This window comes from Trachemys scripta, chromosome 8, assembly GCF_013100865.1.
Source record: "Trachemys scripta elegans isolate TJP31775 chromosome 8, CAS_Tse_1.0, whole genome shotgun sequence".
In the NCBI taxonomy this organism is placed as follows: domain Eukaryota; kingdom Metazoa; phylum Chordata; order Testudines; family Emydidae; genus Trachemys; species Trachemys scripta.
The window spans coordinates 28,874,645-28,946,733 of NC_048305.1; the positions used below are offsets into that span (position 1 = coordinate 28,874,645).

The 72,089-nt window shown below is 42.3% G+C and overlaps 1 protein-coding gene across 4 annotated transcripts; it reads right to left on the reverse strand.

Annotated features, from left to right (window-relative positions):
* Window positions 1-3,609: 3,609 nt before the first annotated feature.
* PANK3 (pantothenate kinase 3) lies at window positions 3,610-39,079 on the reverse strand. Of its 4 annotated transcripts, none has more exons than XM_034778702.1 (7): window positions 38,064-39,079; window positions 27,367-27,719; window positions 26,311-26,564; window positions 25,367-25,543; window positions 22,162-22,285; window positions 20,014-20,139; window positions 3,610-4,305 (listed from the first exon to the last, which is right to left on the reverse strand). In XM_034778702.1, exons 1-7 carry the CDS (start codon window positions 38,089-38,091, stop codon window positions 4,255-4,257), a joined length of 1,113 nt encoding a protein of 370 aa, XP_034634593.1. In that variant the 5' UTR covers window positions 38,092-39,079; the 3' UTR covers window positions 3,610-4,254. The 4 variants fall into 4 exon arrangements, with proteins under 4 accessions (XP_034634593.1, XP_034634592.1, XP_034634594.1 ...); XM_034778701.1 differs by lacking the exon at window positions 3,610-4,305 and adding an exon at window positions 12,063-17,544; XM_034778703.1 differs by lacking the exons at window positions 3,610-4,305; window positions 38,064-39,079 and adding an exon at window positions 12,063-17,544 and having other exon boundaries at window positions 27,363-27,448.
* Window positions 39,080-72,089: the final 33,010 nt, after the last annotated feature.

Genomic DNA, 72,089 nt, shown 5'->3' on the forward strand with positions numbered 1-72,089 from the left:
TTGCTGGTTTTGGGGAGCTGAGCTACAGCAGGCATCAGGCAAGAATGCTTCACACTAAGTGCAGGGGGTGGTGAAATCCCTCACAGCTCTGGGGAGCATCACGTCTTTCTTGTGCTTACCAATACCGGGGAAAGCATGCACGATGTATACATGCATATACTTAAGTGGCAGATGCACACTAGCTAGCAGCACAAATAAACTATCCCCATACACATAATGGCACATACCTGACTTGAGAAATATGGGTTATAACGTACATTTTACATAACATTCTGCCCCCGTGGTATTGTCTCTGTGGCCAACTAGCAGCATGTGATTGTGATAGGATAGTTCTACCACCAACTATATTCCCATAAATCCAGGCAGCTCCTTCATTCTCTTGGTTCTGGTGTTAATGTGTAGGCTTGGAACATGGAAAGTCTAGGCTTGAAATCCTCACTAGTGAAAGGCAAAGTTTGGTGCAGAGGATCACTAAAAATTATGGATAATTCTCTGTATCTATGGAAACTGCTCCAAACCTCTTGTATGTACAGAAGTGGGCTGAAAAATCTAATGGACAGTCTTATCTGAGTTTTCTTTACTTCCTAAAACCAACTGGGAAGGAACTACTGTGAGATGAGTTTCTCTCACTGTATTTTAACACGCTTGCTTTTGAACCCAACCAGCCCCCAGCTACATATAGGTGCACAGAAGTGAAAAACATGGGGAAGCTATCAAAACTTTTCACCGCCTCAAGGCTTAGTTCTAGTTTGGGGTGAAGGGTTGAACGAAGAAATATCCTTTTTTTTTTTTATCCAAACAATTTTGTCCCACTAATCTTCACAAGCCAATAATGAAGAGACTCTGTTGCCTGAAGCCCTGAAGAGTAGAGAGCTTGTTATTGATATTTGTTGAAATGGGAGAAGAGGGGCCCAGAACTTTGGGACAAAGGATCCATTGGGGAGGGGGCTCTCTGCCAGCATGTGTTGGTAAGCAAAGGGGAAATGGGTTAAAAAAACCCCAGCCTCATTTGCATTTCAGTTATGTGACGTGTTTTGGGCAGTTTGGTCAAAATGCAGTTACGTTTTGAGTTTGGGGAAATAAAACTTTATTTTTGTTGAGAAACAAAAGGACAAGAGAATTGCCCAAAACATGACTGGGATGAGAGATCACCCTGTCCAAAGCCTCCATTTTCCACTGCTAGAATCTGGAACTGGGCTATCTCCAGAAGATGGAAAAGACTCTCCTAAGCATCCTCTGTCACTGAACCTTCTCTTATGCATCCGAAGAAGTGGGCTGTAGTCCACGAAAGCTTATGCTCTAATAAATTTGTTAGTCTCTAAGGTGCCACAAGTACTCCTGTTCTTTTTGAACCTTCTCTGAAGACTGTGCAGTGAGGTGATGGATGGATGGACCTGAGACAGCTTTGGATGAAGTTGCATAAGGAAACAGCATAGTTAGGTAACTTCAGCAAGGGTCCCCTTACCCAATGCCAATAAGGCGGTAACCACTACTGCTGTGATAGGTGGTAGAATCCCGCTGAGCAAGCCAAGCAGCCCTTCCTTTAGATTGCAGGATCTCTGTGAGAACTTGATGGTCAGTTGTTATAGGGATGAATTTCATGCTTTACACCAGGCTGATTTGGTCTAGGTTTACTCTATAAACTCATCAGTAAAATGGGGATCATATCTACTTCACACAAGCATTGTTAGGATTCATTAAGTAATCTGAGTTGGACAGTAAAATAGAAACAAACTACTGTTACCACTATTCTTAGACTCAAATAGCACTGCTGTGATTGATTTTTCCTGTTTTTGATATGCAGAAGAATCGTATAATAAAAACCAAAGAACAAATTGTATAGAGTTTAAAGTAAACAAAAATCAGTGTTGCTAGGCTTCTCCAGACTAGCCCTCTTCCATTTCTTAATCACCAGGGTGATGTCTAATGAAGATTTCATAGTCTGTTTTGGGTTTTCTAGAAATCTAACTTCCAAGCTTCCTCAGAGATGTTGGTTTGAATCAAGCTTAATGCACTTAGCAGAGGGACCAATTCAGATTTATAAGAGACCTAGTCTCAATCAACACCCTTTTTTTTTTTCCTTATTCTTACTACATGCCACACTGTGATCAGAAAAATGTAGATGTGACAAACTGCAAAAGTGTAGAAGCATTCATGGAGTGGAAATGAAACTACTAGTCATGTGTCCCTAGATGAAAAAAATATCCAGTTTGCAGAAAACTGTACCCTGGCATATTTATCAATAATTAAGAGGAGAAACTGTTCATGTGTAACTTTGTAACATCAGTAACTTTGGTGGCAAATTTCTATCTTTGCCTTTACAAATTCCATGATATCTTGCAGTTTCCTGGCCTGTTGACTGCACTAATAGATTCACTTGTTATGAACCTCATACAGAAAAATAACCTGTAGTGGTTAAATAATTTTTTTTACATCTTGCAAATCCCTACCTATGACTAACAATGCCTCAAATCAAGAAAATGGAAAGAATTGTGAAAATCTAATATTTCCCCATTTTGCTGTTTACATTTTTTGCACTTGACCCAGCTTAGAAATGGAAATAGATTAGTCAGCCTCATTTGCTTAGTTCCACTTTCTGGTTCTGAGGGCATGTCTGTACTGCAACTGGAAGGTATAATTTCCAGCTCAGGTAGATATCACTGAGCTAACTTTGATCAAGCAAGTATGCTAAAAATAAAATGTAACTGCGGTGGTGGGGGCTAGCTGCCAAAGTATGCACCTAGGATCTCAGATGGGACTGTACTAAGGACGGTTATCCCATCCTGCTTCTTGTGCCATGGCAGCTACATTTCTATTTTTAGCACACTAGCTCAATTTGAACTAGTGAGCGTATGTCTGCCCAAGATGAAATTACACCTTTTAGCTCCAGTGTAGACATACCCTGAGCATTGGCAGCACAATGCTACAATGTTTGGCAGTAAATACTGAATGTTTCAAGCCATGTTGTCCTTAAATCATGCAAGAAACGTATTAAGTTTAATAAGATTTCAGATTTGGTCCCAAGCTACCTGACTGTGTCCCTTTAAGTCAGCCCTTTACCAACTTGTTGCTATTATTGCTTCTGATGTGTTCCCCCTTTCACCCCTGTGTGGTGCTAATACCATTCCTTCTATAGGATATCATCAATGTTGTATTTATATGAACAGTTTCAAGTTAACACCTACCCTACAGGCAGCAACTGACCCAAATTCTACCTTCGAGTGCTTCAGTTTAAATACCCAGTGCGTTCACTTATGTTTCCAAGAGAAATGAAATAATAAATTGAGCTGTGAATAAAAACACCAGGTTCAGTGCTCTGACATTTTGGTTTTACACCTATTCATGAGTGTTCAGACAACTGCCAAATATTCACAAAGGAGTGCAAATTCCCAAAGTGCCATAGATTTAAGCACAATTTTATCCAAAAATTCATAATGGAAGTGTCTCTCCAATCTTCAGATCCAAAAAAAAAAAAAAAAATCAGTCATTCAACAGAGCAACGATACCATATGATTTAGGAAATCAACTACACAACATGAATAATAAGTTTCTAAAAAAGACATCCCTTAAATTGAAAATGATTCATACAAACAGATTTTATTCAAAGACTACGATTGATTTGTGTGACCTGCTACACAAAACTGCTAAATTATTAAATACTGGACCATATCTTCAGCTAGCATAGCTCCATTGACTTCAGTACTGTTGTCTTCAATAGAGCTACAGCAGCTGAGTATCTGTCCTGGTCCATTATACATTACAAATATCTGGACTCTCTAGTCATTACATTCACAGTTGGAAAACTTCGGTAATATGGATGAAAGTTATTCCTAAAAGACAGTTTATTTAAGATTGTTAATGTTATCTTCAGTTATGTTTCTAATATATGGGTCCATAAAAGTCAAACCCAGTGAAAAAGCTATGGAAAGATAAAACTTGTTAAAGCAATGATTTGATAAAGTGATTAGCTGATTACAGAAAGAGGAGTTTCAGCTGCAATGTAACGAGCAGCACAAAACAATCATACTCGGGCAAGTCAAATACATTTTAGCAGTTCACTGACCTATCAGCTGCTCTTTTCCTTCAGAGTTGGGGAATGAAGCAATCTTATTCCTTGTAAAATCTCTTGGATTCTACATGGTTGTCACCTGAGTATGTATACTAGTGAAAGTATTTGAGAAGTTGGACTGAGCTAGTATTGGATCAGCTAACACATGCTCTTACCGAAAGAAGACTGTCCCCTGTAGTATGTTTCTAGGCGCTTGCTCCTGTGTCCATTGAAGTAAATGGGTGTCTATCGAAAGCCTAGTAGAGTTAATGGAAAATGTGAAATCAGTTGTTCATTCTCCCTTGAAATTACGCAAGTGACCTTCCAATACTTCTTGTGAGTCTATTCAAGACTGCAATAGATCTGATAAAATATTTTCCCAGTAGTAATCCTAAATTATCTTATTTTCATCTAATTGTAGTCAGAGGCAAATTAGCAAAATACGTTCTGCAAATATTTGGTCAGATTTTTTAATGAATTCACTCAGACTATTTTTGCCCATTTTGTGTTCATTCATCAGTTAAGCTAGTGAACAACTTGAGGGGCAGAAACATTCATTGGGAGAGAGGGAAGCAACTAGAGCCTGCCAAAGCTCATCCTTTGCAGAATACAGAGCAGCCTTATCTGCTGATGGTTTTAGGGGCACTAGCTTGCCTACTTCCCCCTCCCTTGCAATGTTCAGGTATGGATGGCAAGCCTGCTCTCTCCTCCGTGTCTCCTGGGACATTGCCTCCTTCCACCTGACAGTTCCACAGGAGCCTCTCTGTTTCTCTCCCCTTGGGGATGTGGGAATGGGGTGTAAAAAGGAATGATTCAGGTGTGTACATATATTAATTGGGAGTCAAGTTTTGCACACACATTGCAATAATTAAATTAAATTGTTAAAACCTTTTGCCTGATACTGGCTGGATACTGTTTTTAGATCTTTCTGCCTGGCTTGATTCTCCCGCCCCCCCCCCCCGCATTTGTTCTGGTGATTCTGTTCAGGTGTCTGTTCCAATTTGGTGTCAGCCTTCTTGCATCATCTTTCATTAGGATACCAATGCAAGAAAAACAAATCAATCAGCACAACATTTACTGTCAGCTGCATTGATATGCCACTTGCCTGTGCAGACAGCTGAGCTACTTAACTTAAGCCCACTTGAGCTTAAAACTCAGCAAAGAAGAAAACATCAGATTGAGTGGTTTATTAACAAGCCATCCTGGAATAATGAGAGCTCACAGCAAAGGAGGGCAGAACAGTCTCTGATGCAGGCTATTCCTGCACACTGTATTGCTCCTCCAGACCCTACATTTGGGGTGTAGCTCAGCTACAGCTTCTGGCTTGAGACCCAGCTCTCACTTAAAATTTTAAAACTTTGTTGGGCTGCTCAGCGACAAAAAATAGAATATCATTGAAGACGTAAACAACTCTGTTTAAATGTACAGATTTCCTTCTGGGATGTTGCTTGGCTTTACCTCCCTAAAAAGGAATGGAAAGTTAGAAGGCTGAACAGGTTTGTGTCTGTTAACAAGAAATTTGTTAGCGCAGAAATTTAATTAGGTTTTCCTTCCATCATTATTTAATTTAGACATAACAGATGAGGTAAAATCATTTATAATTCTTTGACCCTTCTGATTAGAATTGCTTTTTCTTATATAGACATGCACACATATACATAAACACACTCTACATGGAAATACTACTCTCTTCATCTGAATCTTAAGACCTATAGTTTTAGGCATACTCTTGGATTCCTTGCAGATACTGAGGTCTCACATAGCAGCAGCCATGTGTAATGTTTTATACCACCTCTACTTGCTACAATGGGACAGATTCCCCTAAGCAGAGAATGACATGGCCCGCATCACCTCTCAGCTAGACTACATCAATACACTATACCTCAGGCATGAAGCCTTCAGCACTTAGGAAACTCTGACTAGTACAGAACGCTGCAGGGCATCTCCTCAGCAACAAAGGCTACTATGAGCACATCAGACCTGTCCTCCATTCTCTACACTGTCTTCCCATAGAAGTTCAAAGGTCTCAGTCCTTATCTTCAAAGTGCTCCATGGCCTGGGCCCAGAATCTCTAAAAGATCATCTAAAGCTCCAGGATGACAACTCTGCTCTGGCACAATGGAGCCTTCTAGAATAAGGGCAAAGCTCATCCATGTTGGAGAAAGAATTTTCTTAGAGGTGGTCTGAGACTGGAACAAACTTCAAACCTTTCCTAGAAGTGCAAGTTGCATTTCTTTGACCTTCCCTAACACACATAGGAACAGGCATTTTATTATATATAAAAAAAGCACTCACTACCAAAACACGACTCCAATGAACACGCTTCTCCGAGTGAGGAGAGTGAGAATGAAGAACATGTGACAGGCATTAGTCATGTTGCTTAATGCATTACTGGAAAGCACTTGGGTATTACAGTGATGAGTGTGGGATAAGAACCTGTAAAGAAACAAGGCAGAAGAGGTTTTACCAGGGTGGCAACTATTCCCATTTTATAGCTAGAGTAACTGAGGTACCAAAGGAGGCACTAGTCTCATTTTATAGACAGGGAAATTGATGCACAAGCTAGTTAAAAAGACTTGATGAAGGCCACACAGTGTCAGCAACCATCAGGCATTACAACCAAGATCTCTAAAGCTTGTCCAGTGCTCAGTGCACTCTAGCTGCCTTTATGTACCAAAGCATGTTATGAATTAAGTACCTGTATATGATGACAGCAGGAATCTCAAATCCCAAAGCCATGAGTGGAACCAATTGTTACACACAAGCCACCATCAACAAAGATTAACTTCAAGCTGCACTAGGATCTCAGTCAACAAAAACACTTTCCTTAAAGAGGAAATGGACTTTATGCCTAAATAACAGTATTGCTGCGATACAGACTACAGAAAATGCGTGGTCTCTTTACTCCCTCTGCTGGCTCAGTGTGAGAGCTGTAAGGGAAACCTAAGAACACAATTATAAACTTACAGAGTCCTGTGGCACCTTATAGACCAGGGGTAGACAACCTATGGCACGCGTGCTGAAGGCGGCATGCAAGCTGATTTTCTGTGGCTTGGCCACCGGTCCGGGGGGCTCTGCATTTTAATTTAATTTTAAATGAAGTTTCTTAAACGTTTTAAAAACCTTATTTACTTTACATACAATAGTTTAGTTATATATTATAGACTTACAGAAAGATCTTCTAAAAACATTAAACTGTATTACTGGCACGCAAAATCTTAAATTAGAATGAATAAATGAAGACTCGGCACACCACTTCTGAAAGGTTGCCGACCCCGGTTATAGACTAACAGACGTATTGGAACATAAGCTTTCGTGGGTGAATACCCACTTCGTTCGACATTCATCTGATGAAGTGGGTATTCACCCATGAAAGCTTATGCTCCAATACGTCTGTTAGTCTATAAGGTGCCACTTTGTCGCTTTTTACAGATCCAGACTAACACGGCTACCCCTCTGATACTTGAGTTAAAAAACTTATTACTGTACTTTCCACACATCATATATAACTCTCCTGCACAAGTTTTTTACACTAGTCTGAAATGACACTCTAAATTTAACTCCATACACTTGCTTTATTTAATTCTGAGTGATGTACCAGTGGACTGAACAGTCTGAGTAATAAGGAAATGTTTAACAAAGCAGCTAAGGAAATTTATATCCACACCAGGACTGGCTAGAAGACTGTGGTGCTCTGTTGAAATAAGCATTAAATTCAGTACCTCCAAAATAAGTCATTCAGGAAATATTTTGAGATGGGTCCTAATTAATCTAATTAATGGAGGGAATCAAAAGGACAGGTTTGCTAGTGTTATGTTGTCAAAAAATAAAATAAGCTTTTGTTTCATGACTTTGTCCTCCACATTTTTTCCTCAGTTATAACTGATAGTTCCTTGCAAGTCCTGCTGTGTCCCAGAAGTAGTCTCGAAGACTGATGCCGCAAGTAATTGACAAGTAAATCTTTACCTGCATTAAGAGGGAAAAAAAAAAACCAGTACAAAAAGTAGATTTGTAAGATACTGTAGCCTCTACCAGGCTCCTGAAAACAGATTCCCAGCTAGGACAAGGAAAGGAATCCACAGTAAAATCTTTCCTATGTGCCAGGGTTCAGGGAAAGCAGCTGGCTGGGAAACCTTGTGCCTGGAAGCAGTGTAAACTGGGAAAGCTAAAACCCGCCCCCAGTGACTGACAGATCTGGTTCTACTTCCCCAACAGTAGAGCAGAGGGAAACAATTATCTATATTTCTAAAAGTAGGTGGAAGTTAATGATTTTTACATTACCAAAAGACCATGCTGCTGGCTTCACAAGATTAGCTTTATACTGGGACAACTGACTGAACAGGCTTATGGATAAAATAATGTGAAGTTACCTAGTTTCATGGAAACATGACAGCATTGGCATTAGGAAGTCATTCTTAAGATTTTCATAGTCTCCAGGGTTAGGCTAGACCTAAATATTTATTATACTTCATAAAGCAACTTAGGTCCTTGTTCTTGCATAGTAGGTACTAATATGAGGGTTTAAACACCTCAGCTGAGTTGAACATCTGAATGTAAAAGCCTTTTCCAGTGACCAGTACAGTAACCCCCATTCAACATAAAGTATCTCCAAACTCATTTAAATAGCTACCCGGCTATAACCAGGAAAACGAAGTCTTCCAAAAGGTATCTTTGTCTTTTATGGGAAAAGGGCATCAGCAAGTATAAGGTACATGAAACCAAGAGCTTGTAGTTATGACAACATATCCACCCCACAAAATCCCTGAAGCCTCTCCTCACTATAGCTCTGCTTCAAGTTATTGAAAATCAGGGCTGTCTAAGCCACAAAATCTGATGTAACTTTTCAGATTCAGGGATGTTTGGATTTAGACCAGGGATAGGCAACCTATGGCACGCGTGCCAAAAAGACGGCACGCAAGCCGATTATCAGTGGCACTTACACTGCCCAGGTCCTGGCCACTGGTCCAGGGGGCTCTGTATTTTAATTTAATTTTAAATGAAGCTTCTTAAACATTTTAAAAACCTTATTTACTTTACATACAAGTTTAGTTATATGTTATAGACTTATAGAAAGTGACTTTCTAAAAACGTTAAAATGTATTACTGGCACACGAAACCTTAAATTATAGTGAATAAATGAAGACTCGGCACACCACTTCTGAAAGGTTGCCGACTCCTGATTTAGGCCAATCACCACTGAAAACAAAAATTGACATTTACAGACAAAACTGTAGATGCCAACCTCCAATCCTGATCTTCTTTGCTACCAACTCTAGCCCTGACCCCTTGCTCCTGAAACTCCCTTCCACCACACTAGTTGTCCCAAAAAAACCTATCCTCAGGTCTCCCCTACTTCCTCCTACCACTCCAATCGAGCTCCAGCCAAAAAAAAAAAAAAAAAAAAAAACACCTCACCCATCCATTCGTTCCCCTCTCACTTAGCTTCCACCAACAAGGGTATTTGTATTCTACCCCCAAAGAAAATCATTTAGTAAATATGCAGTGAGGATTTAAATTAGTTTACTTCAAGACAGCCACTACATTAGAATATGAATAAGGGTGCAGAGATCCAAAACTGCTATTTAACATAAATCTGTAAAGTGATTTGAGGTAGTATTTTGAAATATAGATCCTATTGCCTGTGCTCTACAACATGTAGAGGATTAATCATGGACTATTAACATAAAATTCATATAAATTTAAAAAAAAAATCAAGTTAGCATCAGCAATACTGCATGGATTTTTAAAAACTCATGTTTGGGGTTAACATACACATGGAAAGAACTTTTACTGTAAGGATTAGTGGAATAAGCTAGCTAGTGTGGATCATGACTTTAAACTTCAGTGCACGTTCTACCCATGCTGCTTTTCATCCAGGGCCTAGAGATGGAGAAAGAAGTATTTTACATCCCAAGAAGCTGTGGAACTCCTCAGGTCAAAAGTTGCTGGTTGTCAGGATTGTGGATGAAGGTATAAGATTCAGGATAGAGGCTGAAGCACACCTCTTAATGACCTTAAGGGGGTCATTTTAGTATTAACTGCATCTCTCATTTTGGGTGGCTGCAGTATTTGTAAACTAAACTCTAAGGCACAGCCCAGAGAGCTAGCTAATTAGGATGCACCTAAAAGCTATGTGCTCTTGTAAGGACTCTAAATTTCCATTACTTCAGTAGAAACAATTTCAGAGCTAAACAAAACTAGACTCTTTGAATAATAAACAAAGGAAAATTCTTCAGGATGGAGCATTATCATCTTGTGTTCAAGAGGGTTCAGATTGGTAATTTAGAATTCTTGAAATAATCTTGAGCTAGTCGGCCAGTATAACAAGTAAGTGTTTAACTGAACTGAAAAAAAATCAGTCTGAGTAAGCACAGCCAGGATGTCTCAATGTATAATACCCCCAAGTAGCAGTAAATTGTTCAGGAATGTAGGAACCAATATAGGTTCCCAAGGTAGGAAGAAAGATAGTTTTGATGTGAAAGCTTACATTGCTGTCGTCAGGGTCATACTTGTTGCATAGGATCTATTCTTCAAGGCTATCAATGTAGCCTTGTATCTATTCAAGGCTAACATTTATGAGTTGTACATTTAAAAAATGGCAGCTACATCAAAATTTAGTTATACCATAAACACATATCTTTTCTTTACAGTCTTCCTCTACAGGAAGAAGAACTGGAGAGTTGGTCCGATCATGTTCCCCTACTGTTAAGTTATATGCAACAGTACAAGTGTATCAATTACAGCAGCAATCTGTGATGCTACATATTGACTAACAAAGGAGCACAAAGAAAAGGAACAATGGAGGCACGACTGAACTATCTGGAGTTATTTATTAGGAAAAGTAAGACAGAGTACTGTTTCAACATTCATACTGAACAAACAGTAACAAAACCAGAAAAATAAACTACAAAAAAGTAGGTCCATCATATTGAAGTTGGCTTATGGCAATACAGTACAAACAAGTAAATTAAATCCAAACTTCATTTATGCAAGCAAGCAGTAAAGAGTTATATACAGTTTTGATGGGGATGGATTACATTGTAGGCACAATCAATTTGGCCACAATGAAAATACTTAATTACATTAAATCTATTCTGTACATTCAATAATGAGCAGCTATAAAATGAAAAAATAAATTAAACAATTTACAAGAGATGTACTACAGTTTACATAAAGGTATAATTTAATAAAGTTAATACAAATTTGCAGCACATTGTACTTTTTACATCGTATCTTCAGTGTCAGAACAGTAAACAAATAAGCTCAGACATAACATAAGTACAATACAATAGAATAAGGCAACTTAACTGAAATGGCTCTTATGGAGAACATCCTCCTCACGTGGGTTTGGAGTTTATGGTTTTGCTATCCCTTTTGCTAAGGAACTAAAAGAACTCCGAACGTATGATTTGGTCACTAGAAGGCCTACACATGGTAAGAAAATTGCCTAGCAATTAAGAGATAAAATACATATGGTTAAAATGCCAAATGTAAAAACAGATGGTGTGGACTATGAAAATACAAGAGACAACTTTTTGCTTATGTCCCATCTCAATCTGAACACCAAAGTAACACAAATTTTCAGGTTCTTAGTACTGCGGATTTAGTTTTTTCCAAACATCCTCATTCCCTAAAAAAATCTGTGTTTAAAGGAGTCTTTTGTAATGTTCAATCTGAAACCAATGTAACTGCTTAAAGACTTTGTATTTACAAAGGTCTAAAACATCCATGCTGAAGGAATAGTGAAATTTGAACAGATTAAAACGGTTATTACTCCAGATTAACAATTCAGAAACCCTATTTCAGTTTATTTTATGGATAGGATTACTTAACAAGTTACACCTTTAAAATTAACTTTAAATATTCACAATTTTCAACAAAAATGGTAAATACTTACAGTAATGGCTGTACTTTTTGAAGTGCTAACACAGAATGACACACAGTGAGCCCATAGTAGTTGGTACTAAAAAAAACTTTGTCTACTCTAAACAGCTACAATGACAAAGCATGGGAAAGTATAAGGTTAACATCTAAAGCTAGTTTTAAAACTGAAATTCTAGAAATGGAAAGTGATCCATGTCATCAAATGCACAAATTGAATGTAATCTGCTTTACAGAAAGCAGCACAGAAAGCCAGCCACATGAATGTCTTGACTTCAATGAATTTCAATCCAAATATATAAAAAGGGAAGCTCAACATAAGGCCATGAGAAATCTTTGCAACTTGACAAATTTCAAGTCTGTCAAAAGGACCAGGCCATAAATATTAATTCTATTTACAACTTATTTTGATTCTAAATTTTTCAATTGATTTAGCACCAGCAGCAATATGCAAAGTAGCACTACAGTTTTCCCCATTTGAATGGCTTTTTTTTAAAAGAATCTTGGGGCAAAATGTTTCATTACTGCTAAGAGTAGTTCCCATTTAAACCAACAAACTACTTAGCAACTAGGACAAGCAGGATTTGGCAGTCAGTGTTACTATAATAATGATACATGTCAGAGATCTAAGAAGGTAAACTCATCTTGGAAAACAGGCTTGTTTGCAGACTTTATGTTCTTTATCTTCAAGTCTTCTTTAAAGATATTATTAAATTTTAGAATACTGGTAACAATATTTGGAATATATTAACAAGAAAAGCCAGATACAACTGATCAAGAGAGTTTAGTAATATGCACTTAAGTGTTTTGTGGACTGTAAGTGGGGAAATTATCGCTCTGTGCTGTGAGAAGGCATCTTAGTGCCCCCCCCATCAGCTCCATATCAAACACAAACTTCCATAAACTTGATTAAGTCTTTGCAGACAATTAACCCACCAACTCTATTCTTAATGAGCTGAAAATTTCCTGTGCCACTGTGCTTTAGCCTGAAGGGGAAGAATTTTATCAAAATTTAACTTCAACTGTATTTATCAAACGTGCTTGTCGACTTATTACTGTAAAAGACACAGCTAGGTAATACTTAGTATGACCCTCAATATTTTGCGTAAATTCCTTAATCCAAACAAAACCCAACAACTCTACACATTGCAGGTTTTCTAAATACCCGTATGTGGGAAAGATGGAGAAATCTCTTTTTCATAAGGAGAACATGAACATAAGAAATAGCCAGCTTGACTACACATTAAATTAGATGCAGGAGAAAGTGGGTTACACCTATTTAGCTGCACTAGTTCAACCTCAATACTTCTGTTTTTCTTAAAGTAATCAGTAACAAGACCATCTTGTCTCCAATTCTGTTATGAACTAAACTAATCTGTCTCCTTAGGATACCAACAATTCATTTACAGAGGATTTATAATGAATGAGATATTTACAAAACAGTAAAGGCATGAAAGAAAGATTATATGATGAATAAACATAAGACACTGATTAGTCTTTAAAGAGCACAACTTTGCTCTAAGTGCAAGCACCTTGAAATACTTTCAAATGTTAAACTCCCACAGCTATCCTAAAACATTAGGAAATATAAGTTATTGCCACAGTTATTTGGAATGGGCCAGCTTCTTAAAAAAACACTTCCAAAAATGTGGTGCTTTATGAAATATCTACACTGGTTCAGGTAGAATATAAAAAATTGTAATATAACAAAGGCTGTTTATTCTCCTCACACTAAAAAAGCAAGGAATACCTTACATGTATATACAAGACGTGTACTACCAACCACCTGAATGCAATAGGAATAGAACCTCTCAATACAACTAATACACAGGCAAAAGTATTATTGAAGAACCAGAATTGTTAATTTCTTAAATATCCCTTAGAGATTGAAAATGGGTAACACAGCCTGGCTTCCAACTCTCTTAATACCAAAAATGTAAATAGCACTGCATGTGGTATTGACGCTTCATAAGTGCTTTGTTGCTGGATGCATGTCACTGCAAGCAAAACTCTTAATGACAAAAAAGGGAAAACTGATCTGCTCAGTCTTTAAATTCTCAGATTCTAAATGGAATGATGCTTTATAGAAAAGTTGTTTATACAAGTGGCAATACTATTAGATTCATTAAAAAAAGACTTAACAGAAAAACATAATGCCAGTATTCTAGATTTGGTCTTAAACTTAAAGGTCCAAAATATGTAGCAAAAAGGAGTTCCTTAAAGTGCAGTTACCTTAAGCCCAACTAGAAAGGTGCTGAGAGTGGTTCGAGGTTTGTTAGCCATACCAATGAGTCTATGATATCTTCATATAAAAATGAAGCATCCAGAAACAGCCTGTACTTGTGGAGTGAAAAACAAACATCATTGCAGAGAGACAATGACATGCTAAACATTTTGACATAATGCATGGACAAATCCAAATGGGAGGGAGGGGAGACAAACTGGTAGGCATGACTACTCCAACAAAAGTAGACTAGCTTGCCATGAAGATGGGAGGCCACAAAGCTCATACTGTCTTCTTGACTGGTCTAGCGGATCATCTAAAATGCTGATACAATTATTGTCCACATCTACAGTAAACAGTCTGGGGTGACAAAAGTATTACTGGCGCCAAGAATGCTCTTACATGAAGTTGCAGTGCCAGCAAAACTAACATCATTGGCACCACGTGAGAAACTGAAGGCACTCGTCTGGCTGCTTGATCGGAGACCCGCTGTATTGAGAATGAACTTTGCCTTTTTCTTTCAAGTGGAAAACCTCTACTTGAAGAAAGTGGTTCCCTCTTTGAGAAGTCAGCAGTAGCCATGAGGATCCACAAGCTTGCAAAAAAAGTTGTTGCACTTCCTCTGCTATAGCATGTGACCGCTTGTTTGAGTTCCTTCACTGTAAGGAAACTTCAAGTAGCATTGAGACAAAGGAATGCCAAATGTGAAGGTAAAAGCATTGAAGAAAGAAATTAATCTACTTTAGATTGAATTGCTGAAGGGAGCCCTGGCAAGGTTCTTTTGGTCTGTATACAGGTACAGGTCTAGATGAAGAAATTTAAAGCTATTTTCATTTGTACTTACAATGCTTAGTGACCCCTCTAAAGGTACAATCAATCTTTGTAAACTCTTGGATGACAAAAAGGTGTGTTTGTAAGTTTTTGAAAAAAAAAAAATAACTAAATAAACCTCAGCAACTGTGCCTGAACACTCTCCAGCGCAAAAAAAAAAAAAACAAAACAAAAAAAAACAACATTTTATGCTCCAGTAGTACAGGATGTATATGGAAGAAGTAATCTATGACAACGGATATGGACTAGCTAAAGTGTTTCTTGCCAAACTGCATGACATAATGCTGAAGTACTAAGTCTCCATCCCTCAGAAAGGCAAGCATCTGGGGTGTGAAACTTTGTATCAGGCTAATACAACCTGCAGAAAAATAAGCCTTCAAATAATCTCTCTGTGAAAAGTTCATAGAAGAAACAAGTCTAAATTACTTCTTCCTACTACTGGCTGTTAATTCAAACTAACTAAGCTACTAGATTTTACACTCAGTCATGGTAAAACCTCTCGCAACTTTCATAAAGACACACTTTACCCAAGCTGTACCAACTTGCTTCATAGATTGATGCTGCCTTTGCTCAATGATAAGCATAGTTCTAGAAATGATTCTATTTCTTTCCAGACTGAAGCCTCAATTTAAAAGTCTTCACAATGGAAATTTAGCTTAGGTGCTCAGCAGCAATGACAAACTATATTTGAAGTTGGCATTGCTCTGGGTTGAATGAAATGGCCTCCTTCTCAGCCCTATAAGAGTCACTGCACTTCAGGCCTTAGGAAATTTTATAGAGTTCAACTAAAAAAACAACAAAAACAAAACAAACACCCAAAACCCCAGAAAGAGTAATTTTTTACTTACTATTTTCAGTCCCCTCTATGCATATTATGTGGAAAGGTAATGTGACTAAGAAGTTCAGATACTGCTGTAATACAACATAGCAATGTTCTGGAATACTTACTCATTTACTTGATTTAGAGTCATATCCATTTAAAAAACAGGTTTAATTCCAACATATCAATGAGTTCTTGTCAGATATAGCTTTTTATGCATATACAGGAAATACTTAACATTAATTTACTGCAAAATTGGGTATTTCTTCTGAGGTACACTGAAAAAAAAAAATACACTGACATACATAGCTGGCTTGACTTCTGACATGGTCTTTCCAGTCTAAAGCCTTTATCTCCTGGCTGCAGCAACACTTCTCACAGTAAAACAACTATTGTAAAATTTAAAATAGTCTGAGAACACAGTATGTAGACAAAACAGAGGCTAGTCTCAGAATATGGAGTTTATCCCAAGGCCACAGTTTGCAATAATGGGAATTGTTTAACAAAGTATACTAAACACTGGTCCTTTTGACTCTGCAATACAAACTCTGGAGCTACAAAAAACAAACTTCCAATTCAAAACAAGATAAATTAAAATCATCCACCTAGATTTGAGACTGACTTACTAGAAGTGAAATATCTTGTTTAAGATTAATGAAATGAAGGACTAAATGCTTTCAAATTGGTAGAGCAGGGATAGAATTTGTACAAGCTTCCTCACAACGATATGCCAAAGCAACAGAATTACAAGCTGTAATAATTTTAGTCCCGGGCCTCTTTTGGGTAGATATACTCCAGGTTTTGTGGTGACTTTCACAAGTAGAGGAGAATGAAATCAAAATTTTGTGATTTAGAATGTAAGGTCATGGAATTTTGGATGTCAGATGCCTTTTTTAAAGGCTTGCTGTTCTTTGAATCATGAACCTAATCCAAAGGGATCTTCCCAAAATACCATATCTACCTTTCAATAAATGAATTGAACAAATGTAAAGCTTCACAAGAGTACAGATATGTGGAAATGCAGCAGTAGCTGCTCTTCTCTGTATTTTCACTTAATATATTTGCTAAAAAAACAAGTTAGATTTTTTCCCATTAAACATTACAACTCTGCAATTAATATGTTTCAGTAAGTGCTGTAACACTTTATGCAGTCCTTATACTGAGAAATGATCTTCTACACTACATAGCTTAGCTTTCTGTTGATGGCACTTTGGTGTTTTCAGGTCAATTGTCTTAAACATACAATTCTGCTCTTAGTACAATGCAGTAGTGAGACAAAAAAACAAACATCAAAATAAACCACTTTCACCAGATTATCTACAAAAGATATTTGCTTAGCACTAAAGCTTCATGTTTAAGTCCACACTATTGTAAATGATGGACCCTTAAAAGGGCTGGAATTCTCTTTTGGAAGCTTGTTTTTCAGAGGATGTATTGCATATTAGAAGTTCAAAACTGGCTACAAGCACTGGAGATAAGGCAAAACCCACTGGTATTTCACTTAAAAATGCCTTACACAGCAAGATCCCACTTCCTTAATATGGTAACATCCAGCAGTTTACCACTTAAATTTAAAAAGAACTGCAGCAAAACTGCTGCTTTTTTTTCCTTTGGTTCCCGTTGACGTCAACAATGTAGTAATAATGCCAACCAGGTGGAAAACAATTCAGTGTAGTGGCATCTGGTACTTCAGCTGAAATTCGGCAATCCAAGAAGAGCACCAACAGCACCAAAGTATCCCTATTTAAAAAAACAAACAAACAAAAACTGTCGTTCCAAGTTTCAGCTACCACATTAAAATTCAGCATTCAGAAATACCTTTTTTAGCCACAGAAAGGTACTTGGAAGGCCCACAGTAAGTATGAAGAACAACATCCATTTGTAATATACTGCCTTTTATCTGAAGTACTAAAAACATAAAAAACCAAAGTATTTAATTTTGTAAATAGCTAGCATGCCCTGGTTAACTCCCTTCCCCCGCCCCCCCACTAAAGCCTATATATTACTGAAAACTATTAATTTTTTTCATTTGTTTGTAATAACAGCTAGTGTGTTTCTAAGGCACATATCAGTAGTATCTGAGCACATATACCAAAACCAAAGGCTTTTGAGAAGAGCCTACAGAGATGCTGGTTGATCTTTGAACTTCAACATCCACATTGACATTACCTCTGAGGCAGTAGTTCAGCACTTCTTATCTCAACTCTCCACCTTAAGTTTCTCAAAAGGTATTCTTCAGGCCTGAACAGAGCCAGCTATACTTTGGACTGGACCTCTAGGCTGCATGTGGACAAACACAAGAACCACCTCTCTATCTGTGGACCACTTCATAATCAAGGTGGAAGCAAGAATTTTTTCCCATGCAAGACAAAAAGACCACCATCATGGTCCCCCAAAAATCAGACCTTAAAATCTACCCCCAAAAAGTCCAAGGAGTAGAACGAACAAGGAATTTCAACCATTCACTACTGCTATAGATACTACCTTTTCTCCCACCCCATGCTCCCATAGATCATCATTGTTCTGATGACCAGTCACAAAAAGAAATGAAAACCTGAATACTGGGGGTAGAAGAAAACATCAGATACAGACTGTCTCCATCACATCAGTGGCATTCTGTAGTTTTATAGAAGTCGTATTAATTTTTTTGTCCTCTGACATAGAGGCAACAACTTCACACCCTGCTGGAGCATAAATCGCTTAAATTCTGACTGTCTGCATTCAAGCCCAGAACATATCCTCTCCTAGTAGGAGGAATTAGCTTATGTCAGCAGAGGCTGACCTCAACCAGGTTAGTCTCCGACCACCAAAAAAGGTAGACAAATGCCTTCCCAAGAATTTGGACCATTAACTGCAAGTATCAGTTGTGGAAGAATTAGAAGTCAGGGTGGCTTCTAACCTTTCAAGATATGAAAGCAAGCTAATCAAGAGCAGCAAAAAATACACAATGGCACTTTGAGCTGCCAGCATCCTATATCCCTCAGGTGGGCTTTAGGCTTCAGCAAGGTACTAGTAGGTAATATTCCACCCATAGACAAGGAAAGAATATCCATATTCATTCTGTTGGACCTCTCTGCAGCAGTTGGGGACAAACAAATATCCCTGTATTGTCCCCTAGAACGTACAGGATGAAAGGAAACCCCTGAAGTCCTTCTCCTGGGACCCTCCCCCCCCTTCAGACTGAACCCAGAGAACTGATATAAGCAATTATTTCTTCCTGACCCTTACCTAGAGTCCCAAAATACCAGATCCTAACCCCACATGAAATAGATACATGAGAAACTGTTGGGAGAATGGTTGAGACAATCTGAGTTGAAGTGCCTGTGATATGTAGATTACACCCAGCTCTACATCTTCCAGAATTTTCAATACCTCACTGAAACATCTGGATTAAAAATAGTTTGTTAAACCTGAACCTTGTAAAAACTGAGATGATGCAGGCTGAAACAGGGAAGCACTGCAACTGAACCTTATTCCCTTACATCTTCAACTCCTGAGAAAATTTGCCCTCAAATTAAGACAGTCAATAACTATTTGAATCCCTCTAAAAGCTAGTAGCTCCCGTGGCAAAATGCCTATTTAATTTAACTGACCAGAAGACTGCCCCATTTGAATAAGAGACACCTGGCTACTTTGATTTATGTATTAATGCCTAGATAAGTTTCAAAAATTGAAACCGTGTGGCTGAAGCCAGATACCCTGAAATGCTTCCTCTGGTAGAAAGCAAAGCAAAACATATTCTGATGCCTTCCTCTGTGTTGGCATCCCATTCAAAGTCCCCGTATGGGAGTGGCACTAGCTACTGCTCCCCCTCCATAACTGTGATATGCTGTAATAGCTGTTCCATCAGAGCAATGTAATGGTCCACGCACAGGATGTGGCTTATTAATACAGAAGATAGAAGCAGACTCCAGAATTCATTGATGCAAGAAAATTACCACAGAATTAACTCTTTCACAAGTAAAGTCAAAATCCATTCCTTGGACTTATCTTACCTTCTATTTCTTTATAGATACTCTCAACCACCTACACAAAACCAGCTATTTCTCTATAGGCTAGGAAGAATAAGACAAAAGTGATACTACTGTGAGTGTTTTATAAATATTTGCAAGGTGACTGGATACTACGGTTATGCGGTCATTTAAAATAGGTATTGGGGATTAAGGATAAGGCACAACACATATGTACATGTAAGTGTCCTTCGCTTACCTCATGTTCTAGGAACAAGGCCTTCAGCTGGCCTTTTGACCAGTAATCCAGTGCATAGGCAAGAAGCTTCATTGACAAAGTGTTCACACGCAAAAAGTTACCAACAAAGACAACTCTGTTTATTTTCTGAAAAAGGAAAGAAAACAGTACGAGTGTTATGACAAGTTTCTTCACTGTCCAGTGTGGCTTTAACAAGCTAGGACAAGAAGAAAACAGGTTGTCACAAAAAGGTTTAAATAATGAACGCTTCAGAGTAGAGGGGAAGTGTACAGACCCTTAAAACAAAAGATCGAGACTCTTACAGAAAAACTACTGAGGATTTCAAACCACTGATATAGCCTAACTAAAAGTCCAACTAAATCAAACATACTTATTCTTGGTAGAGCAAGACTTAATGCCTTCATAGCCCTGTACAATGCTGCTTGATCCATATGCAACAAGGCAGCACTGTAAAGAAGCCGAAGACAATGAGACATTCCATATGTTCATTTCTTCTTCAGCTGTTAATGAATGCACGGTATAAGTCAATTAGAAGTGAGACTCCAGAGTTGACATTTAATATGTACTTTTAATTTTGTGTAGTTTAAGAATTTTTTCAAAATTTTCATTGCATTTTCCAGTTATGGGGACATTAAAGTTGAAAATAAAGCTGACACTCACTGATAGCAAGATTAAGCTCCAATAACTGAAGAGTCTGAGAATTAAAAAACACAAGTATGCTTTACTAAAGTTCTAACAAATGACTGCGAATATTTACATCCAAATTGTTCCAGAAACTTGTGCAGTAGGAGAGCCACTATCTATACTCAAAGGACTGACACTTGTCAAGATAAAGGTGCAGGAGGAGCAGACAAGTTCATAATTTAAAGGTACAGAAATGCAGTTAAAGCACCCAAACAACCTTATTCTGCTCTACAATGATGTGCAGGAAAAATAAAATCTACATTTCTCTATAAACTATGTTAATCTCAGACCACAGACCGTTTTAATAAAAATATTATGGTAATTACATAGTGTTAATACTGGACAGAGGTAGGAAAAATCTAAATACAATTAAGGTTGATTTTGATGCCTCAGCTATTTATTCCTTTACCTTAAGGTATAATAACTTGACATTCCTAGGTTCACTATGCTTGTAGGATAATGACAACATTCCTGTAATGTACTTTAGCATTACGTTACTGGTATGTACTCTCAACTTTAACCCCTTCATAGATTATACTAAGGCTTGCGAGAAAAACAAAAAAAACCCAAAGCCACACACCACACCTTACTAGCCAGGGGCAGATATGAAAGAAGAGGGAAGGGGATCGCCAACTGTGATGTTAAACATAACATCCAAATGCAAAACCCATCTTGCCCACCTCCTATGGTGGAAAGTAAAGGTCCATGGATTTTTAATAGTGCTGTCCTGGAAGACTCCAGGCACGGTCCATATTTCGCACAGGCTTCTGGCTAGTAGGTGACTATTTAGGAATCTCCACTGTAGCTCAATTGCTGAAGTTGGAAAAAGGTTTCCTCTCCTCATCCAGAGCTTGCTGGGAGGGGAGATGGGTTTCCACTACTGTATACCTCAGCTGCCACATTTGGTCCTTTTACTACTAGTTTCAGTGTCTTCCTGTGTTGATCAAAGCTTCTTGGCTGTCCACTGCTGTATGGAGCTTTAAGTACCCATAATGAAAATGAACCTCAAGTTTATCCTGATGCTATCTGGCAAAGTTCTGAGAAGCAGGAGAGAAGATGGAGCTATTTCCATGCAAACTCAGGAAGAGAACACCAATTTCACATAAATTAACATTTCAAATATTAATTTGGAAATAATTAGAAGCATAACTTAAAAAAATTATGCTTAAATTCAGCAAAAAACAAAGCCTTTTCACCATCTCTGTTAATCAGAAAAAAACGTTTTATTTGCCACTACAAAGTGAATTCTCAAGCCTTATGAACCTTCCCAAAAAAGTACTAAAAGTATTCTGACCTGATGCCAAGTTAACAGAACCAAACTGCCTCAGCTAGGAATTTGATAAAGGACTTGAAATGAAAAGTATTATACTACTTGTCCTCTCAATGACTGAAAGCCACCACACTACACACATGAAATTTTTTGATTCCCCTCCCCCAGCTCACCCTCTGACTAAAATCGTTTACCTCATTTACTGCACACATCCGTGCTATAGACCCAATATTATTGGTGATCGTGACCAGTGTAGCTCTAGCCAGGTCTTCTTTACTAACAGATTCTCTCTTCTCTTTGTAGATCATATTCCCAAAACTGGAGAGAGAAAAAACAATACAAAGTGATACATTTGTGCTTACAACAAGTTTAGAGTACAGTTTCCATGCTGTAGTGGAAATTATAACTTCTGTTTATCCTCAGTCTTAACTGACTCCCTTTTCAAATGATCATCGAACATAGTAATTTGACCACTGAGATTGTGGAGTCTTAGGTATGTATCTGCATCCATTCCTTAAAAAGAAATATACTTCCTCCAAACATTTTAAGGCAATAAGTCCCTATGAGTTAAATCTTTCTGATTACCCTACAGAATTCCATGAAGGAACAGCTTAAATCACAGCTAAACAAGATGAGTCCACAGCACTAGCCAGAACAAGTAAAGATAATTCTGAGCCCTGACTGATGTATTCTGCAGCTTCTGAAAAGTCAGCCTTACTTCTTCACTAAACAAAGCTATTTTGCTTCATTCTTGCCTTTAGGTGCCATTGAGAAAAAGATAACCAAACAAAAATTTCAAGTATAATAAAATAGCCCAGGGGATTTAAAGTGACTACATAATCATAAGAATCATACAAGTTTACTGATGCTGCAACAATTCTAATTTTCCTGGGGCTTAGGAATTCTGCCCTGCTGCTGGCCCTACATAAAGCAAGCAACTTCAGCTCATATACCTACTCAGTGTTTTGCCTAATCACAGCCTGTGGTCTCTTTCTGACAGAAGACACAAGAACCCTCACCCTGCTCATATGGAGTGGCTGAAGCAAAGCGGGGGGGGGGGGGGACGTGGAATTAACAGCGCTGTTCCCCATCCCAAGCCCCTCTGAAATTAAAGACACTAGTAGTTTCAGAAGGAGGGAAAAAGTGGGTAGAAAAGGTATACAGGTCTTCTTTACTAACAGATTCTCTCTTCTCTTTGCCCCCAACTGAGGGCAAGTAAGAAAAATCAGAAGTAAGATCTCCCTGGGGAGGGACAGAACCTATTTAAAGAAAAAGAAATGCATGCAATCATAGAAACAGTCATCTTTTTACTTCCAGCAGGACTGATAAACCCATTATTTGTTCAGACTAAATGCTAGCTTTAAGTTTATGTTATTCTTATTCTCCAGTTTCATCATTCCTGCTTCCAAGAACATGGATGCTGCTCCATTAGCCTCCAACTAATGAGCAAGCTGAACAGTGAGCAGAGTAAAATATTAGCCTTCTGCCATTGGAGGACTGCCCAATTCTCAAAATTTGCTGGTGGCATAATTACCCACTATCCTGAGACAAGCCTAAGACTACTTTGCAATTATGAAATCTTGTGATAGACTAGCAACTGTGTTTGACAGAAGCTAAGGAAATAATTGCAATATGAATGACTGAATAAATAAAGTAGTTGATCTGAAGGTTTAACAGAGGGAAGCTCTCAAGGAAGAATAAAAATCAAAAATAAACCATGAGGACTACTTTTCATTCCAGTATTCAAGTGGAGGATCTCAGCTCTTAGAGCTAACAAACCGTTGTAATTAATTTGTAGGAACCTAGAACTTTTAAAGTTGAAGACATGCCTCCATGTGTTCGCACTTATTAGTGACAAGCACACTATATGCAGGTAGCTGGAATCCTGATCTTCAACAGTTTTGGCTATTCTTAAACTATGACAGCTTGTACTAGATTTGGTGGGTAAATTAAACCAATGACTACAATAAGATCACCAAAAATATTTTCCCAACTGAAGAGCTTTTCAATGTCCATTAGACAGCAAGTATAAAAATATAAGCATATTCAAAACTACACTAATTCATCTGGTGCCTGGTGAATGCTTCTGAAATGCTGTATAACTGAAAACAGTGGTTAAATCAAAATGCTTTGCCTAGGTACCTGACTGGTTAACCTAAAAAGGTATCAAAGTGAGGAAATAAAGCCCAGACAGGAAGAGCTGTTGTAAAATGGAGAAGAAAGTTGTCAGATTAAACAATGCTCTCAAAAAACCCAAACAGCCACTAAAAAGGTTTGACAAACATTTTCATTAATTTTTATTTCCTCTTTCTATGCCTGACTACCCTTTGACCTGTGCATAGTCTATGCAGGAACTTTTCTTTTTTTTAAATCTACACTTGCTGTTTTTTAGTTTTTCAGGAATAAAATATTACATAGAATGGGACTGCTTTGGCATTCTTTCTACCTAGTAATCAACTACTACTATCTGATTTCAAAATGTTCAGAAAGGTTAGCTTTATATATTTTTAAACACAAAAGTAATTTAATTGAAATAGTAAGACTATTTCAATTAGTAAAAACTATTCTGCTAATAGATACTGAACACAGGTTTCTTAAAATCTTAACACCTTAGTCTTAATAGACAAGTAAAAGGTGACAACTATAATGAACTGTTAACGAGGAGGTAAGACTACGTTTTAGTCACAGGTATTTTTACTAAAAGTCAAGGACAGGTCAAGGGCAGCGGAAAAAAAAAAAAAAAAAAAAAAAAATCACAGGCCTGTGACCTGTCCATGACTTGTACTATATACCCCTAACTAAAACTTGGGCCGGGGGGCCACAGGTGCTCTGGGGGGATTACCTGGGACCCCGCTGATGCTGGGGGCGGGGGGGGGGGAGAGAGAAGGGAAAACAAGCAGCAGCGCATGGCCCGGGACTGTTGCTGGTGGCAGGAGGGTTGGTGGGGCTGGCAGGCTCCCTATCTGGCTCCACGCAGCTCCCCAGAAGTGGCCGGTATGTCCCTGCAGCTCCAAGGGGGAGGGAAGGCCAAGAGGACTCCACGTGCTGCCCCCGCCACAAGCTGCAGCACTGCAGCTCCCATTGGCTGGCAACCACGCAGGGGCGGTGCAGAGAGCCCCCTGTCCCTCTGCCTAGTAGCTGTAGGGACATGCCTACCACTTCTGGGGAGGACCCCCCCTCACACCCCAAAGTAAGTGCTGCCCCGTACCCCAATCCCCAGCCCCTTTCCACATCCAAACTGCACCAGCAGCGGTCAGTGTGACTGGCCCAGGGGCTGCCTGATCTGCTTGGGCAGCCCCAGAGCCAGCCTCACCGGCCACTGCAGAAGTCACGGAATCCGTGACTTCCATGAGAGATACGGAGCCTTAATTTAGTTAAATAAGCGAGTGTCTTGCTTACCTAGAGGCTACTGCCCATCCTGGCAAGGCAAAACGTTCATAGTCCCCTCCATAAATGTCCCGGACAAGCTTATCAGCATGTGTACTGTCCCCTTTGGATGCCATTTCAAGAGCTTCTTCAAAACTTTCACAGCCAGTCAATAAACTGCATAAACCCAGAAATGTCCCTCCACCTAAACTAATGAAAGAGGAAAAGAATGACTTTTAAACAGCACTCTCATACTGTGCAACTAAATAATCTATAAACGCATTCCTTCAATTACAATACTGTTTTGTCTGCTTTCTTGCTCACAACTTGGTATTGCTTAGCAAAGTCATCAGTTGTGAATCATGGCAACAACATTTACATGGGTGTCAGCTTAAATGTTCACAAATATAATAAGATTTTGAGCTGCAAAGTTAAGTAAACGGTTTAAAAATAAATGTGTTTTTGCTGTTTCGAGAATTTAAGGTGCACCTAAATTAAGGTACCAACATTCATACTTGCAATAGGTAAGTGAAATAGGTGTGAGTATTAAAGTGCCAGTGGGAAGGCAAACTCAGATGAGGATGCCCAGAAGCACCCACATCTGATCATTGGCTTCAGGTCCTTGTTCCTCTTTCTGTATCACTTCAGTGAACGCTTTCTCATTTTTCTCCAGTAGAGCAGAAGAAATATGAGCACATTGGAATAATGCTGTATAATCAAAAAAAATGTTAAACCTAAAACCGCACACTACTGATGATATTAGTCTCCTGTTGCAGACCGCACAGTAGAAAAAAAACCTATATTGCCTTATTAGAGCCATGGAGATAGCTTACAGTTAATACTGCTGGTAATTAAACAGGACATGAAATCAGTTTATCAAATGGAAAAGACCTGCAAAGAAGTTATTTGAAAGCTTAAGAAAATATTAGGGTCATTATTCCATACAAGAATCATAACTTAAGATTTCATATCACTACCTTGTTCCAGTCACTCTTTTATAGCTGTCTTTGGAATGGACTGCTAAAATACTGACTCCTGAACCAATGTTTACAACCAATAATGGGTATGGGTCATCCAGATTAAAAGGCATCTTTTGGCATCTTTCCGGTTCTGAGGCATTTTCAAAGTAATAGCACTCTGCCTGGCCATTGAAACTGACAGAGTCTATATACAACAGGCCTTTGACAAGGCAGTCAAGCTCATCCAGTTTGTGCAACTGGAGGTTTCCAATCTGTGAAAAAGGAAAGAACAAAATTAACAGTTCATGAACTAAGTATGCTGGACATTTAAGTAAGCCCATAAGCACACTACTAAAGATGGATGATGTTAGCTTTCCATGCACTTATGCTTTAAGCCATTGTTCAAAAATTAGCTTTTTTTGGCTCATTTCAGACCAACAGCAGTTAGCAAACACCCAAAAATACCAAAGTATTTTATTAGTCAAAAATCACATTTGCAAACCTGTGTACTTTAAAAGGCAACATGCTCATTTGTAAGATAACAAAAAAGAAAAATTCATGACTACTTAAAAATTTAAACAATGCCCTATTTAACTTAACCACTACTTCAAGGATTGTAAGAAATCTAACCTGCAGTCTACCTGACTTCCGTCAGTGTTTAATCTCAAAATGTTTCCTAATACAGAAACACTAATAATAGAAAAAGGACATTTTATATTTAAAAAAAAAAAAAAAAGTATCGTACTTAGTACCTAGATGTCTCAACTCATTAATGTAATCTTTTAATTAAGATTTTTCAACCAGATCCATATTACTAATGCCAAATCTCATCTTCCTTTTTAAAAAAATATAATCTGATTATTAATACCACCAATAGAACAAGCCAGGAAGACTATTTCTGAGGTTACTGCATTTAACAAGTGAGTAGTTACTTGCCTTTGCATGTCAAAGGCATGAAAAGATTGTCCAGAAAGACACTGCCTATCTTCTACTGATAAAATAGCTGTGACCAATTTTTTGTTTGTTTGTTTTTTTAAACAAAGACTACAGTACTAGGGAAGGTAGGCTACCTACTGTGCGAAAATCTTCTTCAAACTTATAAGCACCGCCTCCAGTGGCACAAAGCACCGTGTGTAGTGTTGAAAAGTTTTTATTTCTTCCCATTTGGATAAAAGTAGGCAAGTCATGAGTTGGGAATCGAATAAAGTGCAAGTTTCCCCTTCGGCCAAAAAGCGTCAAGTCTTTCAGTTCAAGGTGGACATCTCGAATGCCAGTGGATCCATAGGCTATATTGGAAGTCAAATATTTGCGGATGCTCTTCAAGCTTTCAACTTCCTCCTGCTCCTCTTCTGCAGTGATATCAATAGGTTCGAAATATGCAAGTTTCACCAGTGTTCCCCCAATGTCCATGCCAAACCATGGAAAAGCTGTGGAGATGGAAAAAGTATTCCATTAACATTGTTAAAAAGCCAAACTGACATCACTTAAATTGATATTACAAAGACTGAATACTCTGAACTAGGAAAATTAATGCTTTTTGTTTTCATCAATGCTAGGGAGAGGAAGAATTTAAAGTTTGGAACCAGATAAGAAAAAAAAGTAAAGTTATTAGCCACTACTTTGAAGATATCTTCGTAAAATGTTAAAACCAAAATACAAAGTAACTTATTCCTCTCCTCCCGACTTCATGTGGTCTCCTAAGCTAATTCAAATCCACTAACACAATGCTCGAATAGATGTACTGTATTTTACTCCCCACAGCCTTTTAAAGAGGAAGTTTACCTAAAATTTTCCAAGAACCATTTTCTCCTGACCATATAATACATTTAATAATTATTTTGAGAAATAGGCACTTTTCAACTGATTTCTGAAGAAAGTACAATAGAACCAAGATAGCTAATTCCTGGTGGTGAAAAAGGAATGGTTGTATAGCTCTTGGAAATTGCAGAATACTAGTGCCAAGTATGTGTATTAAAAAAATATGCAAGATATTGAATGTTACTGAGTTTGGGTTCCAGCTAGTGTTTCTTTACCTTTTTCTCAAAAAAGGGAATTTCTTGTATGAAAACAGAAGTCATCTTTGTTAAGAAACACTTCCAGGGCTACTGAAATACTGGTATTTTGTCTCAATCACATTTCCTTCCCTGCAGATGTTTGAAGTGACAGTGTGCAAAAAGATGATTTTCATTGTAGAAGCCTAAGCCATATATAATAGGTCAAGATCACAACTGGCATATGCAGGCATCTAGTAAAATCAGTTTACAGAACTCTGTGTTGGAGAGGATGGTGTGTAGTTTCATCTAATATATTCCCATTTATTGTGACACAACTGATGTTATCCCTAAATCTCCAATAAATAGATTTCAAATCTAGCCCAAAGTAAGTCCGAAAATGACACTTCCACCAGCTCTTAAAAGAGCTTGTTGCACGGTCTGTTACTATATTTGAAGTTCACAGCCTAATATTTCCTATTCTAAGAGTGTTCTCTCTATCTCTGACATGTATGTCTTTCACAAAAGGTGTGGACCAAAGAGATTCTCCATGTCTCCTACACTGCTGCAAACTATTTTAACACAGTACCATATCTTTGGGTTGATATTGCATCATTTAAAAAGGTGGGAGGAAAGGAAGAAATGCTACAGAGGCCAATTGTGATTAAAACTGAACATACCTTGAAGTAAAAATAAAATTAAAAAAAATCTTTAAATAGGAAGAAATTGGCTCAATTGTCCTTTGCTTTAAAACCCAGCAGAACTGCAGCAAAAGGTGATAATCATCACTCCATATTAGCTATAGATAAACCTGTTGACTACTGTGACTGGGACCAGGCTATTAAACCCAGAAGTCAAAGTCTTTCTACCTTCATACCTAAACAAACACAGAGTGAATGTGTGGGGGTGTAGGGAAGGACAGGAGACAAGTCAATTTTCTTCAGTGATTTAACTTCAATGACACAAATCTCAACAAATATCATAAAATAATTCTCTGGTTTTAGAAACATCTGACTTCCCAGCTGGACCTCCTGAATACCAAACTTGGAATCTCACATTTATTTCTCCAAGTGCATGCCGAATGGGACAATTAGCCAATTATTTTTTCCGAACCTACTCAGAACAAGCTCTTGTTCTTAAACTCAATTCAGATCCAGATTATACAGAACACTGGTGCAGGATTCGGGGGGGGGGGCGGGGGGGAAGGAGGAGGAAGAGAATGAATATGTCCAACCTGTCCAAAATTTAATTTCAAATTGTATCAGATTATTAGTGGTGGTGGTATGGAGATAACTGAATAGATACTACAGACGTTTCCCAGACTTACACAAGTGTTCTGTTCCGGAACGCCTTGTGTAAGTCGAATTTTGCGTACGTCGAGAACATATACCCGACAATTACGCAAACAAAACAAAAAAGCTTACAGAACTTTTTCAGTAAATGCGGATTTGCATAAGTCGAGTTTGCATAACCCGGGGAGTATCTGTATAGCAAATTAGTCAACGCTTGCCTCAAGCTGTTTATATATGTAAGATCATTAATGGCATGTTTTAATGGACATCCATGCAAAACTTGGGAAGGGAAAAGGAACGTAAGAGTTGCTGTAGATCTGGAGAAATGGATTCTCATAGAACAGTACCAGATGTTAGGGTATGTACAAGACAGGAAGAGAACCAGCCAAAACACAAATGATTTTTTTTTTAAATGGTAATAATCTACATGAGGGCCAATACTTGCACTTGGAAGTAGAAAGTTCCTATAAACGGTTGGACATTGGGAGAAAGGATTCCTCCCACTCCCTGACCTCCCACACAGATGTTCTACAAGTAATTTTCATCTGTGAAGCTGAATTTTTGTTGGACCTTTCTCCAAGAAGCTAGCACCATGTTTTTAAGGTAATGTTTCAGTATATTGCAACTAATTTTAGTACTAGTCTAGCAATGGTTTCTGTAGTATTAATAGCTCTGAATGTTTAAATATCTATTTCTTTAAGATATCCAATAAAAAAAATTGAACTCAGTTTCATTTTGCTAGTAACTGTCTCCACCTAGCAGTTCACTTATCAGGTACCATGTTCTTTGGCATCTCAAAGAAAAAATAAGTGAGCAGGTAACCGCCTATGGAACCGTAGACTCATGAGTCCATAACTTTCGATACACATGAAGAATTTTTTAATTTTAACATATAGATGCATGCTTGATTTGCAGCTCTACTACAGATTTTAAAAGGTTTCTCATTTTATTAGCCAGTAGCTCTTCACTCAAGTGAAGACTAGAAAGGGGAAATTTTATCTACCCAATAAACCAGAAAGAGTCCTTGGGAGCTGTTTTAATCCATTCAGTAAATATGTAATTGGGACTTTAAACAAAATACAAAGGATCCTTTCTGCTCTATGGAGATATTATGTAATTAAGACATGTTCTTTTGCTTGTTTGTCACCCAATAATTGTGAAAGAATCCCCTGCATCTGCACAGTAGATACTTCTGATTTCAGCTGTTAATGTTTAAAGTTTGTGGAGAGAGGCCCGGGACTAATTTATGAAGTTAGACACCTACCAGTCTTTGGAACTTTAACCTGATTTACAGGAACAAATTTATGCTTCTTGGATACCCAATAAAAAACAGGCACAAAACAAAAACAAACAAAAACAGTTGAGGGAAACAGAGAAAGCCAGCTCAAGATGAAAAACTTCCCATTTTTCAACTTGGAGCATATTTTTATGCCAGTGTTATCCAATACAGCTTTCTTTTGGGGGTAACTGCTCACTATTGGAAGGAGGGTATTCTTGACACCAAATTACAGAATTTAGAGAAGGATCAGATTTTTTGCTTCTGCCTCATGTCAGAAGATGATAGAACCCTAGCACATAGTTAAGTTAGTTCTGGCCAACAGGTTTTAAAAGAAATTTGAAAAATTTCTTTTATTTGTGAAAAGGTTGCAACCTTAACATAGGGAGGTTGTTTTACTGCATTTAACATGCAAAATGCCACTAGTTCACTATTTATAGTAGAACTAAGAAACGTAGGTGAGAACCTTTTTCAAAGAGGTTTCTTGGTTATATAAACCATAATAATTTAGTTTATATGAAATTTTTCCCAGGAAAAACAACAGCATTTTGCTTTCTTACTAAGTGGGTTATATGCAGGGCACTGTAGGAGCCAGCTGTGCACAACCTGTTATTTTTCAGGTGACCTTGACAGTGACAAAATAGGAAAATGTATCCAGGTTTACCAAGTCTACAATAGGTCTCTAGAGCTGTAAGCAGGCTAGAGCTAGAACCAGACTGTTAAAAAAACAAAACACCAAAACAAACCCTACTCCTGAAGGGCCAACTAGTTGAGATAATTTCCATACCACTGTACTAGTTTAAAAAATAGTGTGCAGAGCAGTAACAAGAGCAGAGAGAGTCTTTGTAATTTTTTCTCACTCTTGAATCCCTCACTCAGTAGAAGTTGCCTAAGGTGGGCTCCATATGTGTATCTTTATTATGTGAAAAAATACAGGTAAGCACATATACATTTCCCCTTCACAGAATCTCGCTGTGGGTGCTGATCAATCAGCAAGATTAACATAAGGATGGCAATAAGAGAAGTTCTGGTTCTAACACTATTTAGATACAGTTTGCTCAAGCTCCGGGCACTACTTCCTGCTTGCATCACCACCTTTGGACCAGTTATGACACCGGCTGAGGATTTCACATCTAGTTTGTATATTTCCTTATACAAGGTCTATGACCTCTCTACACAAGATGTTGATCCATCTCTGAAACGGGGCATGCTCTGAAATGGAGATTTTCTTTTCACCTTATGTTCTACCTGATTCATCAAGGGAGTTAATTTTGAGGCCTTCTCGCCTTTGAGAGTGGTTTGATACAGCATATACAGTGCTTTGGACTTGGGACATACAAGGGCATTCTTTGAGTGCCATTTTCACATTCAGCATGGGCCATGACTTTTTCTTTGGATGAGTGGGCTAGGGACAGACTGATGGCAGTATGATCGCAAGACCAAGGAGTTGACTGAGAACAACCCCTCAACACCATGCTGGAAGTGTAATGGTTGTAGAACTATGCCTGGCTGGGGAAAGCTTCCAACCCTAAGATCTAGTGGGGGGAAGGAGAGCATTCTTGCCTTTTCTGATTTCTCTATTCTTCCCCTGAGCCATTTGGAAATGAGATAACAGATTTCAGCTGTTGTCCTCACAGAATATACCTTGTACTTGTCCTTCCTAGGTGTCTCCCCCACTGACAAGGGCCCAATACATTTGGAAGCAGTTGACAGAAAAAAAGAGGAAGCAAGCTGTTCTTAGCCCATGAGATTAGGTCTTGAAGACTGACTGCACAGGGCTGCTGCAAAACAATGTCTTCTACTCCTGTAATATTCTTGGGTGTTGGACTTCATTAGAAAGCCAAGCAATGCTCAGTTAAGGTCTCTCCCACAAAGTAAGGTGAATGTTAGAAGAAAGGAAACTTGCAAATATCAGGAAATGATAGTTAAGGTACTGCCTCAGACATATACAGCACCAACATTTTAAACATGAAAATGCAAAATTTCATGCAACAGCATGAAAATCTCAATTTCAATTAGCCAACAATGCAAGAGCACTTTACAAAACACCTGTACAATATCACATAATCTAATTTAACTCATCTCTAAAAATAGGACTTCTAGCACAGATCTTGTTAGGTAAATAGGTTTTGTTTGTAATCAAAACTAACCCAAATCTTATTCCTAACCAGATTGCACTAAAGCAAATGCATAAGCATATACTTCAGTTTAATCAGCTAGTAGACTAGCTAGTTTTTCACCTGTTTTTAAACTCTTGATTATTTACAGGTTAAGTTTTAGGCAAATATCAATAGTACAATTTGTATATATAATCTAACTGTTGGGGAAAAAAAGATGAATTGGAAGAAACACTCTTGAGAAAGTAGTTGGAAAAACACAGATTTGAACTAACTCTTCTGAGTCACATAACAGAAAAACAGTAAAAGCATACATATTGAACTTTGATCTTGTTTCTCTCCCAACAGAATGTAAACGAATGTCCACATGTATATGAAAACTACATGCCACAGAATTTGAGTTCTAAATTAAGTTGCATCAACAGTATGGTTTGGTAGCAACATTTATATCTAATATAAATCTTATACACATTACATTAGTGTATGAATTAACTTACTTGCAGTTCTTAAACACTGAAAATTTTATCACTTACAATATATGAAAATTTATATTATTTCAGCAGCTCTCTAACAAACTAATATTTTGCTGTAAGTGTCCCCAAACTTGCCACATTTGGACTTGTAAACAACCTTCCTCACAAATAAGAACTTTGACTAGTAGGTGTGTCAGATGCTATCCCCTCCAGCTGAGTGTTGAAAGGTAGTAATCTTACCGTTCAGAGTTTAAATCGAGCACCTACAAAAGGCAGTTCAGTGTCAGGAAAAATATTAACCTGAAACTTGTCTATAGTAATCAAAGTTAAGCCTGTAAAACAGAAAATGGATGACAGTTTAATGTCACACACCATGTTATCTTCTACAAAAATCTATTTCTTCAGTCTTTCCAAGAACTGTATCTTTCTAGCTCTTAAATTACTTCTCTGGTTTTGTGATTAAACAGAATGTACTAATGCCTGCTACCAAGAAATACTTTCTTCTTACGTAAAGAAAAGAAAAGAAGCCCCTTCCCATTCATTACCAGCTTCTCAGTCAAATGAGAATCAGTTGTGACTAAGAATGTCATGATATAGTTGTCTTAGTAACATCAGGCATAAGAAAATCTTTCAACCAATAACTTACAGAAGTTACTTGTGTTGCATTTGCCCACAAACACCTTCACATGCCCTCTCATACTGCCCTATAGGAATTTGAATAGTTTTTCTAAATCTGTACAGCAACTACCATTCTTTCTTTCAAATGCCTCCAAAAATCACCTCTGCTGTGGTAAAGAAAAGTTGCCATCTAGCAATAGCTAGGCAGATGCCAAGTTATGACTACTGTTATTCTTTAGTCTTATTATACCTACAAGTTATAGATATAGCTAATCCAAACTAAAATATATTACTATTGTCATGGTATCCTCCCTCACTCCTTATTTCAGCCAATTTATAACTTGTCTTTTAGACTGTGAGCTCTCTGGGGCAAAGACTGTTATGTTCAGACAGTGCTTGGCACACAAGAGCCACAACCTGACTCAGACTTACAGATGCCACCACAAGAAAAATAAAATATTGTACCTGGTACCAGAAACCTGTGATTAAAAATACAAAATTAATTTGGAATTAAAAGAGAGAGTACATAACGTTACTTGAAGGATAAAAAAAAGTTACATGGACCTTGTAATTATTCCCCAAACAAGAATACAAATACAGAAAATACAAAGTTGAGATTAAATTTAAGGTATGGAAATGTGCAGTTTATGAAATCCAAACATGTTAAGGTTGTTTGGGTGCCTAACTCTGCCCTATAGTAAAATCATCCTTAATCATTCAATTACAATTAGTGCATGTTTTTGTAGTATGTTAGATTAAACTGATTTTTTAGAGAGACTTCATTCCCTCCCCGCCATCCTCATTGTTTCGTTAAGGTTTTCTTTGGGTGCCTTAACCATGCATTTCCATAAGTTAACATTTTTATTTATTGAAAGCACAAACTTAATTAGCAAAGTCCTTGTTTTTTAAATTACTATAAATTTCATACATAACCTGGAAACAAGGTGGGTACATGCTCTTTTGGGGGTGTTCTTTAAAAAAAAAATTAAGTTTTAGAGCCTCATTCACCAGCCTACTGACTGTGTTACCTCACTCTACAGCAGTACAAAGTCAGAGTGTACTGGCCAGCCATGTCCCCTACGTTCCCCTGCACACACAGTTTTCCCTCTAACTACAGCTCCTCATATTCACTCCTGCTTTCCTTGTTGCGCAGATGTGGTACAACACATAATTTTGTAAAATACCTTTTTAGTATTAGTTATGTTTTGACATTATTCTCCATTGCTGAAAGTTTCTTCTTCAGCTGAGGCAGATGGACAATATTTCTTCTGCAACAATTTCCACAAAGAATTTACCTCTTCCATGACAGTTGCCATCTCCCAATGTTTTCAAAGTGGGGTTACAAGTATCTTTAGCGAAGATGTATCTTCAAAATGGTCATTGCATTCCACTAGAAAACGTAAGTGTGAAGCTTAGTTGCCCTCAGAGAAAATAATGCTGTCAGAGGCCACCATTTTCTCTGAGAGAACGAGGCTTCACTTTGACGGTCTCTACCATCAGTGGAGATACACTAGTACTAAGAATAGAGAGAATTTTTGTTTTATTTTTTTAAAGCAAAAAAAAAAATGGGGGCATTTCTTAGAATCCATAACATCATTGTTAAAGCTGCAGAGGACTAACTGGGGTGCCAGTATTTTATTATAGCCCCATTTACACTAGGAAATTTACCCATTGCAACCATGCTTTCTTCAATTTTGTTGAACATGGTTCCATATTGTCTACACTTGTTCTTAACGCTTTTTAACCGTATTTTGCTTCCAGTCACTACTGATATCTGTTAGCAACAGGCGCATTTCCTTTCATAAGCAAGACTTAGGCTTCCCCCACGCGCTATTTTCTCAGTAAAACATAGTTATGTACTGACATATTCCCCTCTGCCCCCAATATTTACTGAATACTGATACTTACTGTCTAGTTATAAAGTATTTGGATAAATCTGATACTGTTGGCCCAATTCTCAAGCCCTTATTCATGTACCTACTCCTTACACCTAACAGTTGTTCCATTGACTTTGATTGGGTAACTCATATGAGTAAGGGTTGGAAAATGGTTCCAACGTCCACTTTAAAAAAACTGAAACTATTGTTGCCTGTTCAGGTATCAGCAACTAAAGTGGCACATTGTATATGTACACTTTTTTAGGATACCCTATATATTTGTATGACCAGGAAAAAAATTAACAGCTTAGATTGTCACTGTGTTTTTCCCTTTTGGCCATGAGTGCTAATAAATTCACTAGTTATCTGTTATAAAATGAAGAGTATCTTCAGGCCAAACTAAAAATTCATTGATTAAATATGTATGAAGCTTTGAAGTTACAGAGCTAAAATTGTTAATTCTCATGTTCAAATAGTTTCAATTGTTAGTGACAAGTCTTAACAGTGTCACTGATGATCCCCTACAGCACTTGTGCAACTCAGAGGTGCTACTGAAATTAACAGTTCATACCAGTTATGTGCAATCAGACTAGCATTGTTTTAAAATATTGATCTACTATAGATGTGTAGCCCATTACCATAGAGACTGACAGCACCCCCTAAAACTGTTTGTTTGGAGACAGCATTAGAAGAAAACGCTCTGTTCAGAAGACATTTTCTAAAAATCAGTACAAATGTACTGTTCACTTGAGAACAATTCTGCAGTGTATTCAGCAACCTTCATTTCCACTGAAGCTTACAGGAGTTCAGGGTTTTCAACACTACAATATGGGGTACTTAACACTTATTTTATGCACTAGAAAAAGATTAAGAAAACAAATATTTTTCTTAACTTAAATGAATTTTATGTTTATAACCTCCCTTCTTCAGCCTAATATTTCTTCCATGATGTGCACATTTAATGGTGTTTTATCACATGGCTGTTCAAGCAGTAGGGTGCTGACATTTACTATATAATTTTTCAACCATTAAGCTTTTCTAGGAGGGAAACAAACACCCACATAAGACGGCAACTTTAAATAAGTGAATGAACGTCACAAACAGGAAAAGGTCAGGCTGTTTGGGTTTGCAAACTTTAACTGTGTTAGTTTTAAGTAATACATTTCAGCATGTGATATTTCTTAAATTTGATCAACAGAAAAAAGAAGGATAATCTATAGATGGGGACTCAAAATAGGTGGATTCTGCTTCCAGCTCAGAGAGACCTTCTTAGTGACCCTGGGCAATTTTTCAGTACCTTCTTTGTTCATTCATAACATGGGAATACTACTACTCACCTACACCTCATAAGTTCATATGCTATGGTGATGAGTGCTACCCAAAAGCCTTAAAGTTCTGCGAGGGCAAAGACTATCTTTTCTAGATCATGGGTGTCTAGTACCTAGCATAACAGAGGTTTTAGCCCCAACTGTGGCCTCTAGGTGCTACCACAATATAAACAATAGTGAACAGTAGTAAGTGTAAGAAATATCATTAGGACTGCACTTGTGAAAGGAGTACTTAAAAAAGTCACCTTGTAACACTGATTTATTTTTTACAATATGGTTCCCCTTCTGTGTCCCCCCCACCCTACCTTCAAGAAGCTTTATAAGGCACAAGAATATCCAGGTAACTGACTGGCCCCTGACATGCAATTGCTTGACAACTTGGATACACTGATGAAACCTCCAGGTTATTAACAGAATAAAGTTTCATGCCCCTCATCCCCTCAAAACGTAATGCCTGTCCTTCCTTCCACCTGTAAAAAGCCCTCCCATCAGAAACACTTTATTATGTAACTACTTATGTAGCTCCCATCGCAGGAGCCTCCCATATATTTAAAAAACATGATTAACTCTGGTTGATAAAGAAACATGATTTCAGAACTCAGCCAGCCAAGAGCTGAAGAGATTCACATAAACCAGAAAACTTCTGCACTTATAAGCAAGATCAATTTGAAGAAAGGGAGCCCGATTTTACACCAGTTTTTCCAACCCACCCAATAAATAAATAAATTTTATGTATGGAAAATAAATGCCTCTTCCTTCCTAACCCAAAATGTGTGTGTGTAATTACACCCAGGCTTACATGGTTTCTTGGCATCCTTGATCTTCATGTCTTTGCAGTTGTAGTAGCTCGGTGTAGCGGTCTCTCCTGATATCGGTGGTGCGAGGAGCAGGAGCCGCACCTCTGGATGGGTCTTTTCTCTCTGTCTCCTGATGGGGCGGGAAGTGTCAGCAGCTTGTCAGGGCTGAGTCTCTATCTCCTGATCTGGGGCGTTGGGCTCGTGGGTGATAGAGAGCAGCAGTTCAAAGTCAGTGGGCGTCTCCTCAAGGTCTGGGATAGCAGCAGCGCCTGATCTATTTGTCTAGTTCAGGGGAAGAGGCACAAGCGTCGGGGCGAGAAAAAAATGTCTTCTCCCTAGGTTAGGCTGGGTGGAGTAGAGAGGCAAGGACCTGGCCCTTGGGGTCCGGGCAGGGCTCCGTTAGGAGGACCCGCCTCCTCTAGGGGATGGTGGCATCAGTTCTAGGACAGCGCACGTCCTGCTGGGGTGAACACGGCTTCCCTCTCTGTGGGGCTGCTCCTGTTCCGGTGGCAGGACCTACGTAGGCTATGGGCGAAGAGGAGTGTGCTCCTGCTAGCAGCACCTACAGAGCGGGGTGTAGCTGGCTCTAGACGGGTGAGGCGGCAGGCCTGCGGCAGGGGGTAGCGGCGGAGGGGAAGCCGCTCTCTCGAGGCAGGTCCTCCTTACATTCAGAGGCTACTCTGCCGCGGCAGGGCCTTGAGGCGAGGGAAGAGGGCCCAGGCAGTTGGGAAGGGAGGGGCGGCCCCACTCGCACTCCACCTTCGTGGCCTGAGCTCAGGGTGCCCCACTGGGCTCCCAGCAGCACAAGATGGCGGCCGGCACCGGGGAGCCGCTGCCGCTCTAGGGCTCCACACAATGGGGAGGGAGGGAGTCTCAGCGGCTCCTCAGCTTCGAGTCCGCCCGCCTCGATCGCCGCTGCCGCAGCGCTGCCCTCTCCGCCCCGGCCCCGGGGTCCCGCGCAAGGAACGATGGGAGCCGCAGTCTGTTAGGCGCCTAGGAGCCGTTCTCTACCTACAGCGCCCAGCATGCCCCGCGCCACCCTCCTTTTTCCGCCTTCTGTGCGCGTGGCACGATGGGAGATGCAGGACGTCGGGGCAAGCAAGCAGGCTTTGCCTACGGCTCCCAACAGGCAGCGCGGCCTCGGCGCCCCAGCTCCCCCCCCTGCCGCGAGAACAGCACCGCTCACCCCACCCACCGCCGACCAATCACAGACCGCCGCCTCTTCCAGCTCCCCCGCCCCCTGGCGTCGCCTGTTCCTGCCGCGGCCCGCTCATCTTTCTCTCTCGCCTCTGCCCAGGCTTGTGTAAGGAGTCAGGCATTTCCGGGGGAGCCCCTCCCCCGCAACGCAGCTGAGGGGACAGCGAGGCGAACTGGTGCTGGCCCTTTAAGAGGCTGAGTGGAAGGGGTGGAAGAGGAGTAGCTACCCTCCTAGGAGATGTGCCTGTGCTCTTTGTGCTGGCTCCCTTCCCACACAGGATAGGCTCCCCCGCCCCTGGCTACTGCCCCTGCCCCCGCTGCTCTGGCCTGGTCTACACTACAGGGGAAGGGCGATATAAGTTGCCTCACATTGACCTAGCTGTGGACGTGTCCTCACTTAAAGTTGTCTCCTGCCAAATGCCAACGCAAGAGCCTGTCTCTGGTGGTTTAGTAACACCACCTTCCTGAGCAGCCTTGCGGCACGCTACTGTGTTAGGTTGATGCAGTGTCAATATGGACATTACTTATGTTCACTTTACTAGCTGTCAGGACCCATCCCGCAATGTCCCACACTGACAATACAATCAGTACAAGTGCTCCTGGTGAGGACGTGCCCCACTGACACAAAGAGCCACAGTGCACACCCACAAACGATTTAATAACTCTGATGGCCATAGGCTGGTGTAAGTTTGGCCAAGTTTTGCAGTGTAGACATAGCTTCTGCTGGCTCCAAGGCTTGGCTCAGCAGGGGCTGGAAGCAGCAATGACATGTAGATCCCACTGCTTGGGGGAGGTGCCCTGGCAGCAGCTGAGAAGGACCCCAGACCGGACCCTTGCCTTGCTCAGCCTGCCTCTTCTTCCCTCCCTGCCCACATCACCCAGTGTATTAGCCACTCCCACCACTGTTTTGCAGCTGAAGCTAGACTATACCTACCTTCTCAAAGGAGCTTGCACAGACACATGAGAAAAAGGTAAAAACACCCTCTCACCTGGGACAAACACCACAAAGTCATCGCTCCATGTCTGGCTTCTCAGTCCTCATTCTCATGGGAAAACTGCATAACACCTCCCAAAAAATGAGCCTGGGAGCTTAAATTCATCCTTGTGCTAGATTGGGGTGGGCAAACTTTTTGGCCTGAGGGCCACAGCGTTGTTCCGAAACTGTATGGAGGTCTGGGTACGGAGGGCTGTGCCTCCCCAAGCAGCCTGCCCCCACCCCCTCCCACTTCCTGGCCCCTGATTGTCCCCGTCAAAACCCCTGACCCATCCAACCCCCCCCCCCCCGCTCATTGTCTCCTACTGTCCGCTCCCAGGAGCCCCTGCCCCTAACTGCCCCGGTGGAACCCCACCCCCTAGCCAAACCCCTTGTTCCCCACCCTCTTACCATGCTGCTCCACCAGGACTGGCAGCTGCACCGCCTGGCTGGAGCCAGCCACGCTGCTGTGCAGTCTAGAGCACTGGGGCAGGCTGGTGGCTCTCACAGCTGCGCTGCCCAACAGGAGCTCACAGCCCTGCGGTCCAGAGTGCTGGCAGCACAGCAAGGTGAGGCTGCGGGGGAGGGAGGACAGCAGAGGAGGGGCCAGGGGCTAGCCTCCCTGGCCAGGAGCTCAAGGGCCGGGCAGGACGGTAGGCTGCAGTTTGCCCACCTCTGTGATAGATACTAAAAATCCTGGTGTGAATAGAGACACTGGATTTACATCTCATTACAGCAATCTGTAACCCACTAATCCTCCTTTGTGCTATGACTGCAGAGCTGTTAATTGCCAACTTCATCTTGAATGGTCTCTTCCAACATGTGGTAACTCCTTATGCTTAACAATCCTTTCCACCTTGTATTAAAGGCTAATCTACACTACCGCGGTAAGTCGACCTACACTACACAACTCACGTATTCACATAGCTGGAGTCAATGTACCTTAGGTCGAGTTACCCCAGGGTCTACACCGTCGGGGGGTTGATGGGAGAAAAATCTCCTGTCGATTTACCTTACTCTTCTCATTGGGAGTAGAGTACAGGGGTCAACTGGAGAGCGATCTGCAGTCGATTTGGCGGGTCCTTACTAGACCCGCTAAATCGATCGCCGGTGGATCAATCTCAGAGAGTCGATCCCTGCTGTAGTGCAGACCTGCCCTAATTGACATTCTGAGAGCTTGTCTACATTTAGAACACTACAGCAGCACAGTGTAGACACTACCTACACTGATAGGAGGGATTCTTCCATCAGCATATGTCAAGGCTGATTCCCCACTCTGGCACTTCGAGTGCAGAAGGTGGGGGCCCACAAGGATTCTAAAAATTAATACTGGCCACTCCAGGCTTGTATTAAACTCCCAATGTTACAGCTTCTCTCTGACCTTGGACGGGTAGATGCTGCCACCACTCAAATGCAAAAACAAAAAAAAACCACACCCCTTTTGAGATCTCAGAAAGGCGCACTTGGGAATTCCTTCCTGTGGGGTACCCTCAAGCCCTTTCACCCCCCCCTCCGGGGAAGAACTGAGAAAGAAAAACAGAGGAAATCAGCTGTTGCCACCAGCTAATTAAACATATGCACAAACCTCATAAGGACACAAAAATCCAATCCTGTTCTTAAAAAAAGGTAAATTTTATAAAAAAGAAAGACAATACATCTGGAACTTAGGCTTTTTACTAGATCTTAAAAAAAACAATTACAGAAATTAAGCATCAAGACAGCTCTCTTGAGGTTCAGCTTAAAGGTTACAAGCAAAACAAAAGCACCTGGGGTTAACACAGAAAAATTCACAAGCTTTACAGAAATAAAAGAAATAAATCTATTTGCATCTTCCTTGACATTCCCTGATCTACTTACATATATGGGGTTTCAGATAAGTAGGTTCGAGGTATAATTTGATGATTTTTTCATACCTGGTTTTTAAAGCTTCCTACAGCATAGTTCAGCCCTGTTCCTGCTCTCTGTCCCCTCTCTCCGAACAACAACAGACAGCAAAAGGGGAGTCTTGTTTCAATTTAAAAAGTTCTAGCCTTCCCATTGGCTCTTTTGGCCAGGTGTCCACTCACTTCCCTTTACCTATGCATGCAGTCAGACTTTTTAACCCTTTACAAGTAAATCAAGTAGAGAACAGCTACCATGAGGGATTGTGGACAACTGGCAGGCTGGGTGTCCACAAAAGGGAGCTATCCCCCCACTCATTTATCACAACATAGTTAATCCACCTCCCTGAAAGGTAGTAGCTAGATTTACAGAAGAATTCTTCCATCGACTTGGTGCTATCTACATGGGGACTTAGGTCAGCTTAACTATGCCACTCAGATGTGAAATAAGGTAGTTAAATTGACCTAATTTTCTAGTGTGCACCAAGCCTGAATAACTTCCCCAGACCTGAAGAATTGCTCTGTGTAGCCTGAAAGATTTATTGGACCAACTTTTGTTGGTGAAAGGGACAAAGATATTACCTTACCCACCTCATCAATCTTAAATTCCGTTACTCTAGACATAGTGGCCACCATTGAAGTGAGAAAGCTAGAAATGGCTAAGTTTCTTACTGGTCAATACACCTAATAAAAAGATTGCTTCAGACATGCAAAAGTATTTTTCATTTATTTGTAATTGTGTTTCCAATATGAGTTAAGCTGCACTCGTCCAAAAAAGATAAAAAAAATTTAAGCGAGGCCAGGTCTACACTACAAACTTATGTTGGTATAACTACATCACTCAGGGCTGTGAAAAATCCACACCCTGAGCGACACAATTATACCAACCTAACCATCTCCCATCGACACAGGTACCACCTTTTGCAGAATTGGATTAACTACGCTGATGGTAGAAGCTCCCCCATCGCCCGGCATGGTAGTATCTTCACTGAAGTGTTACAGCAGCAGGATTTTAAGTGTAGACTTGCCCTTAAGCTTATAATAATTAGCAATTATTCTGTCATTTGCCTGATTTTTCAGGAATGAAAGGCACATAACTAGAAAGTCAAGTGATCTGCCAAACCTGATTAACAAGATTGCGGAGTTTTCCCCAATGACTAAGATTCAAGCACTCAGACTTTGCATTTGAAAATAATGTAAACTAATTATAAGCAATATTTTAATTGTTCTGATACACTGTCAGCTATCTCCAGCAAAGACGGCATTCATGTTGTCATAACTATAAAGGGAAGGGTAACAACCCTCCTGTGTACAATACTATAAAATCCCTCCTGGCCAGAGACTCCAAAATCCTTTTACCTGTAAAGGGTTAAGAAGCTCAGGTAACCTGGCTGACACCTGACCCAAAGGACCAATAGGGGGACAAGATACTTTCAAATCTTGGTCGGGGGAAGGCTTTTGTTTGTGCTCTTTTTTGGGGGGAGAGTTTGCTCTTGGGACTAAGAGGGACCAGACATCAATCCAGGCTCTCCAAATCTTTCTGAACAAGTCTCTCATATTTCAAACTTGTAAGTAAACAGCCAGGCAAGGCGTGTTAGTTTTATCTTTGTTTTCTCAACTTGTAAATGTACCTTTTACTAGGGTATTTACCTCTGTTTGCTGTAACTTTGAACCTAAGGCTAGAGGCGGGTCCTCTGGGCTCTTTAAGTTTGATTACCCTGTAAAGTTATTTTCCATCCTGATTTTACAGAGATGATTTTTACCTTTTTTCTTTAATTAAAAGCCTTCTTTTTAAGAACCTGATTGATTTTTCCTTGTTTTAGATCCAAGGGGGTTGGATCCTGATCCACCAGGAGTTTGTGGGAGAAAGGAGGGGGATGGTTAATTTCTCCTTGTTTTAAGATCCAAGGGGTTTGGATCTGTATTCACCAGGGAATTGGTGAAGAGTCTCTCAAGGCTACCCAGCGAAGGGAATTAGCACATTGGGAGTGGTGGCAGCGGACCAGATCTAAGCTGGTAGTTAAGCTTAGAAGTTTTCATGCAGGCCCCCACATCTGTACCCTAAAGTTCAGAGTGGGGAAGCTGGCTTGACACATGTAAATAGGGATTTGAAATAAATGAAAAATCTTCAAATAATTAGAGCTATTAGTCTGCTTTGCAAGTGAATTTTTATCCTTTACATGTTTACACTCATTCAGTAGATGAGGAACAAATTTACTGGGGAGAAAGGAAGGAACACAAGAATACTGAGTGCTTTACTTGAGTTGATATGAACTCTGTTTATAAATTATCAAGTTTCACAACATCTAGGATAAAAGTATTACTGTATTTTTTTTTAAATACAGGTGGACCAATGGACGCATGAAGACGTTAAGTGATTTACTCAAAGTTACATAGTAAGAGGACAGCAAAATGAAGAATGAGTCTTGGTCTACATTTAAAATGTACACTGATGTAGCTATGTTGGTCAGGGGTGTGAAAAACCACACCCTTGATTATCATTGCTCAGCTGTATCTACACTGGGGGCTTCGTCAGCAATGCAGACAGAAGAGTGCTTCTGTCAGCATAGCTAATATTGTCTAGGGAAGTGGTTTTCCTACACAAGCAGAAAAACTGTCATTGTGTGATACCTGCCTCTACAGTAGAGGGCTATGTTGGCATATGCACTGTAGTGTAGACATGGTCTGTGTCCTAATTCCAATTAACATTGCCTCTACTAAACTGGCCATCTTTGGTCAAGTCATTTAGACTGCAAGAATACGAGTTAACACTGTGTGTAGTGTATTTCATAAAATAACTACCTGTGTGTCAAAATGTTGACTGCTAACACCACTAGATAGAAACAGCTACTACTAAACAAAGAAAACTATACATCTCTTCCTTGTCTTTCCTACATCAGAAAAGCCTTTCCTTTCCAGCTGTGTAACAACAGGCCTAATAAACCCTCTTTATTATTTTAAAACAACCCTCCCACTCCTTTCTAAAGTTTAAGCAGAACTATAGATATTATCCTTCCCTTGACCCTGGTCACTCTCCTGCCAGAGTGCCGCTGCATCCTTCCTTTAAAACCCAGAAGATAGGTCTGATACATTACCAAGATCAGCTGCATGTGCTCTTTCACCTTTCCATGTCTGTTTCTCTACTACTGCAGAGCCAAGAGTGAAACAAAGGGTACAGCTTGGACTACCCTGATGGATCAAAGACCCAAATGTACAGAAGCCATGGGGACCTAGATGGGTAGTAAATTCAAAGAATGCATGACAGGGTGTATTTCCTTCCCCACAAACAAATACACAGCTGATGGAATTTTTTTGTAAGAAACTAAGGCCAAAATCTGTATTCAATCCTTAGGCAAAACTCCAATTGACATAAGTAGGTGTTTATGCTGAGAAGAGTACAGTACTTAATTAGGCTCTACATCAGTAGAGCTCCACCGCTTGTCAGTTTGCCAATCCTTAAAGCATTAGCAATACCCAGCAGATGTCCTTAATCAAAGACCTTGTCTATTACAACTAGAATAATAAAATATCACATTTAATAGGTTTGATCTGAGAAGTCTAATTGTCTATTATAGCATCCAATATACCATCATATTAATTCTTTATGCAAGCATTGTATAATTAAATGAAAAGCTCCAGAGATCTTGTCAATTTATTGCACTTTTAAAGGATTACCTTCTTCTAACATTTAGAGCAGAAGAGTAGCAGGCCAAGTTCAGGCAAGAAATCAAGAATCCTAAGTCTTGAAATTCAAGTGTGTACTAGCTGACTTTCACAGTGCCCAGCCAGAGAAAATAATCCTTACCAGATATCTGAATTTGAAAGGCTTCCTTCAGCCCAATTCCTAAATGAATAAAAGGGTGGCTCTCTGTAGCCAAAGTTTGAATCTGTGAGAAGCCTTTCCTCCTTTTCACAAGCATGGATTGCTACCTAATACTCATTAAATGAGATTCCAGAGGATACATCCTTCCTCTAATGAGCTGGGGAGATCACAGCTTACCCTAATGGAAATCCATACTTCCTTCCCAGGCAGGTTTCCGGAGAAGTGCTTGTACTGGGGGCAGGCATTTGTGATTTTTCTTCTCAGTGAAAACCCTCACTCTGTCAAGCCCTGGAAAGATCTAAAAACCCATCACAAGGTAGGGTGACCAGACAGCAAATGTGAAATATCGGGACGGGGGTGAGGGGTAATAGAAGCCTATATAAGAAAAAGACCCAAAAATCAGGACTGTCCCTATAAAATCGGGACATCTGGTCACCCTATCACAAGGGGACTGTATACATTTTAAAACCAAATAGGAGTTGAAAAAGCTTACAGAAAATGAAAATGTGGACACTAATTTTCAATTGCCACATTTCCTTTACAAGTATGGATTTTTTTTTTAACATCACTTCCTCCCACTAAGAGGAAGTTATAAACATAGCTATACGAAACTTCCTTTCCTTTCCTGTATGCCCCAAGAGACTGCGGGAATTCCCAAACACTGTTTTTAAAGAAAGAGAATTAAGTTGCAGTTTTGTGGTTTGCTGTGTAAGAAGCAGATTACGAATAGAATGTACAAAAAAAAAACTATATTAAAAAAACATTTAGATTGCAGCGTCAAGCACTCGTGAGTTAGGAAATGCCAGAATATAGTTTGCCTATGGAACCATAATTCTGCCCCCTTCTAAGTATGCATTTGATGCAGCCTTTACTTATATGATTACGTATTTTTTTCCAGAGGAACTCTGCCTCATTCAGTACACAGGATGGACAGTGCTTAGGGAATGAGGCAACTGTTCAGTATTTCTATCATTGTTCAATTAGTGGTCCCTGCCTTATTTACTGCACACCATCCAAAATCTGCAGTCAACACAGAATTAATCATTGCTTCCAGATCTTTTCTAGGACACTCATTGGGGGTCTCATATGAGGAGAGATTAAAGAGGCTAGGACTTTTCAGCTTGGAAAAGAGGAGACTAAGTGGGGATATGATAAAGGTATATAAAATCATGAGTGATGTGGAGAAAGTGAATAAGGAAAAGTTATTTACTTGTTCCCATAGTACTGTATAAGAACTAGGGGCCACCAAATGAAATTAATGGGCAGCAGGTTTAAAACAAATAAAAGGGAAGTTCTTCTTCACACAGCGCACAGTCAACCTGTGGAACTCCTTGCCTGAGGAGGTTGTGAAAGCTAGGACTATAACAGGGTTTAAAAGAGAACTCGATAAATTCATGGAGGTTAAGTCCTTTAATGGCTACTAGCCAGGATGGGTAAGGCATGGTGTCCCTAGCCTCTGTTTGTCAGAGGGTGGAGATGGATGGCAGGAGAGAGATCACTTGATCATTACCTGTTAGGTTCACTCCCTCTGGGGCACCTGGCATCGGCCACTGTCGGTAGACAGGATACTGGGCTGGATGGACCTTTGGTCTGACCCAGTGTGGCCATTCTTATGTTCTTATGAAACAGGGAGAGGCCCAGAACTTGGGTCTGGGCTCCCCACCCCTGACTGAGGGGTCCTGTTTTCTGATTTCTACAAGCTCTGTTTTAGACTGTTCTTCTGTTTTACCGGCTGGCTGAGAGTCAGGTCTGATGGCGGAGTTGGGGTGCAGGGCCCTCTAGCTTCCCCAGGAGCCCTCCCTGGGCAGACTCGCTGCGGGAAGCGCACAGTATGGCAGCAGCATCACACTGGCCCTCTAGGACTCTACAACAATCACACATCCTTATCCCATTAACTAGATCCTTAAGAAATGCATAGGGGAAACTGAGGCACCCACACAGTATTCAGAGAAAACATTAAGATCATTCCCACTTCGTCACAACAGGTACAACAAAATATAATATATTGAAGCAGGCAAGTGCTGCTTCTGACTTTCCACTTTTAATTGACCCTTGTAATCTTGTGGTGCCAGTACGTTGTAGCTTCATTTTATCCCAGCACCCCCATCTCTTCCTACACCACCCTCTCCTGCTCCCAAACTCCCTCCCAGAGCCTGCATCCCTCCACCCATCCTGCACCCCCACCCCGTGCCCCAGCCTGGAGCCTGCACCCAGCACCCAAACTCCGTCCCAGAGCCTGCACTTCACCCCCTTCCCACACACCCCCTCCTGCACCCAAACTCCCTCCCAGAGCTTGTATCCAAACTCTCTCCTACTCCCCTACCCAGGGCCGGCTCTAGGCACCAGCAAAACAAGCTGGTGCTTGGGGCGGCACATTAAAAATGTGCCCCGGCCACCCTAACTCACCTCCGCTGCTGCCGCTCGCGCGCCGTTGCTCGCCCTCCCTCCCAGGTTCTCAAACCCGGGAGGGAGGGGGAGATCCCGAGCGGCCGCGGCACACGAAACAGCTGATTCGCGCGCTGCAGCCGCTCGGGATCTCCCCCTCCCTCATGGGTTTGAGAGCCTGGGAGGGAGGGAGAGACCCCGAGTGGCCGCGGCGCATGCACTGCTTCTCCCTCTCCCTCCCTCCCTCCTAGGCTTGAGAGCCTGGGGAGAGGAGGCAGGGCTGGGGAAGGGGCGGAGTTGAGGCGGGGCCAGGGGTGGGGTAAGAAAAAAGCGGGGGTGGGGGGGCGGCCAAAATTGTTTTTGCTTGGGGTGGCAAAAATCCTAGGGCTGGCCCTGCCCCTACCCCTTACCCCAGCCCAGAGCCTACAATCAAACTCCGTTCCAGAGCCTGCACCCCCTCCCTCTGCAGCCCCTCCCATCCCCAAACTCCCTCCCAGAGCCTGCACCCCTCCACCCATCCTGCACCCCCACCCTGTGCCCCAGCCCAGAGCCTGCACACAGCACCCAAACTCCATCCCAGAGCCTGCACCCCAGACTCCATCCCAGAGCCCAGCCTCTGAACCGTCCTACACTCCAATCCCCTGCCCCAACCCAGAGCCTGCATCCCAGACCTTCTCCCCCAACCCAAACTCCCTCACACAGCCTTAGGCAGGTGGAGGAGAGACCCAGCTCCAAACATTGGTGGCGCAGAGCCCTCAGCCCTGAATATTCCTGGAGCCCGGGCACCACAAGAGATTATAACTCACCACTCATGGCCAGGGTGGCGGAACTGGAAGAGCTAAGGGAGGCAGAGAGGTATGTTGATGAGGCTTTCTGGGACACTGTAGATTTGTCCCACCTCCGGTCAGACAGCCCCTGCGCTGTTGAGGAGGATGAAAGGCCCAGGGAAGTACAGCAGTCAACAGGAGCAGAGGGAAACCTTCCCATAGTTGGGACCCTCCTTCCAGATGGTGTTGGGGTATCCTCTCACGCTGAGGTTACCTCTCCAGGGGAGGGAACTCTAGTCACTAGGAAAAGGCAGGTGTTAGTAATGGGAGATTTGATCATTAGAAACATAGATAGCTGGGTTTGTGATGACCAAGAGAACTGTATGGTGATTTGCCTGCCTGGTGTGAAGGTTGCGGATCTCTTAAAGCATCTGAATAGATTTATGTGTAGTGCTGGAGAGGAGCAGGTGGTCGAGGTACATGTAGGTACCAATGACATAGGGAAGGGTAGAAGAGACGTTCTGGAGGCCAAATTTAGGCTGCTAGGGAAGAGACTGAAATCCAGGACATCTATGGTGGCATTCTCAGAAATGCTTCCAGTTCCATGCGGAGGGCCAGGTAGGCAGGCAGAGCTTCAGAGTCTCAATACATGGATGAGACAATGGTGTAGAGAGGAGGGGTTTAGATTTATTAGGAACTGGGGAAACTGTTGGGATAGGGGGAGCCTAGAAAAGGGATGGGCTCCACCTAAACCAAAGTCGAACCAGAGTGCTGGCACTTAACATTAAAAAGGTTGCAGAGCAGTTTTTAAACTAAGAGATGGGGGAAAGCCGACTGCTGCAGAGGAGCACGTGGATCGGACAGAGACTTCTCTTAGAGGAGAGTCTATTGATAGAAATTCTCTAGGTTTTAGTCAGGAAGAGAGGATGGAAGAGGATAAAGTAGGGGCCAGATCAGACAAGAAACATTCACATAAAAAAGAATCTGACACATCAGAAAAGGGCAGACAAATAAACAGTGACAAGTTTTTAAAGTGCTTGTACACAAATGCTAGAAGTCTAAATAATAAGATGGATGAACTAGAGTGCCTCGTGTTAAAGGAGGATATTGATATAATAGGCATCACAGAAACGTGGTGGAGTGAGGACAATCAATAGGACACAATCATTCCGGGGTACAAAATATATCAGAAGGACAGAACAGATCATACAGGATGGGGAGAGTGGCACTATATGTGAAAGAAAATGTAGAATCAAATGAAGTAAAAATCTTAAGTGAATCCACATGTTCCATAGAATCTCTATGGATAGTAATTTCATGCTCTAATAAGAATATAACATTAGGGATCTATTATCGACCACCTGACGAGGACAATGATAGTGACGATGAAATGCTAAGGGAGATTAGAGAGGATATCAAAATAAAGAACTCAATAATAGTGGGGGATTTCAATTATCCCCATATTGACTGGGAACATGTCACCTCAGGACAAAATGCAGAGAAAAAATTTCTTGATACTTTAAATGACTGCTTCTTGGAGCAGCTGGTACAGAAACCCACAAGGGGAGAGGCAATTCTCGATTTAGTCTTGAGTGGAGCGCAGGATCTGGTCCAAGAGGTAACTATAACAAGACTGCTTGGAAATAGTGACCATAATATAACAACTTTTAACATTCCTGTGGTGGGAAGAACACCTCAACAGCCCAACACTGTGGCATTTAACTTCGGAAAGGGGAATTATGCAAGAATGAGGGAGTTAGTTAAACAGAAATTAAAAGGTACAGTGACTACAGTGAAATCCCTGCAAGCTGCATGGACACTTTTCAAAGACACCATAATAGAGGCCCAACTTAAATGTATACCCCGAATTAAAAAAACACAGTAAAAGAACTAAAAGAGAGCCTCCGTGGCTTAACAACCATATAAAAGAAGCAGTGAGAGATAAAAAGGCATCTTTTAAAAAGTGGAAGTCAAATCCTAGTGAGGTAAATAGAAAGGAGCATAAACACTGCCAAATTAAGTGCAAAAATGTAATAAGAAAAGCCAATAAGGAGTTTGAAGAACAGCTAGCCAAAACCTCAAAAGGTAATAAAATGTTTTTTAAGTACATGAGAAGCAGGAAACCTGCTAAACAACCAGTGGGGCCTCTGGATGATCGAGATACAAAAGGAGCACTTAAAAACGATAAAGTCATTGCAGAGAAACTAAATAAATTCTTTGCTACAGTCTTCATGGCGGAGGATGTAAGGGAGATTGCCAAAGCTGAGCTGGCTTTTGTAGGTGACAAATCTGAGGAATTGTCACAGACTGAGGTGTCATTAGAGGAGGTTTTGAAATTAATTGATAAACTTAACAGTAACAAGTCACTGGGACCAGATGGCATTCACCCAAGAGTTCTGAAAGAACTCAAATGTGAAATTGCGGAACTACTGACTATGGTTTCAAGTATCAGGGGGTAGCCGTGTTAGTCTGTATCTACAAAAACAACAAGGAGTCTGGTGGCACCTTAAAGACTAACAGATTTATTTGGGCATAAGCTTTTGTGGATAAAAACCTCACTTCTTCGGTTGCATCTGAAGAAGTGAGGTTTTTACCCACGAAAGCTTATGCCCAAATAAATCTGTTAGTCTTTAAGGTGCCACCAGACTCCTAACTATGGTTTTTAATCTGTCCTTTAAATCGGCTTCTGTACCCAGTGACTGGAAGATAGCTAATGTAACGCCAATATTTAAAAAGGATTCTAGAGCTGATCCCAGCAATTACAGACTGGTAAGTCTAACGTCAGCACCGGGCAAATTAGTTGAAACAATCATAAAGAATAAAATTGTCAGACACCTAGAAGAACGTAACTTGTTAGGCAAAAGTCAACATGGTTTCTGTAAAGGGAAATCATGTCTTACTAATCTACTAGAGTTCTTTGAAGGGGTCAACAAACATGTGGAAAAGGGGGATCCAGTGGACATAGTGTACTTAGATTGCCAGAAAGCCTTTGACATGGGATAAGAGGGAAGATACTTTCATGGATTGAGAGCTGGTTAAAAGACAGGAAACAAAGGGTAGGAATAAATGGTAAATTTTCAGAATGGAGAGGGGTAACTAGTGGTGTTCCCCAAGGGTCAGTCCTAGGACCAATCCTATTCAACTTATTCATAAATGATCTGGAGAAAGGGGTAAAGAGTGAGGTGGCAAAATTTGCAGATGATACTAAACTGCTCAAGATAGTTAAGACCAAAGCAGACTGTGAAGAACTTCAAAAAGAGCTCATAAAACTAAGTGATTGGGCAACAAAATGGCAAATGAAATTTAATGTGGATAAATGTAAAGTAATACACATTGTGAAAAATAACCTCAACTATACATACAATATGATGGGGGCTAATTTAGCTACAACTAATCAAGAAAAAGATCTTGGAGTCATCGTGGATAGTTCTCTGAAGACGTCCACGCAGTGTGCAGCAGCAGTCAAAAAAGCAAACAGGATGTTAGGAATCATTAAAAAGGGGATAGAGAATAAGACTGAGAATATCTGATTGTCCTCGTATAAATCCATGGTACACCCACATCTTGAATACTGCGTACAGATGTGGTCTCATCTCAAAAAAGATATACTGGCATTAGAAAAGGTTCAGAGAAGGGCAACTAAAATTATTAGGGTTTGGAACAGGTCCCATATGGGGAGAGATTAAAGAGGCTAGGTCTTTTCAGTTTGGAAAAGAGGAGACTCAGGGTACGTCTACAGTAAGAAATTAATTCAAAATTATTCTATTTGAATTTTCGGAAGTGATTTTATACATTCGGTGTTGTGTGTCCCCACTAAAGCGCGTGAATTCGGCGGAGCGCGTCCACAGTACCGAGGCTAGCATCGAATGTCGGAGCGGTGCACTGTGGGTAGCTATCCCACAGTTCCTGCAGTCTCCGCCGCCCATTGGAATTCTGGGTTAAGCTCCCAGTGCATGATGAGGCAAAAACGTTCTCGCAGTTCTTTCTGGGTGTGTGTCGTCACTCGCTCCTCCCTCCGTGAAAGCTACGGCAGATGCCATACTGCTAGCAGACAGTGCAGTACGGTGCACCGCCTGGTAGTCTCCTGGGAGTATGAATCCACCTCGCATGTCCTCTCATCTTTCTATCTACTCTTTTATCTAACCATTTCCCACCTTTTTTCGGCCACCGTGAACTGAGCAGCATAGCTTCCACCGCAAACTCTGCTCTCCTGCTCTTGCAGCGCTAGCAAATTTCTCCATGTTGTCGGTCCTGGGCTCCCGGGGAAGCTACAGAAGGCAACCATTTCCGGCCGTCTTTTGGCCATGGTGAACTGAGCCGCACAGCTTCCACCACAAACTCTGCTCTCCCGCTCTTGCAGCGCTAGCAAATTTCTCCATGTTGGCGGTCCTGGGCTCTCGTGGAAGCTACAGAAGGCAACCATTTCCCGCCATTTTTCGGCCATCGTGAACTGAGCCACACAGCTTCCGCCGCAAACTCTGCTCTCCCGCTCTTGCAGCTCTAGCGAGCTTCCCGCCTCCGTGAAAGCTACAGAAGACAACCATTTCCCGCCTTTTATCAGCCATCTTGAACCGAACAGCTCTCCTACGTTTCGTGCCCTTTTTCCAGGATTACCTGTGCAGGTGCCATAGCGCAGCAAGCATGAAGCCCGCTCAGATCTCCGCTGCAGTTCTGACCATTGTAAATACCTTGCGCATTATCCAGCAGTATGTGCAGTACCTGCAAAACCAGGCGAGGCAGCGATGACAGCGCGATTACTATACTGATGAGGACATGGACACAGACGTTCCTAGAAGCACGGCATATGGCGATTGGGAGATCATAGTGGCGTTGGGCCAGGGTCATGCTGTGGAACGCCAATTCTGGGCCCGGGAAACAAGCATAGACTGGTGGGACCGCATAGTATTGCAGGGCTGGAATGATTCCCAGTGGCTGCGAAACTTGCATAGGGCCACTTTCATGGAACTTTGTGACTTGTTGTCCCCTACCCTGAAATGCAAAGACACCAAAATGAGAGCAGCTCTCACAGTTGAGAAGCGAATGGCCATAGCACTGTGGAAGCTTGCAATGCCCGACAGCTACCGGTCAGTCGGGAATTAGTTTGGAGTGGGCAAATCTACTGTGGGGGCTGCTGTGCTGCAAGTAGCCAATGCAATCATTGACCAGCTGCTATCAAGGATAGTGACTTTAGGAAATGTGCAGACCATTGTGGATGGCTTTAATGCGCTGGGGTTCCCTAACTGCGGTGGGGCAATAGATGGAATGCATATCCCTATCTTGGCCCTGGCACACCGGGGCAGCCAGTACATAAACCGCAAGGGATACTCTTCCATGGTGCTGCAAGCACTGGTGGATCACAAGGGACGTTTCACCAACATCAATGTGGGATGGCCGGGAAAGGTGCATGACCTTGCATCTTCAGCAACTCTGGTCTGTTTGAACAGCTGCAGGAAGGGACTTACTTCCCAGACCAGAAAATTACTGTTGTGGATGTTGAAATGCCTATAGTTATCCCCGGGGACCCAGCTTACCCCTTAATGCCATGGCTCATGAAGCCATACACAGGCACCCTGGAGAGTAGTAAGGAGCAATTCAACTATAGGCTGAGCAAGTGCAGAATGGTGGTAGAATGTGCTTTTGGACGTTTGAAAGTGTGCTGGCGCAGTTTATTGACTCTGTTAGATCTCAGCACAACCAATATTTCAATTGTAATTGCTGCTTGTTGTGTGCTCCACAATATCTGTGAGAGTAAGGGTAAGGGGGAGACGTTTATGGCGGTGTGGGAGGTTGAGGCAACTCGCCTGGCAGCCAATTTCGCACAGCCAGACAACAGGGTGATTAGAAGAGTGCAGCAGAGCGCGCTGTGCATCTGAGAAGCTTTGAAAGCCAGTTTCATGACTGGCCAGGGTACGGTGTGACAGTTGTGTTTGTTTTTCTTGAAGTTACCTGCCCCCTATATATATATATGAAAGGAAATAAAGTCACAATTGTTTAAAAAACGTTCTTTATTATTTGTTGCACAACATGTTGAGAGAAATCAGAAGGTAGACCGGGGGACGTAGGGGGTATTGGGTTAGGGCGGTGGAGGAGGAGGAGGGAAAGACAAGTCCAGAAACCAAATCAAAAGTTCACATATGCCAGCTTTCTGCTGCTTGGGCGATCCTCTGGGGTTGAGTGTGTGGATCCCTGTAGCCTCCTCCCTCGTGTTCTTGGGCGTCTGGTTGAGGAGGCTATGGAACTTGGGGAAGAGGGAGGGCGGTTATACAGGGGCTGCAGCCACAGTCTGTGGTCTTGCTGCCTTTCCCGCGTTAGATCCACCATACAGTCCAGCATGTCAGTTTGCTCCACCATGAGCTTGACAATAACGTCCTGTCTGCTCTCATCGTGTGCGTCCCTCTCTCTTCGTGTTCCTGTAATGCTTTATGGGACTCCACAATTGTTTGCCTCCACGCATTCAGCTGGTCCCTATCAGTGCGGGAGGACTGCATGAACTCAGCGAACATGTTGTCCCGAGTTCGTTTTTTCCACCTTTTAATCTGGACAAGCCTCTGGGACGGAGTAGATAGGGGCAGCGTTGAAACATTTGCACCTGTGGGAGGAGAAAAAGGGAGGGTGGTATTTTAAAAGATACATTTCAGAGAACAAAGGGGACACTCTTTCTCAGTGAAACAGGCAATTCATAGTACACAGCACATGTTCTTTCTGTACAAGTTAGCATTTTGCCTCTTATACTGAAGTGCCTGCCACTTTGGTGTGAATAAGCCCTCACACACAGCCAGGCAACAGAATTCAGCTTGCAGGCAGCCATAGTAAGCCCTAGGGGCACATGGGGTTCTGATTCTTCTGCATTCATTTCAATGCTTTCAAACTGCCAGGCCCTCTTTCCCATAGCAAGCAATGCCTGGTGGGTTTGCCATATAAAAGGAGGGCCTGCGGGCTGTCTAGGATGATCACTTCACACAACACCCTCCCCCCTCCCGGGAAACCCACCGCGTGGCTCTGATGAGGCTCTGAGCAGGGATGAGCCCTTTAAATTAAATGCGAACAGCCCAGCGCGGCTGAGTTCCCCCCCCGCTCCCCACTGTGTGGCTCCGATCAGGCTCTCACTCATCAGAAGTACCTTCTCCAGGGTCATGGTCCGGGAGCCTGCTTGGGAGTCGGGGGGGGGGGAGGAAGCTATTGGCTCCAGTGTTAAGAATAGTTCCTGGCTGAAGGGGGGGAAAATGAATTCCCCACTTGCCGCCTGTGCACTGTCCTCCTCCTCCTCCTCCTCTTGTCCTCCAATAACTCATCCTCCTCACTCTGTGCAACTCCCCCCTTGGAGGTGTCCACGGACAGTGGTGGGGTAGTCGTGGCGTCACCGCCCATAATTGCATGCAGCTCATGGTAGAAGCGTAATGTACGGGCTGTGACCCAGAGCACCCGTTCACCTCCCTGGTTTTTTGATACGCTTGCCTGAGCTCCTTGATTTTTGTACGACACTGCTCTGTGTCCCTGGAGTAGTCTCTTTCTGTCATGGCCCTGGAGACTTTAACGTATGTATTTGCGTTCCTTTTTTTGGAACGTAGTTCTGCCATAACTGGTTCGTCTCCCCAACATGTGATGAGATCCAATACCTCCCATTCGGACCATGCTGGAGCTCGTCTGCAAATCTGGGACTGCATGATCTCTTGTGATGGTGGACTGTGCGTGGTCGCCTGTGCTGATGGTTAGCTGTGCTGATGGTTAGCTGTGCTGATGGTGACCAAACAGGAAATGAAATTCAAAAGTTTCCAGGGCTTTTCCTGCCCACCTGGTTAGTGCATAGGAGTTGAGAGTGTTGTCCAGAGCGGTCACAAGGGAGCATTCTGAGATAGTTCCCAGAGGCCAATAACGTCAAATTGGGTCCTTTAACCTGGGATTGTGACCTCAATTTAAGCACTACTGCACTTGCCGAGGTGGAGTACAGAAATCCTATTAAAGAGCCCTTTAAATTGAAAAAAAAAGGTTTGGTCGTGTGGACGGAATCTTTTTTTTTCTTCGAATTAACTCGGCTAATTCCAAAATAACCGACTAGTGTAGACCAGGCCTAAGTGGGGATATGATAGAGCAGGCCTGCACAACATGCGGCCTGGGGGCCACATGCGGCCCACGTGGGCTCACTGTGCGGCCCGCGTGGGGTGAGTAGGTGGGTTCACTGTGCGGCCCGCGGGGGGTGAGTAGGCAAGCAGCGGGTGAGGGAGGGGGGCTGAGTAGGCGGGCGGGCAGTGGTGGGGAGTGAGTAGGCGAGCGAGGGGGAGGGGAGGCTGAGGAGGCAAGTGGGCGGGCGGTAAGTAGGCTAGCCGGAGGGGATGGGGGGCTCAGGAGGTGAGCGGGATGGCCGTGGCGGGGGGTGAGTAGGCGAGCTGGGGGAGGAGGGCTGAGGAGGCGAGCGGCGAATCGGTGGCTGACCTGTTCTACTGATCTGGTCTGGCTCCCATCCCCTCTCCAAGGGTTGCAGCTATCTGGAGGTGCCTGCCTTCCATGCCTACCTCATTCAGTCAACAGGGCAACTGATTACAAAGTGGGGGGGAAGATCTTATTCTACTTCTAGCAAAAAGACATTTTTCTTTTACCTTAATTATGCTACATTAGGGGCCCGCTATAACATATTACTGAGGTTCAATACTGCTGTTTCGGTGGGGCGGCGCTGGAGTAGGAGGGTTTGTTTCTGCGGGGCAGGCGGCACTGGGGGAGGGTTGTTTCTGTGGGGCAGGCGGCACTGGGGGGGAGGGGCTAGGTGGCGCTGGGGGCGGGGTTTGGCCCTCAGCTGTTTTCTTTGGAGTAATATGGCCCTCGCCGCTTTACGAGTTGTGCAGGCCTGTGATAGAGGTATATAAAATCATGAGTGATATGGAGAAAGTGAATATGGAAAAGTTATTTACTTGTTCCCATAGTACTGTATAAGAACTAGGGGCCACCAAATGAAATTAATGGGCAGCAGGTTTAAAACAAATAAAAGGAAGTTCTTCTTCACACAGCACACAGTCAACTTGTGGAACTCCTTGCCTGAGGAGGTTGTGAAGGCTAGGACTATAACAGGGTTTAAAAGAGAACTCGATAAATTCATGGAGGTTAAGTCCATTAATGGCTATTAGCCAGGATGGGTAAAAAATGGTGTCCCTAACCTCTGTTTGTCAGAGGGTGGTGATGGACGGTAGGACAGAGATCACTTGATCGTTACCTGTTAGGTTCACTCCCTCTGGGGCACCTGGCATTGGCCACTGTTGGTAGACAGGATACTGGGCTGGATGGACCTTTTTTCTGGCCCAATACAGCCCTTCTTATGTTCTTTCTCTTCCCACAGTTACGTACTGTGTTTTCCACACACCTTCCAGTTTTAAAGTAAATGAGAACACCCCTTTTGGATATTCAAATTTTGGCTCACTTAATGTATACACACAAGCCAGAAAAACAGTGCCCAAACTTGTTCTGTTGAAGAATGAATGGTGCATGCCAGCTGCCCCAATTCTTACTCTGCTGTAATATACAGAAAGCTTGCTGTGCAGAACCTAATGGGAATTACAGAGAAACTTAACACGTGCAACCTTCTCTGTCCAGATTCATGTGCTTTTTTCCTGGCCTGGGGCCTTTGACTTCTGCATAGATGTTTTGTCTACTGTTCTGTACAAGCAAGTTTTAGGGTTTTAAATGTTTATTAATAAAAAAAGATTTAGTACATAAAATTGGTCAAAACACAGTGCTGCCCCTCTTGCTATATGCTCTTGTTTTTGCACAGCAAATGCAATTATTTGAACCTGTTGTGTAGAGTATAACTTTATGGTAATAAAATAGATGGCTGTATAACAAAAATGATGTAATTAATAAATCTGAACAAGACAAGCACTACTGTTCATTACAGAAAGTTAATGACATATTCAGCATGTATTGCACTGTAACAGGGCACAGACTCACCACAGCAGCTCCTCCTGCTGGTTGATTTGTGAATTAACTCTTTCAGCTGTGCGCTTTTGCTAGTGGTGTTGCAGCCATCGTTACTCTCTCTGTCTCCATCGTCCTCACAGTCAGACCCAAGTCACTCCCAGACCACGGCGTCTGCTTCTGGACACTGCCCTCCGGCTGTGCCTGCTCCGCTGGCTCTCCCCACTTTCCAGGGGATTGGCAGCTTCTGGTTCTATCACTCACCTCAGTGGCTCATTGCAGTCCTCAGTCTAGCCCCTTCCTCAGGGCAAACTGCAGTCTGGCTTAGCCATTCTCATCACTGGCAAGTGGAGGGAAAAGGAAGGGGGAGAGGGACCAGGCCCACTTGCTACTCTGGACCTCGACCCAGGGACTCTCTAGCGGCAGCCTCTTATTGCCCTCCTCCAACTCTCCTCTACTGCCTATTTCCCTGGGCCACTTCTCCGTAGTCCCAAGCACCTTCTCTGCCCCTTTGTGTCAGGGCCCCAGTTTGGCAGTCGTCATCCTAGAGCTCTCCCAGCCTCTACTGATCCTGCCCAGCACTGCTCTGTCTTAGGTGCTTCTCTAAGAGCCAGTTCTTCTCCCTTTGCCCCCCAGGGACAGACTCCATTCCTCTCTGCCCTGCAGCCTTCTTATAGGGCCCAGCCTGGCCCTGATAGGCTGCTTTCAAGCCTCTACTTGACTGGCTCCCAATAAGCCCTTCCAGGATAGGTTGGGGCTCTGCGCAGCCTCTCTGGCTTGCTTTAAACCCTTCCACACCAGAGTGGACTACATGCACAAAGCCACAATATGGGGGGGAGGGCGGCAAAAATGTAGACGATGATTCCCTCCTCCTCACATGCAAGATTGAAGGATTCCGTTTAATATAGTTTGGTGACAAGCTCAGAGTATTATCAGGTGAATATTTAGCTATACTAAACAGAGATGGGTGTGATCCAAAACCCTAATTTCAAACACCCAGAACTTTGGGGAAGTTTGATGAAAGACCCAAACTTTGCCACTCTGCTCTATCTCTATTAACAGAAGACATGGACACATGGACACTTATGTGTGCTAGGTCTTGTTTCTGATTTAATGGGTTGGTGAAACTCAAACAGCTGAAAATAGATTTCCTTATGGAAAAAGATATATAGAACTAAACAGATATTAAGTCAAAAGGGTCCTATAGAAATTACTTAAAAACCTATAGAATCTATTAGAAAATTATCTAGAAAATTATTTTCAGTTTTTGTTTTAAACCAGCCTATGTAATTCTAGACCAGGGATATAATTCTCTATAAATTGTATAGGACTTTTCCATAAACTTTACCTCACCACTTTAATTTAGAAAGGAGTCAAAACTAGAACAACTTCTCTAACTTTTTATGGTGCTAGTGGGTTCACTTAAATGAGGACTTGGATCCAAACAATTATGCATGGTTTGGAACACCTAGCAGACAAATATTTATAAAACCCCAAACCACCTTGTAGTTCTGCCCTAAAATCTCTGAAAAAACCCCCATACACTAACTAGTTTCCACAATTTGGCTCCTACTCTTCTTGCAGTTCAGTCACTTGGCATCTAGTGACTCAGTGAGAAGGTGCAGTATCGCTTTTATGAAGCCAGAAAAGGGTAGTGTTAAAAAATATCAGACCCCTGGGCTGATAAGGGAAAAAAAGATACACTCCAAATGTTAAACATGTTTTACATTTCATCTCCTTCATCACCAGAGCTGTATGGAACATCTCCCTCATTCACACACACACAGATGCATCCTGACATGGCAAAATCTCAATTTAGGTGAATTGATGTCAAAAACAATTCCTGGCCTATGACTAGAACTTAAACCTCTACCTTTTGAAAAAAGGTTTGAAAAAGTGGAATTACAGACACATCGATCTCCTTCTCCCACAGGCATCTCTGTTAAAGTGACCATATTTTTAAAATGGCTCACTTTTGTAGGGGCACAAAATACACAAACATATAAAATACACTTTTTATAATGTGTGCTGGTTTTACTGCTGCCAGCTCTGGACGGAACAGCAGCACATGAATATTTTTCAGAGGGGAGGAGGTTTTCTTGTAATCTAGTGTACTGAATGAATTTAGCATGAAACGCCGAACAGGTGTTAGTAGCATTCACTTTGAGCAAAAGAACAACTTTGGCAGCTTCTATGCTCATTCAGCTTTTCTCTTCGCTCCAAATACTGTCCATCAAACTGAACACTCCTTTCCACTGGACTCTTTGTTCCTGGGAAAGATGGAACAAATTCCACCTATATTACAGGACCAGTGTTCCAAAGTTGTAACAGAACCAAACTTTTGATTGATGAAATGACATTTCAGGGACCTAAAAGACATTCATGGGATGTTTTGATATATGAAAAATCATGACTGTCCCCGTATAATTGGCATGTAAGGTTTCTAATGTCTGTGGCTTCTTCCATGATGCTTCTTATGTCCTTAGGGACTGGCTATACTTGTTTCTGCGAGGCACCGAAGTTGCTTTGGTTACTCAATAAGTAATAATGAATAAGAACATAAGAATGGCCATACTGAATCAGACCAATTGTCTATCTAGCTCAGTATCCTGTCTTCTGACAGTAACAAATGCCAGGTGTTTCAGAGGGAATGACCAGACCAGGCAATCATCAAGTGATCTAACCCCTGTCACCCATTCCCAGCTTTTGGCAATCAGTGTGCATGACAAATTGGTGATATTCAAGAGATAAGAAGCTGTGTGGGACAGACAACTAAAACCCCTTATACCCTGTGTTCTCTGCACTGGTTAACCATTTGTTCAAAATCCAGTTTCAGGTGCTGGTTATGAGATCCAATTTCAAGTGCTGGTGTAGGACCTGATTATTTGAGAAGCTGTCACTCCTCCCCATCTTCCACCATGACTGGTAAGTTTGTCTGAGGTACTTCTGCTATCAGATATGTGCTAATGCTTTTTGGAACTGTCAATGGAATGTTTTCAATAGAGGGCTCTTGTTTGAATTACATAAGCCCTTGGATGATTCACAGGGAGAGTTTGGTGTGGGCAGGTTGCATTTGTTCTAGCAGGCTTTTAATTGAGGCTTTTAAACTGTGGCTTGGATTGAATCTTTTATACGGCAGCTCTTTATATGCCTGTAACATGGGTGTAGCACAGCAAAATCATGAGGTTGGCCAATTTTCTGTGGATGTTATTGTCGCAATTATGTTAAAACACTGTCAAGCATCCAAGACGATAGATATCTAAGTGTGTATATGAAAACAAAGCCATAATCTATACAGGTGTTTATTACTCACACATGCTTTGTTTTCGGGGTAGATGGAAGGGGAATTTTTTGCTTGGCCTATGTGTCATTTGTTTACCAATATGTACACGATGAACAAAACTGTATGCTCAGTCCCTAGAAACATATTTTGATTTTTGAAATAAATGTTATAAACATAAAACAATTCAATAAATGGTCCATACAGAGGCAAGAAGAATAATGTATTTTTTTGGCCAGGAGGCAGAGTGGCCTAATGGACAGGAGACCGAGTTAGGTGTTCTGAGGTCTGACCTGACTATGGGGATCTGTACTCTAGTGTATTATACAAAGTTCTAGAAGATCTAGGCCAAAATGCTCAAAAGTCTCCTGTCTCAAGTTGGGCCCCCAAAATGAAATGGACACCTTTGAAAATTTTGGCAGCTATTTTACAATTTTGTCTTCCTGACAGTGACTCCGTATATAACCCTGACCACTCCTCTTAATTCCTTTCCCTCTGTAGGTAAAATACTGTTCATTTGGGGGTTCTAAATTGCTTTACCTAAAATATAAAAACTGTGGTTAAAGTAGATTGAAACCGCTCTTGTCGCACTGGCTAAGGAGTGGGATGAACTCTAGCACAGGGAGCTGTGCTTCCCATCCACCCTCGGCCAATGTACTTTAACCCTGCAATAAAAATGTGGATTATTAGAGGTGGGGCTGAGAGTATCGCCTATTATTAAAGTTGCCCAACACTTCCTATTACAAGACCATGTTTTTCAGTTCCTTACAACTTTGCCAAACTTCAGCTGTTTGGGGGGTGAAATGTGACATGCTGGGTGTCTGCCTCATTCTGCATTTTTTTTGGAAAATTTCAGCCAGAACTGTTCAGCAATTGCTTAGAACAAGGGGGGGGGGGGGGAAATCTCGCTTTCCTCATGTTAAAACATTCTGGTGACCTTTTCTTTCAGCCGCTCTGATGCACCCATGCCTTGGAACAGGGACTTGAAATTTGCTAGGTAGTTGGCCTTTGGGTTAGGGATATGCCTATTACCATTCTTATGAAAATCAACCAAATGTGGCCAAATTATAAGCCTTTGAAAAATATGCAATATGCACATGCTCAGTAGAGACTGCGCATGCTCCAGCTGTGTCTGGGCAGGACTTTCCCTACAATTACCGATCTGGGCTGCTGCAGACTCTCCTGGGCCCTAGCACCACTTTACATCTTCTAAGTGCTTTATGATCATTTTCTGATTAACCCTCACAACACTCATGAGAAGTAGGTAAATTGTGTTATCTCTAGTTCACTGATGGGCAAACAGTCACGGGAAGACAAAAAGTGACTTGCCCAAGGTCCACCAGGGGGATAATGTCAACAACAACAATAAAAGCCAGGAGTTTTTGGCTCCCAGTCATAGGATGGTCTTCTCCCCCACACTTAAATTTAATTCTTCTGGGAGAAAAGAATGCTCTATGCTCGTGGGAAGGATGTATTAAGGAAATAATGGGCCCTTTCACAAGAGCACATCACCAGTGAATTACAATTACAGCGAAGCCATTTCTCCTCAGCCTATGTGTGTGAATTGGTGCGACAGTGACATTTACAGTGATGTAGCACCTAGGTTAAGGCTCACATAGATGAAACCCAGGGTACAAAACGAGCAACATCCTCAACAAATCAGAGCAGCACATCATTGCCAGATACTGTACTATTCAGGCTTATTGTGCACGGAGCAATTAACGAAGGGGCCTGTTGTGGAAACATCAGAGGCAGGAAGTGATTAATATTTAAAACATGCCAGAAAATATAGATTTGAGATAGAAACTGCTAGAAGTCTAAGTCTTAAGGAAAGGGGAATGTTTTCCTTCAAACAAAAATGTTTGTAAAATCTCATATTTTTAGAGTCATGAGTTTAGCTGAAGATGCAGAATGGAAATATCCCTCCTGTGTGCCAGAAGCTGGGAATGAGCGACAGGGGATGGATCGCTGGATGATTACCTGTTCTATTTATTCCCTCTGGGGCACCTGGCATTGGCCACTGTCGGAAGACAGGATACTGGGCTAGATGGACCTTTGGTCTGACCCGGTAGGGCCATTCTTATGTTCTGTTCTTAATCTTATGAATACATATGAAAATATGTTATCTCCTAAAAGTTATCCCCTTAAGACTTGTCTAGATTCCTTCCAACATTATGTTTAATCCTAATTCTGTTGGGTATTGACTTCACCTATGTCTGGATTGTCTTCACCCACTTCTTTTGTCAGCTGTAGGACTCTCCTCTTGAGAAAACCAACTGTACAATATGAAGAACAGAGGTGGAAGTAAGCCGGTACGGGCCAGTACGGCATACTGGTAAGAAAGTGGCCACCAGTACAGGCCGGTATACTGCCGACGTTAAAGTGCTGCTATGGCAGTGCGTTAAGCACCATGCCGGCAGGGCCGCTGATGGGGTACAAAAGAGGCATCTGGGGGGCCCTGGAGTCCGGCAATTTAAAAGGGCCTGGGGTTCCTGGCAGCGGCTGGAGCCCCGGGACCTTTAAATCGCTGTCAGAGCCCCAGGTAGCGCGGGCCAGGCAGTGCTGAAGGGCTGGCTGGCTGGGGGAGTCTGGCCCCAACCCTGCCCCTTCTGCCCAAGGCCCAGCCCCTTCCAGGAGCCCAGAGCCACCCCCCACCACCTTGCCCAGGACCCCGTCTGCCCTGCGTACTGGTAAGTTCTTTACATTACTTTCACCCCTGATGAGGACTGAAAAAGTTATGCATTCATTTTTCTGAATAGCATGATTTCCACAGTTGTCTGGCCTTCAGACAGAAATGACTTGTTCGAAATCTGAGCTTGTTACTGCTGACGTGGTCTTGTGATTCCCCATCAATGATACATATAATGATAAAAAATCTAAAGAATTATGATCAAGCAAAACAATAACCGTTAGTGCAGGTCAAGAAAATAGAACTGCGTTTTCACAATTTTGAAGAAGGAATGACCATGTTTAGTTCAACATTTTTCTTTTTCTTTTTTTTTGACTCAAAGTGTTGCGCTATTTTACTCTCTCTTAAAAAAGTGAGAGAAAAGGAGGGGGCAGTCCGCACAATGAAATCTGACCAAAAGCATACCATGAACATTTTTGTTTTGAAAATGGTATTTGAAAAAAAGATATTTTTCCATGAAAATTTCTTTTGCTCAACAAGTCATCAGAAAAATCTTTGATGGAATTTTTTTGACTAGCTCTAATCCCCTGGAAATTTATGTTAAAAGAGGGCTGACCCTGACCTTCCTTTCAATGGTATAAGTCAGACCTAACCCCACTGAAGTCAATGGTGTTCAACCAGCATGCGATCAGAATTGGTATGAAAGTATCAAAACAGATTTAGATGATGACTTTCTTAAAAAAGAATCTATAATTTTGGAATTTTAACCCAATTGATTTAAATTTTTGTGCTATTCAGCTATTTTTCTCATTGCTCGTATGAAAGTACGATATCTGTCATCAGTCAGCAATTTTGGCAGTAATCAATGTAAATTGTGTGTATCTCTGCCCTGTTATATTACACGCCACTTTTGCAGGAAACTTTTTTTCTTGGAAGGTGTAGGACTTTTTGACAGCCTCACTGTAATGGATTTTATTTTGGAATATTGTTCTTTGCTGTTTTCTTTCTTGCAGGTCAGTCTCCCATAGATTTAATAGCGTTTAATGTCAAAGGAATCATAATAGTTCATCTAGTCTGACCTCCTGTGTATTACAGGCCATTAGATTTCACCCTGCTGTCCATTGGTTGAACCCAGTAACTTGGGTTAGAATCAAGCAATCCAATCCTTGGGAGACCAAACTGTGGTGTACCACAGGCAGAGAATAGGAAAGACCAAGGTGCAACCAATGCCCAAGGCCCCTGCAATGGCAAGGAATTAAGAGATTCATAAATTCCAAGGTCAGAAGGGACCACTGTGATCATTTACTCTGACCGCCTACATAAGACAGGCCAGAGAACTTTCCCAAAGTAATGGCTAGAGCGTATTTTTTTTTAATAAAAAACCAACAGATCTTTATTTAAAAATTGCCAGTAGCGGGAGAATCCACCACAAACCTTGCTAAAGGTGGGATTCGGTAGGATAGGCCCAAATGATCCTCGCAGATGATCTGTGCTCCATGCTGCACAGGAAGGCAAAAAAACTCCAACGTCCCTGCCAGTCTGACCTGGAGGAAAATTTCTTTCCAGACTCCAAATCGGGCTACCCTGAGACTCAGCTGAACATCTAAGAATGAGGACTTCACCTGGACAGGTCATACGAGTAAAGATCTGCAGCGTCAGACCAGTATCTGTATTCTTATTAACAGGGATAAAATAAAGAGGAAATCAAGGGAGAGCAATTGCCCCACCTATGCTAAAAGCACAGGTAGCACTTCCTCCTCTCTCCTTGTGGTCTGAGACAGCATTGTTCTCCCTCCACTGATGAGTTAGTATTGCCAATCCTAAATGTTTAAAAATCATGAGACTTTTAATGTAGTACATTTGGGGTTCTAGTTCTTTTCCTTCTGACCTCTCAGGCTCTAGCACACCCTTGGGCCACCTTTTCCAGCATTTCTCTGCAATTAACAAGGCTAGAAATATTTTTTAAATAAATGAAAACTAAGATTCTCACCTAATCCCAGGACTCCAGGAGCCGGGGCTGAAGGAAACAGATTTTGCAAGATTTGTGCTAAAATCACAACAGTTCACATCAGTGGTTTCTGGAGCTGACTGGAGGGTTGCTTGCTTTTAAGTCCCATTGTTTGTGTACTTTTTCTACATTGGCTGAGAGCACCTTGAGACCATTGTGTACAACAGTGCCACCTAGGGGCATGCACTGCACAGTGCGGATGGTCCCCACTTGCTAGAGTGACGTTTCTCAAACTGGAGGTCCTGACCCAAAAGGGGGTCACAAGGCTATTGTAGAGGGAGGGTCATGGTATTGCACTGCCTTCAGAGCTGGGTGTCTGGAGAGCGATGACTGCTGGCCAGGTGACCAGCTCTGAAGGCAGTGCCACCTCCAGCAGCAGTGCAGAAGGAAGAGTGGCGTGGCGTGGCATGGCATGGAAGGGGAGTGGGGTAAACGGCTCATCGGGGTTTTTTGGGGTGTGGGTCAGCACAGCCCGAAATATTTTCAAAGGGTGGGCCCAGTAAAAAAAAAAGAGTTTGCGAACCCTTGTGCTATAGCATTGTGACTGCTGCTCCAGGGCCCTGCCCAGGAGAAACTCCTCTGGCACAGCAAGGGACAAGTAGAGGGGAGAACAAGCCTTGCTGCTGGTCAGCAGCAGGTGGAGGAGTGAGGTAGGCCAAAGCTGCTGAGCAACCTCTGAACCAGTCCCTCAGTCCTGGAGCCCTTGGCATGTTAGGACGGGTAAGGGGAATTTTGGGGTGAGCAGCCAGCCAGAATCCCAGCAATGAGATGATAGTGTTGGGGCTGGAGAAGAAGAGATTGAATTGGGGGAGGGGTTTATTTTTGTTTATTTAAATGTGCTGGAAAAATGGTAAACTACCAGCTCAAGTGATTTTAGCCCTTTGAACGTTCCCTGGCCCGAGTCTACTCCTAGGCCTTAAATATGTTGGCCTTTCTCTCCTCTGAAGGCAGGCTTAGGTTTGCTAGATGTCTGGTTTTCGACTGGAACGCCCACTCAAAAAGGGACCCTGGCGGCTCCAGTTGGCACCACTGACTGGGCCATTAAAAGTCCAGTCAGCGGAGCAGCGGGGGCCCGGGGCTAAGGCAGGCCTTCTGCCTGCCCTAGCTCCATGCGGCTCCCGGAAGCAGCCACCGGGTGGGTCCCCGTGGTCACTAGGCTCATGGGCGGCCAGGTAGGCTCTGCACGCTGCCCATGCCCCGAGTGTGGGCTAAGCATCTCCCATTGGCCGGGAACCGCGACCAATGGGAGCTGCAGGGGTGGCATCTGCAGATGTGATGGCAGCTGAGCGTGTAGAGCCTCCTTGGCCGCCCATGCACCTAGGGGAAGCAGGGATCTGATGGCCGCTTCCTGGGAGTCGCAGTAAGTGCCGCTCGGACCCTGCACCCCAAATCCCCTCCCACACCCCAACCTCCTGCCCCTGCCTGGAGTCCCCTCCTGCACCAAAACTTCCTCCTGGAGCCTGCACCCCCCCAACACCTCAACACCCTGCCCCAGCCCTCTCCTGCACCCCAAACCCCTCATCTCCAGCCCCACCCCAGAGCCTGTACACCCAGCCCGAGTCTGCACCCCCTCCCACACTCCAAACCCCTCAGCCCCAGTCCGGAGCTCCCTCCTGCATCCCAAATCTCTCATTCCCATCCCCACCCCAGAGCCTGCACCCCCTTGCACACTCTGAACCCCTCAGCCCCTGCCTGGAGACCCGTCCCAAACCACTCATCCTCTGCCTCACCCCAGAGCCCGCACCGCCAGCCAGAGTCCGCACCCCCTTCCACACTTCAAACCCCTTAGCCCCAGCCTGGAGCTCCCTCCTGCACGCCAAATCCCTCAGCCCCGGCCCCACCCCAGAGCCCACACTCCCAGCTGGAGCCCTTACCCCCCCCGCACCCCAACCCCTTGCCCTAGCCTGGTGAAAGTGAGTGAGGATGGGGGAGAGTGAGTGACAGAGGGAGGGGGGATGGACCGAGTGGGGGCAGGGCTGGGGTGTTCGGTTTTGTGGAATTAGAAAGTTGGCAACCCTAGGCAGCCCACGTCATTTGGTTCCATGATTACAACAGGGCTATAAGTAAATTGGCTGGGGAGCAAGGGAACACATTAGATCCTCCTCCCCTCCCACACCAGGGCTTCCTCATTGCAAGCCTGATGGCCCAGGTTAGTGCAGCTGTGGCAAGGAACCTGGGGAAGGAGTGTGGTGGGGGAGGGAGGCACCACTGACAACTGCAGGAAGCAAGAGAAGTGGTGAGGGGCGCACACAGAAGCCCAGTGGGCGGAAGTGGAGGAGGAGTGGGTGACCTGCTCAGGCATACCCCGGTGGAAGGAATAGCAGCCAGGCCTGCAGGGAGAGGAAGGAGCAGGGACTGTGTTGAGCCAAGCAAGGTTGGGTTCGGGTTGTGGCAGGAGATTTGGAAGAACCACTGAGAGAAGCCTGCCCCAGTGGGAAGAGCAACTGAAGGGAGCCCACTCTATGAGAAAAAGCACCTCAGGAAGGTGAGTGAACCCTGACGCTGGGTGTAGTTGTAAGAACAGGGAGTGAAAGGGAGGTGCAGGCAGCAGAACTCCTGAGGGAAGCCCAGGCCTCAGCAGAGGAGGGGGTAGGTTGGGCAAGTGAAGAAGCCAGGTGAGGCCTCACCCAGGCAGCAATCACAGAGGGTGCATGATATGGGAGTGGGAGGGCCCCCCACTTGGATATGACCTCACTTCCTGCACCCAGATATGACCTCGCTAATCACTGCTTGGTATCCATTTCCTAAAGCTCATGAATCTTTCCCCCTAATTATACTTAAATGAGAGGGGGGAAAAATGAAAGTTGGGCTCCATTAGAAAAAAAGCTTGGGGGGGGGGAAGAGTGGGGGAAAAAGGTAAGAAAAATAAATGTGGTGAAAGATGTAGGGTGACCATATTTCCCAAAGAGAAAACAGAGCACCTCATGGGGCTGGCCCTAGCTGCTCGCCCGAGCCCCCTTCCCCATGTGGGGCTGGCGTCGCTGTTTGCCTGAGCCCTGCCTGCCCCCTGTGCAAGGCTGGGGCTGGTGTTGCTGCTTACCTGAGCCCTGTCTCCTCTTCTCCCCCTCCCCCAGCCGCATAGGGCTGGCCTTTCCACTTATCCCCCTCCCCCCCCGCATGCCCTTCTGCACCCCACTTTTTTAACAAAAGTGGGCATTTGTCCCATTTGCTCTTGCCAACTGATCAAGTTGGCAAGAGCAAATGGGACAAATGGCCCCCTTTTGCCAAAAAAAGGTTGGGACGGCCAGGACAAGGCTTAAAAAAGGGACTGTCCTGGCTAAAACGAGACGTGTGGTCACCCTAGAAAGATAATTTCCTTGGGCCCAATCCTGCAAAGTACTGAGCACCTTCCCCTGTTAACTATCCCTTGCAGGGTCAAGCTCTTTTTCAGCTTAATCCGCTGACCTCTGCAAAAGTGGTAAATTGTAGGCTAGATTGGTACAGTTTAATGAAGCAGAGTACTCAAAATCCATACCCAATGATATGCGTAAGTGCTATGGTGCCTAGCTGATTTATCCGTGCATAAAGCAGTGTGAAGGAAGCAGGTCTCAACTCACAGTGTTGAGGTTAAAATTTGAATAAAATTGGGTCATGAAGTTATAGCTTCATATATTTTAAGGCCAGAAGGGACCATTGTGGTCATCGCATCTGATCTCTTGCATAAAACAGGCCATAGGACATCCCTGAATTCATTCCTTATCCTACACATACTGTTGACATATGCTGAGTAATACATTCAACATCCTTTCCCGCAAGTCAGCTACCTTTAGTTACAAAGAGTCCTGTGGCACCTTATAAACTAACAGGAGCATAAGCTTTCGTGGGTGAATACCCACTTCGTCAGATGCATGTAGTGGAAATTTCCAGAGGCAGGTATAAATATTCAGGCAAGAATCAGTCTAGAGATATCGAGGTTAGTTCAATCAGGGAGGATCAGGCCCTTTAGTTGTAATACTTTTATAATAGTCTATCAAATCAAAAGTTGATTCACAATATTACAAGTAAATAATAAACGGTATATTGCTGCTGCATTACTTTTAAATTGCAGAGGGCACATTGGGCTAGTATGTTTCACCCTGGGTTGTAGGCTTAATCCTCAGGTTTGTTAACTGTTGGAGAATAAAATGTAAATTTGCAGGGTTTGTAAAATTTTCCCAACTGCTATTGGGACAACTAAGAAAAATGATCAAAAGGTGATGATTAGGGTTGGGGTTACGTTAGCCAGTGAGCAACGATTCAGTCAATAAACATATTATTTCTAATGTCAGCTAATAAAAGTCACACAACCCTAGTCTGACATGCTATACTTGGCAATGAAATGGAAGCAGAAAAGCTAGTTTAAAAAGAATATCCAAGCAATTCATAGACTATCCGTCCCCTCTCTCTAGGTACGTTTACAGTGCTCAGTGTAGTATTTGGTTCCAGCACAAGCACTTCTCGTGGAAAGAAAGGGTCTTCCTCAAGGACACAACCATTCAAGGTCACTGAGCTAAATATTTTCGGTGCCATAGTCTCCTAATCCTTACATAATTCTGACACCCAGGGCCAGCTCCAGGCACCGGCCTAACAAGCAGGTGCCTGGGGCAGTCAATGAAGAGGGGGTGGCACGTCCGGCTGTTCGGCAGCGGGGCTGTCACTCCCTCTCAGAGTAAAGGACCTGCCGCCGAATTGCCGCCCTAGAATGAAACGGCAGTAGAGTTGCCGCCGCTTGTGATCGCGGCTCCCCTCTCCCCCCCCGCGCTTGGGACGGCAAAAACACTAGAGCCGGCCCTGCTGACACCTTACTTACTTGGTTTGTTGTAGTACTGCTGTGCTAAGCACTGTACAACACTCCCCACCACACACAACCCCCCCAAATAGTTCCTGCCACGAAGGGCTTACACTCTATGGTCACTAGCAATATTTAGCAACAACAGTGTAGCAGCAAATTTAAAATAGGTGATTAATGTACATTGGGGTTTTGCGGGAGTTCATGTTACTCCCTGGTTGACTGCAACCCATTTTGAGGACTCAACTTGCATTAGTAAGTGTTGTTGTGGTCCGTAAATGCTCAACGCCATCCATTGGTGGTTGTGCGCACACGCATGCCAACTATATTCTTTGCGTGCTCTAACCACTAGAGGAAGACAAAGCCACTCTGTTAACATGATTTACACAAGTGGTATTTCTTGCATTTTTTTACATGA

Coding starts and splice junctions, on each gene's coding strand:
- PANK3 (XM_034778702.1), bottom strand. CDS start 38,091: ATGAAGATCAAGGATGCCAAGAAACCAT. Junction 25,544..26,310: donor AAAAGAGTGACTGGAACAAG/GTAGTGATATGA, acceptor CTCTTTCATTAG/TTTAGGTGGAGGGACATTTC. Junction 22,286..25,366: donor GGATGGGCAGTAGCCTCTAG/GTAAGCAAGACA, acceptor TTCTCTCTCCAG/TTTTGGGAATATGATCTACA.